This window comes from Gossypium hirsutum, chromosome D11, assembly GCF_007990345.1.
Source record: "Gossypium hirsutum isolate 1008001.06 chromosome D11, Gossypium_hirsutum_v2.1, whole genome shotgun sequence".
Lineage (NCBI taxonomy): Eukaryota > Viridiplantae > Streptophyta > Magnoliopsida > Malvales > Malvaceae > Gossypium > Gossypium hirsutum.
This window is the reverse complement of record NC_053447.1, coordinates 13,787,349-13,856,892: the sequence shown is the minus strand read 5'-3', so window position 1 is coordinate 13,856,892 and position 69,544 is coordinate 13,787,349. Positions and strand designations below refer to the sequence as shown.

General features: G+C 34.0%; 10 protein-coding genes and 1 non-coding gene across 30 annotated transcripts in view; 6 read left to right on the top strand and 5 right to left on the bottom strand.

The window, feature by feature from the left end:
* Nucleotides 1-1,149, bottom strand: part of LOC121203614 (probable protein phosphatase 2C 63) — a 3,438-nt gene extending 2,289 nt beyond the window's left edge. The window contains exon 1 of the mRNA XM_041106168.1: nt 314-1,149. Coding sequence (XP_040962102.1) covers nt 314-581 — 268 coding nt within the window. The 5' untranslated portion in view covers nt 582-1,149. The remainder of the gene's footprint in view (nt 1-313) is intronic.
* Nucleotides 1,150-2,814: 1,665 nt separating this feature from the next.
* Nucleotides 2,815-5,389, top strand: LOC107923988 (xyloglucan galactosyltransferase MUR3). The gene has a single exon (XM_016854228.2). It carries the CDS (start codon nt 3,358-3,360, stop codon nt 5,083-5,085), a length of 1,728 nt encoding a protein of 575 aa, XP_016709717.2. The 5' UTR covers nt 2,815-3,357; the 3' UTR covers nt 5,086-5,389.
* A 714-nt stretch (nt 5,390-6,103) lies between these two features.
* On the bottom strand, nt 6,104-9,653 carry LOC107923990 (auxin-responsive protein IAA11). Its single transcript, XM_016854229.2, has 5 exons — nt 8,831-9,653; nt 7,633-7,952; nt 7,268-7,403; nt 6,536-6,597; nt 6,104-6,439 (listed from the first exon to the last, which is right to left on the bottom strand). The coding sequence occupies exons 1-5, from the start codon at nt 9,181-9,183 to the stop codon at nt 6,390-6,392; spliced, it is 921 nt and encodes a 306-aa protein (XP_016709718.2). The 5' UTR covers nt 9,184-9,653; the 3' UTR covers nt 6,104-6,389.
* Nucleotides 9,654-12,296: 2,643 nt separating this feature from the next.
* On the bottom strand, nt 12,297-16,144 carry LOC107924639 (uncharacterized). Its single transcript, XM_016855173.2, has 2 exons — nt 15,764-16,144; nt 12,297-14,331 (listed from the first exon to the last, which is right to left on the bottom strand). Exons 1-2 carry the CDS (start codon nt 15,966-15,968, stop codon nt 12,755-12,757), a joined length of 1,782 nt encoding a protein of 593 aa, XP_016710662.2. The 5' UTR covers nt 15,969-16,144; the 3' UTR covers nt 12,297-12,754.
* Nucleotides 16,145-20,918: 4,774 nt separating this feature from the next.
* Nucleotides 20,919-26,297, bottom strand: LOC107924288 (nuclear transport factor 2). Its single transcript, XM_016854651.2, has 9 exons — nt 25,814-26,297; nt 25,592-25,726; nt 24,827-25,136; nt 24,118-24,365; nt 23,480-23,669; nt 23,006-23,139; nt 22,860-22,928; nt 22,109-22,187; nt 20,919-21,388 (listed from the first exon to the last, which is right to left on the bottom strand). Exons 1-9 carry the CDS (start codon nt 25,841-25,843, stop codon nt 21,246-21,248), a joined length of 1,338 nt encoding a protein of 445 aa, XP_016710140.1. The 5' UTR covers nt 25,844-26,297; the 3' UTR covers nt 20,919-21,245.
* A 12,311-nt stretch (nt 26,298-38,608) lies between these two features.
* Nucleotides 38,609-47,257, top strand: LOC107924120 (pre-mRNA-processing factor 39). 12 transcript variants are annotated; one of them, XM_041106161.1, is made up of 16 exons: nt 38,619-38,776; nt 39,020-39,115; nt 39,264-39,460; nt 39,572-39,715; nt 40,258-40,367; nt 40,831-41,060; nt 41,652-41,819; nt 42,120-42,486; nt 42,986-43,129; nt 43,787-43,939; nt 44,041-44,157; nt 44,558-44,638; nt 44,748-44,885; nt 45,672-45,968; nt 46,276-46,389; nt 46,701-47,257. In XM_041106161.1, the coding sequence occupies exons 3-16, from the start codon at nt 39,304-39,306 to the stop codon at nt 46,806-46,808; spliced, it is 2,328 nt and encodes a 775-aa protein (XP_040962095.1). In that variant the 5' UTR covers nt 38,619-38,776; nt 39,020-39,115; nt 39,264-39,303; the 3' UTR covers nt 46,809-47,257. The 12 variants fall into 12 exon arrangements, with proteins under 12 accessions (XP_016709909.2, XP_016709908.2, XP_040962095.1 ...); XM_041106162.1 differs by having other exon boundaries at nt 38,621-38,776; nt 39,069-39,115; XM_016854419.2 differs by having other exon boundaries at nt 38,611-38,776; nt 39,264-39,715.
* A 499-nt stretch (nt 47,258-47,756) lies between these two features.
* Nucleotides 47,757-55,551, top strand: LOC107924294 (probable inactive histone-lysine N-methyltransferase SUVR2). Of its 5 annotated transcripts, none has more exons than XM_016854658.2 (10): nt 47,758-47,917; nt 48,514-48,736; nt 48,820-48,852; nt 48,957-49,623; nt 52,096-53,222; nt 53,343-53,593; nt 54,009-54,075; nt 54,171-54,221; nt 54,466-54,562; nt 55,210-55,551. In XM_016854658.2, the coding sequence occupies exons 2-10, from the start codon at nt 48,554-48,556 to the stop codon at nt 55,236-55,238; spliced, it is 2,505 nt and encodes an 834-aa protein (XP_016710147.2). In that variant the 5' UTR covers nt 47,758-47,917; nt 48,514-48,553; the 3' UTR covers nt 55,239-55,551. The 5 variants fall into 5 exon arrangements, 4 of the variants coding, with proteins under 4 accessions (XP_016710147.2, XP_040962092.1, XP_040962091.1 ...); XM_041106157.1 differs by lacking the exon at nt 47,758-47,917 and adding an exon at nt 47,967-48,330; XM_041106158.1 differs by lacking the exon at nt 48,820-48,852.
* Nucleotides 55,552-56,098: 547 nt separating this feature from the next.
* LOC107924686 (60S ribosomal protein L23) lies at nt 56,099-57,517 on the top strand. Its single transcript, XM_016855240.2, has 4 exons — nt 56,099-56,258; nt 56,354-56,638; nt 56,922-56,963; nt 57,282-57,517. Exons 1-4 carry the CDS (start codon nt 56,246-56,248, stop codon nt 57,362-57,364), a joined length of 423 nt encoding a protein of 140 aa, XP_016710729.2. The 5' UTR covers nt 56,099-56,245; the 3' UTR covers nt 57,365-57,517.
* Nucleotides 56,687-56,837, top strand: LOC121224025 (small nucleolar RNA snoR137). Its single transcript, XR_005921488.1, has one exon. It is a non-coding gene; the product is annotated as a small nucleolar RNA snoR137 (small nucleolar RNA).
* Nucleotides 57,518-58,513: 996 nt separating the features above from the next.
* LOC107924685 (pentatricopeptide repeat-containing protein At2g41080) lies at nt 58,514-60,753 on the bottom strand. Its single transcript, XM_016855239.2, has one exon. It carries the CDS (start codon nt 60,563-60,565, stop codon nt 58,568-58,570), a length of 1,998 nt encoding a protein of 665 aa, XP_016710728.2. The 5' UTR covers nt 60,566-60,753; the 3' UTR covers nt 58,514-58,567.
* An 8,109-nt stretch (nt 60,754-68,862) lies between these two features.
* LOC107923996 (protein PHOSPHATE STARVATION RESPONSE 1) overlaps nt 68,863-69,544 on the top strand; it is a 6,357-nt gene continuing 5,675 nt past the window's right edge. For 3 of the 5 annotated variants that reach the window (XM_016854238.2, XM_016854239.2, XM_041106155.1), the window contains exon 1: nt 68,863-69,338. The gene's annotated coding sequence lies outside the window, so the exon portion shown is untranslated. Of the gene's footprint in view, nt 69,393-69,544 lie in introns of all 5 variants that reach the window. The other 2 variants (XM_016854240.2, XM_041106156.1) reach the window with 2 other exon arrangements.

Here is a 69,544-nt window from a genome sequence, read left to right as displayed (position 1 = left end):
AATATATACATTTTTACTCGTTTTAAAAGTTAAAAATATAAGAATAGAGCAAATATCAAAATTAAGTGCCCCATTGGTCCCTCTTTTACTGTTAAAAATTAGAAAAAGAAAGTCTATTTGGAGTCATCAGTTCGAAATCTATCAAACTAAATACATATTTGATGATTCCATAGACAACTTATGATTTTCCTGACAAGGTCATATCTATATACATACATGATCACATGTTCATTCATGTCATACATACATACATACATACAGAATAGAATGGGAAAAAAGGAATGTTGAAATAAAGAGGGAAAAAGGGAATTACTGTGGAGAAAAAGGAAGAGATGTTTGTTAACAAAACGGGAAGCTTCCGGACCGCCATGACCATCGTAGACGCCAACGTAGGTAGCAAAAGGAGAGGTGAAGACTTGGCTTTGATCTTCGAGACAGTTGTTAGCCTGCACGACGGCGATGGAGAAATCACCGGAAGCGTGGGGTTTAAGGTCAGCGTGCCACATGAGAGCATCCCCACCAGCTCTAACGCCAAGACAACGTTCGAGCGGCCTGGAAAGGGACCGTAACATCATCATCATCGTGTTTAAAAAATAATAATAATCCCTTTATAGGGGATTTGATTAAATGAAAACCTTTTCGATGGTTTCAATGGGGGGTTTCACTTTGGGGGAGAGGAAAATGGAAAGATATTTAGTGTTTGGTAAGAGGGAAAACGAAAGAAAACAAAGGAAAATGCAAGAAAATAAACTGGGACCAAATCGGCAGAAAAGAAAAGCAATGAAACAAGGAAGCAAATCGGATGAAGGTGGAAAACAGAAGAGAAACAAAGGGGATCGGGGGAGGGTAAAAGAGGGAGGGTTTGCTGAAGCGTCACCTAATCTGGGCAGAAGGGGGAATAGAAATCGGTGCTTTTCACCGATTAGGAAAGTAACGGAATACACGCGTATTAGCAATACGCTGAACCAAACGGCGGATTAGAGAGGTATTAGGTGGGGCCCACCGATTAGAGGTGTATTGGCATAGCCAATACACTGAACCAAACAAGCTGTAAGATTAAGAGCAAAGAGGTGATTATTGGAATGAGTAGCACGGCAAAAAGATTTGGGGAAATCTTCTACTATTAATGGCTGGGTCGGTGATGGGAAATGAAAAGATAATGGAGGCCAGCTGTTTTTGATCAACTGAGATTTCTAGAAGCATTATTTTCTTTATTTTTATTTTCTTATTTTATTAGGGCCATTTCTTTTTTCAGTTTGTTTTTTTGAATTATGGGCCAATACGTTGGAGGCCTATTCTGTTTTTTCTTAATTTTGTTTTAGGTCTGCTTAACTGGACTACTAAGCCTATTTGGCTCTTTTATTATATCTCAGTTGAAATTTCAAAAAAAAAATGAATTTACCTTTTAAAAAATAAAAATATGAAGAAAAAAAAAGAAATAGTTGTAGATGATTCAAAGTATTGCTCAATAAATTGAAAAATAAAGTATTAAACTTTTAATATTGGAATTTATATGTATTGAATTTATTTAGAAGTTTTATTTTGTGAATTACTAAAAATATTGAATACAATTATGTGTCAGAAAAGATCTTGATGTTTGGAAATTATTTTTTTTTAATTTAATCTTATTGATATAATATTTTTATATTATTTTAAATAGTTCTAGATAAATGTTAAGTATAATGATTTGAATGTATTTTTTTAAAGAAAAGATAATTTATTTCAAATATATGTTAAAAAATAACTTAACAAGTTTAAACATGAAGTGATAAGTATATCTACTTGTTCAACATTTTTTAGTTGGAATTTTTATATTAATAGAAAATTTAATATGTTCACTAAACACATTTAAAATATTAAATGTTAATTTTTTTTCATTTTTAATGAAATAAAAAAAATTAATAGTTTCTTAAACACATCCTTAATGAGCGAAAAATAATAACAAAAAGGAAAGTTGTAAAAATAGGTAGGAAATGTCTCTTAAATTTTCGTACTTTAAATGAGAAGATAATATGTTTCAACATACTTAAACACTACGTTTTTTTTTCATATCGACAACAACATCAATATCAACTGGGCTAAAATTCGATCGACAATTTGTTACAAATTTTTATTATTACCAAATAAATTCATTTAATCAAAAATTTTCATTTTTATTTTTGAGGTAAGTACAAGTGTTTGTTTTGGTATTATTATTCTTCCAATAATAATTAATTGGAATAAACAAATCAAATAATTTTCATTTTCCAATAGGTTTGCTAATTATTATTTTTTAACCTTGATGAATAAATCAAGTACTTAGTTTTAGAGATTAAATACAATATAATTATAAAAATAAGTAATACATATTCGTAAAACTAAATGTAAGGGAAATTTGAACCATAATAAATGCTTCATTAATTAGAAATAAAATGTCCAGACACTCATAATATTAAGAACTAAATTTCAAAATCTTCCTTTTTGTTTCCTTAATTACGTCAAAATTTGCTATTTCCACTTTGTTAATTTCTTTTTCTAAATAAAACAAATTGTCTCTGTCTGGACTACCAGCCTTGGGAAAATTTACCGTAGATCGCATGAACGTGGTTCCACCATTCATCCACTAACTTCTCCCACGTGTCAAACTACGGTTATACAATTTTCCTAGATTAACCTCGGAGACCGTAACGTTTTTTTCACCTTACATGCAAACGGAATTCCGGGAATTAGAATTTTTCGAAATTTGAACACGTCATCTCGTGACCCCACGTGGCTAGATCCCAGCGGCTACCGACACTATACAGCCCCCGTCGGCGCACACTGCTAACTTGCGCCGCCCTCTACGCGCTCTATAAGTATATAGTCTTTCTCACTTCTCCCCCTCCATTTCCAGCTCCTGAACTCAGTCAAATTATTTTCCGAGAAAATAAAATAAAAGAAAATCACTTGCAAGTCCTTTTTCTTGGAATTAAAAAATTCTCTTGAAATATTTGCAGTTAATTTGTTGGTAAAATTCAGCCGAAAGATCCGTAACTATATCACGGCAATCTCTCAGTTTTCGCTACCTCCATTATTGCATATAATCCCATCTCTACTATATATCCGCTCTAAATCTCATTTCCTTTTTCCATTTTTTTATTAGAATTTTGGTTTTTTTTTTCAGTTGTAAAGTTCTAGTCCTTTTTTTTTCTTCTTGTTTTGAGATCTCTGCTCGAAACTCAGGTCTTACTGTACCTTTCTTTTTAAGCAGACGAATTGAGATTCAGGGTTTTGGGTTTTTTTGAAAGTTTTTAATTTTTTCATATCAAGTGAGAAAGCTGGCTATTTTTGGGGGGTGCTTTTCGGGGGATCTGTTGATCAGGTGGTGATCGAACTCTGATGAGACGCCGTCCAGTGGCGTTGGCTCCTTTCGAAGCAATGGAGAAAGGTTCCCCTAAGAATCAACAAACCCGGCTCTGTTTTTTAGCTTCTCTTTCAGCTTTTTTCTGGATTTTTCTTTTGTATTTCCATTTCGTAGTTCTAGGACGGAGCACCACAATTGAGGACTCGGTTCCATCGCCACCGTTCAAACTAGTCTCTCCTATCGTCAATGTCGAGTCCATCCCTGCTCGGGTGACCAAGGAGAAACCACCAGTGGTGAAACCCGTTATGAATACGGCGGCTGAAAAGGTGGTAGCTTATCCGTTTATGAGAGCTTTAAGGACGGTGGAAAACAAGAGTGATCCGTGCGGGGGAAGGTACATTTATGTGCACAATCTTCCTCCGAGGTTCAATGAGGATATGCTTAAGGAGTGTAAGAGTTTGAGCCTTTGGACTAATATGTGTAAGTTTACAAGTAATGAAGGGCTTGGTCCACCACTCGAGAATGTGGAAGGGGTGTTTGAGAATACTGGGTGGTACGCCACCAACCAGTTTGCGGTGGATGTGATATTCAATAATCGAATGAAGCAGTATGAGTGCTTGACCAATGATTCATCAATCGCAGCTGCAATATTTGTGCCCTTTTATGCGGGGTTTGATATTGCAAGGTACCTTTGGGGATACAATATCTCGAGGCGGGACGCCGCCTCGCTCGATCTGGTTGACTGGCTGATGAAGAGGCCTGAGTGGGGTATAATGGGAGGGAAGGATCATTTCCTGGTAGCTGGGAGGATCACATGGGATTTCAGGAGATTGACTGAGGAGGAATCTGACTGGGGTAATAAGCTTCTGTTTTTACCTGCTGCAAGGAGTATGTCGATGCTGGTGGTCGAATCGAGCCCTTGGAATGCAAATGATTTTGGGATTCCATATCCAACATACTTCCATCCTGCAAAGGATGAGGAAGTCTTTGTATGGCAAGATCGGATGCGAAATCTGGAGCGGAAATGGCTTTTCTCTTTTGCAGGTGCACCTCGTCCCGGTAACCCCAAGTCGATAAGAGGGCAGATTATTGATCAATGCAGGCAGTCCAAGGTGTGCAAATTGTTGGAATGTGATTTTGGGGAGAGCAAGTGTCATTCACCAAGCAGTATAATGCAGATGTTCCAGAGCTCCCTGTTCTGCTTACAACCTCAAGGAGATTCATACACACGAAGATCTGCTTTCGACTCAATGTTGGCTGGTTGTATTCCTGTCTTCTTCCATCCTGGCTCGGCGTACACACAGTACACTTGGCACCTTCCGAAGAATTATACTACATATTCAGTGTTCATCCCAGAGGATGATATTCGTAAACGGAATGTTAGCATAGAGGAGAGGCTTAGTCAAATTTCTCCTGAGCAAGTGAAGATCATTAGAGAGGCAGTCATTAATCTCATTCCAAGGTTAATATATGCGGATCCTCGCTCTAAATTGGAGACTCTTCGAGATGCTTTCGATGTTGCTGTAGATGCGGTGATCAATAAAGTCACTAAGTTGAGGAGGAACATCGTCCAAGGTCGTACCGAATATGATAACTTTGTGGAGGAGAACAGTTGGAAGTACGACTTATTAGACGAAGGACAGCGCGAGGTCGGAGCTCACGAATGGGATCCTTTCTTCTCAAAACCAAAGGACGAGCAGAGAGATCAATCTGCCGAAGCTGCGAAAAATTCTTGGAAGAACGAGCAGAGAGATCAATCATAAATGGAACTTGGTGAAGCAGCATATATAAGTTGATCTAAAGCTTTGCAGTCTCCCAGTGGCAAAACAAGAGTTCCTTGTAAGTGCCTTGATGTGCATCAACTATAGATGTTTGCCACCAGGCGTATCAGGCTCTCTTAGCCTTGTTTTAAACAAAAACATATATACATAATCCCTGCTCCAAACATAGTTCTTATATAGTTTTCTCCTTTTGAGCTCACGTATTTTTGCTTATTGATTCTTTGAAATGTTTTGTGCTTGTCATACAAATTCGTACAAAAAATAATAACTAATTACTGTTTTTTTTTTTTTTTTTTGCTTCAGTCTCTCTGGGGGTTTGGTAATCAGCTTTTGTGATTCCATTGTACCATTTTACTATATTCCTTTTGCCATGTCTGTTAATTATCATAATCTTATAGCATTTCTTAACTTTTAATCAGTTACGTCAAGTAAAATGGGGGACAACTTCCATTTTGTTCCCAAATACAGTAGTTTTTTGAGCATAAAGTTCCACTATAGAACATCTGCATTGCCTCAGGAGTCATTCATCGAATGACTATATCAGTTGTGCTGTTGGTGAAGGCAAACATGATTTGTTGTTTTTCACATGCCTGTATTTACATTTATTGGTTCTTGGGTTACATTGACCAGGACAAAAGAACAAAAATGCATCTGGGTGTGAGCTGGATGATGGCTTTAGTATTTAGATGAACAAAAATAACTGGAGCCAGCAAATCCACAGATGGGATGGATTTACAGGCTTGATGCTTTCACTTGGAACTTTCCCACCGAAAGATTTGGAAAGAAAATGATCATAAATCTGGGTTTAAAACTTTTGATTCAAATGTCGATGTCCAAAGCTGACACCATCACGGCTGAACCTCCCCATTGCTTCATTTGAATTGGACAACCGTGTTTTGGTTGCCACGTTTGCTACCGTATCTTTTGCTTTCCGAATCTAAAAGCAAAACATCAATCTTTTGTATGAACAAGAATTTTTTTTTTTTAAATTGAAAATTGATTTTATGGATGGAAAAAACACTCGTATGATCTTACCCTATATGGAAGTGGAACAACCTTTATGTTTGAATTGTTGTTTTCGAGATATATATTACATTGAAAAACTAAAGACTTTGAAAACCTATGTTGACTATTCCTAACATGTAATCAAATAATACAAACAAACAGAAAGCTGCAAAGGTTCAAACTTTGCTCAAGTCAAAATGCTTTTAACTATGTTGTATTTCTTTTCTGCTTTGGATAGCATGTCTTATTCGTGTTATGGTCGGCTTTGAGAGAATAGTGTTCTAGTTGGGCTTGCTTCTTTGCCTCTGGTTCCTTCCTTGTAACATTGGAGCTGCAAATTATGAATTGTGGAGTAAACCTTAGCTATGAATGGAGAAGCAACGTAAACATATTAAGATGAGAGATTATGAATTATGAATCTACGTACCCAATCCGGTTGCCTCTGATGTCCTCATGATTCTAAGCCTCTTCACGGAACTAACGAACAGCCTGAGTCGAACCAGAGAAGATTCATATGTATTAAGATAAGTGGTAAACTTTGATCCATATGCATCTCTATATCTACTTTTTTTTTCCATACGCATCTCTAAATCGACTTTTTTACTATCTGCAAATAAATTTAGCTTTAACTGATGTTATCTGAACTCGAAATTAAGGGCCAAGGAATCCATGTATTATAGGCTTTTTAACCTCTTCAAGGTGTTCACTTTATTGTCATGAAGCTCTCTAATTAAGCCCCTTTATACTTAAAAAAGACATAAACCCGCACATCGAGGTGTTCATACATAGTAACATACTATGGTGTCCCTAACCGAAGCCTCCCTCACAAGCTTGACAAGATGACCATCGACTTCAGGAAACCCTCCCACTTTGGTACCTAAACTCATTTTCATCTTAGTTTACCCCCAACAGAAAAAATTACCAATAACAACGTGACATGGGGCCCGTTCTCATTGGGTACCGGTATTTTTCGGAGTAAAATGAAATGAAAATGATAGTTCAAGTACCAAAATGGAACAAAAATTATTTGGGTACCAAAGTGAGAAAAATGATATAATTCATGTGCCAAATCATGATATAAGCCTTTAAAAAATGTCAAGCGGGTGAGGCCATGGTAAAAGTAATATGTAAAGTGAGTGACAATTGAAAATATACATACTCCCAAGGAACATCTCCAACAAGCATCCAGTCACCCTCTTTGTCCTTGTAAGTAAGTGCAAAGTCAGAAGATACATCCAGCAGTTTCGGAGGTCTTGTTAGTTTATTTGTCGTACCATGCTCCAGCGCCCTTGATCCTAATCACAGAAATTGTAACATTCATAAAAGAGAAACATGCAGCATGCTTCAATGACCATCTAACAGAATATCTTAAGAATGCAGAATCATTTTGTTTAAAATTCTAGTTATCAGTTAAGAAGTGCTCATCATATAGCGTACAGCATCCTGCAGACAGTACTTAAATAGGCACTTACTAGTTAAGTCGTCTTTTGAAAGTCAAAAGAAAACAAAATGAGGAAACCTCACCTACTTGACTAACACTTGGGGACGTTTCGAGAAACATATCTTCTAGAGTTTTAGCCAACTTCTCATAGGATCCATGGGCATTCAAATCAACCTTCCTTCCAATTGGAATCCCATCCATATTCACCTTCACGAAAAGAGATTTTCTGAGCTTAGCGTTACCATTGTTCTGGTAGCTGCCGATGGTACTCTTCTCAACCATAGAGGTCTCATTTTTAGGGTTCTCCATTTTTGAGTTAAACCCTTCAGTGGGAAGTTCTTTTGCTTGGTTACCCATGCTATTTATTCTATGAGTTTGGACAGGAGGCCACCCCACAAGTTGACTGTTTCAAATTCAAGGAAAATAAGACATGTTAAAAGGGGAAATATCAGCTAACATAATGTTCAAAAGCTGCCAATAAGTAATTAACACCTGACCACCACGACTCAATAGTATGTTAACATGAAAAAAAAAAAAGGCTTTCAGCTACTCATGAAGTACCAAAAAGGTTACTATAAAAGAATAAATGTACACTTTAAAACTGGTCTTGATGGCTACCAAACATGCAGTTTTGTATATAAAGTGGTGTACCGAAAAACTTCCCCTCGACTTGCTGGGAGTTGGTTTGCTCTTAAGACTTGGTGATTCAATTACATAATATTGGGGCAATCAACAGTTTTCTGCTTTACCTTGTTAGCAGAAAGATGAGCTGAGAGAGATAATAACCAATCATCTGATCAAAAGATCGTATCACCGACAAAGTGGAACATGTATTCAAATCAGAATTGTGATCTATCATCATTTATATCTTGAAGATAAGCAGATTCACTAAATAGTTTGTTTGCCCTTCCAAAATGACCCATCTTAAGGAAAGTGGAAGTACCCCAAATTCATACACAAACCTGAACAACCTAACAATTTTGTATGACCCCCAAAATGACTCGTCTTAAAATAGAGTGAAAACATCCCAGATCATACAAAATCTAGATTAACCTAAACTTCTCTATTTGGATGTTTTCTAGCTTTCTCCTGATCTTGTATTTATAGTACTAAAGTTCTGTAATTGATGAGACACATACCTTACAAAGGTAACTAAGTGTCACCACAGAATTTAGGAAAGCATATCAATTCAGGAAATATACCAAGAAGATAACCGTATTCAGGATATAAAATCCATGGCAGGGCCTAATAAAGTAATTGAATCCTGAAATTAGACCATACCTAAAGCCATTAGCAGCAGCCATGGAATCAGCAGTCCTCTTGATCTTAGCTGTGACATCAGCTCTACTTAAAGAAGATGATGATGAAGAAGAAGAAGAAGATGGAGAAGCAGCAGAAAAAACCAGAGAAGGGAGATCCTTAGCAGTCAAAATCCTAGCAAATTGACCACCCTTTGAAACATGATGCATCTTAAAACCACCACCACCACCACCAAGGCTCAACCCAAGACCCAACTCCAACTCAGACTGATCAGGGCATGAAGAATCCTCCGAGGACACCACCATGTTTTCCTCCCTTGACACAGTGGACACTGACCCACTTTCTGAACCACCATCACCAACACCTCCTTGCATTGAAAAAGAAAACTGAATTTCCTGGTTCTTAAACCAAAGTTTCAAACTTTTTAAAGGGCAGGAGTTAGGAGACAAGATAGAGAGATAAATTAGAAGTAAAGTTTGTAACTTTATAGAGAAAAGTAGAAAGCAAAGAGGGGAAGGGAACAAAGATGGGATTGAGGGGGATATAGAAAGAGTTGTCAAGGTACAATTTGGTGGGTATAGGGAAACCTGGAAAATCAAGAAAATGTCAAGTTGGGAAGGTGTTGGATACGGTGGTGGTGGCGCTGTTGTTTGTTGTCATTGCGTTGAGGGCCCCTACCTTGTCTGCATATATGCGCCTCCATTTCCATTAATATTTTTCTTTCTTTTTTTTCCTAATCTAAACCTTCTTTCCTTTAAAAGATAGCACACTTTGATTTGATTTCTTCCCTTTTGCTTTGTTTCTAATTAGATGCTATTAGTTTATCTCCCTGTGTTTGTCCATGTCTATAATAATAGATTTAAGATATTGAGAGTGATAATCCAGTTTAAGTTACTTTTATGATTTTCCTATATACTAATTTTTTTATACTTTATTTATTCATCATTTTATATTGTTAAAAACTGATACAAAATAATCAGATAATGACATGTAAAGTACACATGTAACTTATGTTAAGATACATGAACTCATTTTTAACCGTAGAATTTGATGAAATTTTTAATAAAAAGAACTAATTTACTTTTTTATCTAATATACAAGGACTAATTTACTCATTTATTAAGTAGAGGGACAAAATATAATAATTGTTTTGGATGAATATTAGCAAAATGCCAGAAAATGAAGTGATTAAATTTTTATTATCCGTTTTCCATTATTTTTAATTAAATCCGAGTGTTGTAATTTTATTTTAGGAAAGTTTTAAAAGAATGGTAAACTAATTTGCTTAGCGAAAAATGGGTACGTAAAATATAAACTAAACATCGTCGATTCTCCAACCGGCCACAATTTCAACCAAAATTGGCAGACAATCTTTAGAGAGTGAATATTTCTATTAAATTACCCTACAGCTTCAAGGATGGATTATTCGATTCAATTATCCGAAATTGGCAGTCATTTAACCTCAGCTTAATTCATCCAATATTTTATGAATTATTATTTCGATTAAATATTTTATACCTCATAAGTGAAGGTAAGGTGTAGAAAATAAATTTTAAATTAAGAGTTTATTTATTATTTGATATTTGATTTTATTTCAATATTTAGTTGGGTATCTGAATTTTTGTGTTAATTTGGTACTTAAATTTAATTTCAATATATAATTTGGTGTCTAACTTTTTTTAAAATTAATAATTTGAGGTTTTTATATTGATTAAACACTTAATTTCACTTACATATTCAATTTGGTATCAGAATTTGTTTCCCGATTAAGTATCTATGTGTTGAAAATTGATTAGACTATATGATGTTGCTTGCAGAGGCATACTAGATGGGCTGGCAGGGGTCTTAACCCTCTAAAATGGAAAATTTTTCATTTAGGCCATTTAAAATTTTTAAAATTTTAAGTTAATAAAGGTAAAATTGCACTTTGGGTTCCCTAAAATGATAAAAATGTAATTTAATTCTTTAAAAGTTATAAAGATATAAGCTATTAAAATGATGAAATAATATTTTTATTATCATAAAAATTACAATTTAATTCGGCTCTTAAAATGATTTTTGACTTCACCCCTGATTGCTTAGTCTCAATACTACACAATCAAACTTAATACCAAATTAGAATATAAAATAATATATTAATTAAAAAAATAACATATTTGTATATTAATAGGAAGAATTCCAAGATATGTTTGGAGAATACGGCCCAGGCCTGGACATTTTCTTAGATGCAAACGACAAGGGTGGGCCCCAGAACCAGAAGGTTCGACACGTGGCAAATGGACCCACCCCTCATTTGAAGTATAAACATCCAACTCTAAGCAAAATCCCCAAAGCACACGATTTTTGAATGAAAGACTTGGAGACTTGAAAAATGGAAAGGTATATTTTAAAAATATAACAGAAATTTTAATTTAATATAAAACATAAGCACAAATATGATTCTATTTTCTTTTAATAAAGAAATAAAATGATATTAATTAACGGGCATCAACCATCAATCAGTCAAGAAAAAAACAGGTTTGTCCTTCTGCTGTTTAAATTTTGAGGGGATGGAGTGATAGCTTTTGTCTGGTATTGACCTTTTCAGACGGTCCTGTCTTGGGATCTGGAGACATTGTCCACGCTTCCCTTTATTTTTGTTTATGTGGATGGGTCCCAGCTAAGACGCGATTAGTTACAGCAAAACTATGATTATATGTTTTAGCGCCCGTCCTTCTCGTTGCCGGACACGTGGTTGATCACCTTTTGTGATTGCGACACCTGCATTCTAGATCTCCTCGAGGGGGGTTGATATTTGTAACCATCATAGTTTGGTGTGGAATCGTGTTGATGAAGCCACTTTTCCTGTCATTTTTATGAAAATGAAATGATGTTTGTTTTGTGTTTTAACTTTTCAAGGTGATAATAAATGATGATTAATTTGTGTTCACATATTTCCATCTTCAAATTATATGGTTAATAATTCATGAAAAATCTTTTCTTTTTTTCAAATCTTAATAAAAATACATAATTTATTTTTAAGAACCACATCCTATTAATATATATTTATTTTGTAATTTGATTTTTCTTTGCTTGTTTTATTGAATTGATGTGTTATAAATACTACTATGTATATAATTGAAAATATGTAAAAATCGAAAAAAACATGTATTAAGAATCAAATTACATTTATCTATTTTATTTAAAAATGAACAAGTTAATCCTAATAATTTAGATCAAAGAACAAACTGATCATTTATAATATATGCACAGTATGCAAGCAATTGATTTCAACCAACTTTTAAAAACTTACTTATAAAAATATAAATGTTAAAAAAACATCGCACATTCTTTACACTGTTCTTTTGACACCATTATATATATATATTGAAATAGTCTTTAATTGATACCTATCAAAACTTTAAATAGAAGAAAAGAGATGATTTATTCAAAGAGAGTTGAATTCATGATGCATAAAATAAACAAATATTCACGAGTAAAACATGTGAAAAAGAAAACACGAAAACAGTTCCAATTGTAGAATTAATCAATACATTTATCTATTTTTGTATATGATATAAACACCATCTTCATCATTTGCTCAAACAAGGAAATCTGCAGCAACCCTTGCAATCTCAATTCTAGTCTATGTTGATTTCGCTCTCCGTTCTTTTCTTAAACTACACGTGCTTCATACATATCGAGTTATGACCTTAGAAGGAACCTCTAAATATAGGAAGAGGTTAAAGAAAAGAAAAACTAGACATATCCGTAACCCATACTTCTACCCGTGTCCGACTAATTTACTTACCAGCATTTCGAAAGAAGCCCTACAGTCCAATATTTGTACAAGAATGAAAGATATACAAAATCAAAATTACAGTACCTGCTATGAACTTATGATGAACACAACAGCAACAGATAGGTAACAACAAGAGTTGATTGAGATCGGAGGCCACCGGAAAACTAGCCTCTTTCATCGCCTACCCAATTGTTCTTCTCCTTAGGCCCAGTAGGGCCTTCCTCTCCATAGAGCTCAACTGGAAGCTTGATGAAAATGTTTGCCATGGAATACCGAAGCACCAAAGGCAAAATACTAATATCATAGACAATAGTTGGACCCCATTTTCTCATAAACTGCAACCAACCTGGCTCAGAAACAACTCCATCTCCAAGATACTCAGCTGCTACAAGTTCGTAACAAGTACTTGAATCTACAAAGAAATTACTACGAGCAACATCGTTTCTAATCCCAAGTCCTAGTTTTCCAGAACCCTGCATATAAGTCCCTGGGTGAGGAAAGGTTGCATGTCCGTTTTTTGATGAGTAAACAATAGCTTTATTTCCTTGTATGTACTCCAAATCATAAGCATTAACCCATACACCACCACTGTGCTGAGAAAAGTATATGCTCCAGAGCTCTCCAGTAAAGTTGCAGATACGGAGAGTAAAATGCTCCCAATCACCCACATGCTGACCAATTTTGCTAAGTGAATAATTCATAACACCAACCTTAAGAGTTGCAGGCCCATTAAAGGGGCAGAAAATCCACATAGCAATATCAGTGAAAGTCCCACCAAGAGCTGGCTTCACATGTACGTAAAGTTTAGCACTTCCTAAATTTCCTGATTTAACACTATTTTTCCTATCACCACTAGGCAAGTCTATCCAAAATTCGCCATCGTTTCTTCCACCACTCGGTAGATTTGACCCATCAACATCAATTGACTGGCCTACCGAGTCACCCTTTCTGAACAGAAGTGCTCCATTCTCGAAAAACCATGAAACAGAAGAAGGCATGTAGATCTCATCAGGATGGAAGAAGACAGTAGGTCCGTAGTGGTTTATTAGTGCATGAATCTGATCACAGTTTGGCATTGCATGTAGCGTAGGATCTAAATTCTTCAAGCATGCTATAGGCAGTTCTTGTCCAGGAACCCAACAGCTATTGCAAGAAAAAGTCCAGACAGAAACACCTCTCCCCAGCATCCCTCGATGAGATGGTCTTGTGCTCCAAACCTGAAACGGAAACTCTGAAAATCTAGTACCAACATCAAGTATAACTTGATAATTTTCACATCGTTCCGTCAGGTCAGCTCGAACACATCTCACTTTATCTAATTTGGGCTTCTTAGGAGAGCAAGTGACCAAATAACCGATGGACTTATAACCCTCAGGAGGCTGAGGCAACCAGAAGAAACCACAGCCTTGAAGTCTTTCCTCACTCCCATCATTGGAACTCCAAACTAATGTATAATCAACAGGCTCTCTAAGGGCTGGTGAGGCTATACCGGTGGAGATATGCGTGGATTCTGATTTGGAAGGAATTTCACGAGCAACAAGAACAAAACCTCTAAAAGGCTGGTCATTAGATTGACAATAATAGCCAAGGCTATAAAATCCATCAGGTATTCCAATTGGTTTATAAAATGTAACACCTTTTTTCTCATCCTGTGTATTGCTGCTCCAGATGAACTTAAATCTTGATACTTTAACAGCTTCAAGTTCTCCAAGATTTATTTTTCCCAAAGCAAATCCTTGACCTGAAAATTGAGACAGGCAATTAAGACATTACATGATAAGTCAAATTAAAAAGGCTAACCAAACTACATCACACCAATTGAACTTCTGGCTTGAATAGAAAAAGTCATCACACGTTTTATTTTATTGGCCTCTACTCTGGACAATGTGGAAGACCACATCAACAACGAAGTTTCAAAACCAGACCCTACAAAAATATATCTAACATGCTGATAGAAAGAGATTCCAGTCAACAATGGTGAAACAAAGATATTCTGATGAAAATTATAGGAAAGTGCGCAAGTTGCTGTGGAAAAAGAAATTGGTGTAACTGTAACCTTTTTGTTTAAATTGATAAGCAACTTTTAAAGATAAGTCAGTGGAGAAACAATCACAGAATGAAAAGTAATCATTAAAAAGAAGACGACCATGAATCAGGATTGGAAAAGGTCAATAATATTTCATAAACAGACACAATCCAGTCAAGCTTAGACTAATAAAATTAACAAAAAAAAGACAATACAAGCAACAGTTAAAAACAAGTAAACAAAATAATAAACAGTCCTAGAAATTAAAGTTGCTAATATTCAACCAAAACAACTGGAAGTCCTATCCTTGCTCAAAGGTTGTACAGTTCAGAAGCCTCTTATATACAAAGACTAGTTGCAGAGTTGAAGGGGTAAAATTATTTCAAAAGGATGATCTGCAAAAGCATGGTTCTGAAGATTTGTGGTGTATCAAAACTTATATACCATCTAAAAGGAGAACAGGAGAAGCATCAGAACACATGCCTTGATGGCAAGACTTCTCATTTAGATTCAGCAGTCTCTCATTCAATTTCCTTTTCAAATGTAGCAAATCAGCCTATAAATGAACTCCTTTGGTATAGCTACATCATAAATGAAGATGTCTTAGCGTGCTAATCCTCCTTTTTATTTGAGAAGTTTCTCTGATTTTGATCTTGTTCTTTTTTTCTGGTTTCTGCTTCTACATTTGCTACTCCTTTTACTTACAACAGCAGAGTTGCTCCTGCTGTCTTTTAAATATATCAAATTATTCAAGTATTAAACAATAACAAAAATTAGAACTGAATGCCACAATAAAAACCAAATTCCTAGGAACAAGCTGAATTTTTCAATTCATTCTATAAGAGGAAACATTAACCCGCCTTTGCAGTTCCCTAATGATCAATAAAGCCGTCTTCTCACATAAATTGACAACTTCACCAATATATTCATACACTGATAAAAAGTATACATCAGATCAGTCAGAAAATAAAAGGAGGGAAAAAATTCTAAAAATGCAGCCTACTAATAAGATGAACTTGAGCCCAGAAAAACAATGAACCAAAAAGAAAGCAAACCCATTAGCGAAACACACGAAACGAAGAAACCCCAAATTATAAAAACGCAATTTTTTTTTATTCTTTTTAGCTTTCAAGTTAAAATGCAGTACCTTGAGGCCATGGAGGAAGCGGGGCTCGAAGCGAGAAGGTTTGAGGCTCGGAAGGCGCCAATTGATCCGTCCTTTTCCTGTAGAAACGTTGGCACCCAAACATTTCCTGTTTTGATCTCAACAACAAGCTCTGCAGACGGAAACTTTTGGTGATGATGATGATGATGACGACGACGACGATGATCTCCAAAATAGTTGGCATCATTTAAATTATTCCCGAACTGTCAAAATTCGCGGGTCGCCTTCTTTATTCCACGCAATGCAATCATTTTCTTGTCCATTAATTATATCTTGGACCACTGTCGGTGTCATGTTGCTTCTCTTTCAAGTCTTCACGTTTCCACCTCTCTAACGCCACTTGGATTCTTTGTTTTTCTCTTCTTTTCCTTCTCATTTTCCTCAATAAAATATATATAAATAACTTTAATCTTAATAAGTTTTTATTTTAATTAAATTGGTTTCGAATGCTAAAACATGTTATCATTTTGATTGTAGAGGAATTATAAGTAATTTTAGAATTATATAAAAAAATAAAAATATTATTTTTTAAATTCCAAAATAAATGGATGCTATTTTTTTTATATTAAACAATTTTGATACCATAGGAGTCAAGGATTACATGAATTTTTTTCATCAAAACTTAATCCTTATCTTATCAATAGCGGTATGTTTCATAATTTAATCAAAGTTTTCAGAACCACATAAGTGATTGCATTGGTCAGATTATCAATTTTCAATCTAATTAGTTTATCTCGTTCAATTAAATAAATTATTAAAAATAAAAAATAAAAAAAATTAGCTCAACCAATTTTTTTTAGCTCAGTTCAATTAGTTTGCAAGTAGCTGGTCCAACTCTTTATTCTAGACTAATATCTCTAATAGTTCTCAGTCGACCGATTCTAAAACCAGCGAGTTCAATGGTATTTCCTTCCTGGTGGGAAATGAATCATACCTTAACATTATCTCAATCTTCATCTTAAGGCAGCTAGCTCAAGACCTTTTTTATATACAGAAAGTCGATAGAATAAAAACAAACTCCCTACTTGAGGGGTCGATTGGTGATTAGTTATGTAATGCATGGATGGGATAAATGTGTATGGGTCTCTAAGCTCATCAACATCTATGTAAATTCGGGCTAAGTACTTGAAATATCCGCCATAAGCGTCCTAACATGGAAGGAGTTGGGTTTGAAATACCGGGCTCATTGTCAAACTACCATGACAGACCTGCTTCGTATGCGAGTTAGGCAAGTACGCCAGGTTGGGCACGTATTCAGTGATGTTTCTATCGATGACTCCATTGTATGCATCATTGCGTAAACTAAAAATGTTATCCTTGCTGAATAAGATACGGTATACCATAGATCGTATACCAATTGTAGTATGCTTGTGATGGTGCAAAATTATCATCCAGAATCCATGCACCCCAATGATAAGTTCAAGATGACTGTCTTAATGGTTGAGCCATTTTTATAAACATCAAGCCAATAACGCTCCAACCTCTCACGCAAGCAACCTTATGAAGCCCATCTAAGTTCCTTGGTTCCCTTGAAATGTCTTGCACCATATCAAACTCTAGGAAAATCAGTCTTCACTATTACAGACAGTCAGACACTCACTTTAATAACATTACGCTATAGCAGGTAAATTGATAGAAGAATAAATTTTTTATGTTTTATTTTAACAGTCTATAATAGCATCATTCGTAGTTATGAAATACGTTATTTTTTAAATTAATTCTCTATAACAACATATGGTATGAATTTTTAACTAAAATTATAGCTATTTTATATAAACAAACTTATTAAATAAAAATGATCTTAATTAAAATATTATTTGAATAAAGTGATTAAATTTCATGTCAAGAAATTTAATAATCATATTTTATTAAATGAGAATAATCTTAAATAAGTGGAATTAAATATGTCAATTCAGTAAGCTAATAAGTGGAATTTGGAATATCATAAACTTATAAATGTTGGAAATTTTTTGTTTAAAAATCAGTTTTCTATCATAGTGAAAAATTAAAATTTTGAAAATCGAGTCGGTTTGTGCTTTGAGTGAAACATATTGTAGAAGTTCTCAACTTTCAACCGAACAACCTTCTTCACTATTCTCGTACCACGAATTACTTTGAGTGTGGACTCGAACAATCATGAACCAAACACAGAACCAAAAATAGTTTATTATTTTTAATGAAAAAGTAATTATTTCAATAAAAACTGGTAGAATTATAATTCCTATAAAATAGAATTTATTCTTACAAAAAACTATTAAGAATATGACAAAATCACCAAAAGGCAAGAAACTCATGGAATATGAAGAAATGATTGCTCAAAAATTGTAAAGTAAAATCCTCGAAACATCTAAGGGCCTTCTTTATAATAAAAGGATTTAAGTTTTGAAACAGCAACAAAATGAAGGAAAAAGCGTTTGCAAGCGAAGTGAAGTTGGGTAATGAAGAGACACCATATCAAAAGCTAACAGTCATATTCTTTAAAGATGTCATTTTGTATCTCCAAACAGCTGCAAAGTGATAATTAATCCCATCATGACTAGTCTAAACAACAGATGTTTCACCTTTGACTGAAAAAATGACACCCCATTGTCCCAAATTATGAACTCAAAGGAGCTAGCTTTATAAACTTCTCTTTGACTGAAAGGGATAACTGTTATACTGAACACTTGGGCACCTCGTGCCACGGAAAGAGCAACACCACAAAAAGCATCACCACAAAGCCATTAAAGATAGTCATCACATCATATCCAATCTCCTTAAATGTTTCCAACTCAAGCTCATCAACCCCACATTGAGATACATTCATGTCATACCCTAACTTGAATCTAAATTGGACTCTAGTATATATACAATCATGATACATGAGACTCACTCTGAACCTCCATTCTCTTATAAGTTATAAATAGGCTTCTTTAGAGATCACGGGACACAAAATCCAAAGAGGACAAAGCACACAACACAAGCAATCAGCCATTGACCATAATCTATCATATCAGCTTGTGTAACTTAATCGTTACAACAATAATAAATATAATATTCTTTTTTATTCATAATGTTAAGAACATGAAGAAAATGGTTTAAAGATATGATAGATGAGGTTGACAGTTGAGAATTGAGAAAAGAATGTTGAGAGGAGAAAAATAAGGTTAAACTACATGAGTCCCTATATTATAAAGACTAGATTTAATTAACTTTTCTATTATTAAATGGATCAATTTAATTTTTATATTGTTAAAAAGAATCACATAAATCTAAATTATAACAAGCTATTTCATGCAGTCGACAATATTCCCATTGGTGTATTCGAGAGGATTGAACAAATTGTGAGGAATTTTATTTAGGGCTCTACAAATGGAGAAAGGAAGCTGCCCCTGGTCAGATGGGACATTTGCTGTCAACCAATAAAGTTTGGGGGGCTTGGTTTGAGAAGAATGGTTCCTCAGAATGTTTCCTTCCTCATGAAGCTAGCGCATCAATTAGTGACTAATCCTGAAGCGTTATGGGTTAAAGTTTTGCGAAGTAAGTACAGAATGCGTAAGATTTGTCCGGTTTCAATTCACAGGACTAACAGCTCTCTTATGTGTGGCGGTCGTTGTCTAAAATTTGGGAACAGTTTAGGGAAAATCTTTGTTGGAGTATAGGTGATGGACAACCTGATAGTCTCCTTCACGATGCCTGGATCTCTGATTTGGGGTTGCTTAGTAACCGTTTGCTTAATGTACCATACATTCCTACACATGCGAAAGTGGTCGATTTTGTGGATACTGATGGTAAATGGAAATGGATAGACTTGCAGCGATTTTTTAGTAGGGAGGTTTTGGAACACAGTGGCATGTCATCCACCATGTGATGAGTTGGGAGAGGACAAATGCCTCTGGAGATCTAATGCTTCTGGTAAGTTTTCTGGTAAGGAAGCTTATAAAAGCTTAGTCTAAATCAATGATACCAAAAATAATTTTGCTTGGAAAGAGGTATGGGAGAATGACTTACCACCAAGGATTTAACATTTTCTATGGTTGGTTATGCATCGAAGATTACTTACAAATGTTGAAAGGGTTAAAAGAAGGTTGTCGAATGACCCTGGCTGCTCGATTTGTGGTGGCGTCCAAGAAACAGATTTACATGTATTAAGGGACTGTAGGACTGTGATTGAATGTTGGCGGAAGGTGGTGCCGATTAACAATTTCTCGCGGTTCGTAGACTTGGATTTAACTGATTGAGTGATGACCAATATGAGAGATGAATTTAAACTCAAAATAGGAGACTTGAATCCTCAAACTTTATTTGCGACCTTGTGTTGGTTGTTGTGGAAGAATAGAAACACCTTCATTTTCCAACAAGTATTTAGTACAGCAGATGAATTGATTAGAAAATCTGACTGTTTGGTTACTAATGCCTGTGATGTGGTAATTAATCAAAGCAAAAAGAGAGGTGATCAGATTGAAAGTAGATGGAAACCACCTGACTTTGGTTGGATAAAAATCAACACTGATGATGCGACAAGTAGGAATGGAAATTGGTCTATTGTTGATGGTTGGTTCGTGACTCTCAAGATAATTGGATGGATTAGAAGTTGTTTGGCTCTTGCTCGAAAGGTTAAAATGATGTATAATTATTTTCAAGCAGTTAAATCCCAACACATTCCTACGGAAAGTAACATGGGGGCTAATTGACTAGCACGAATTTATCTGTCTAGTGAGACTAAACTTGAAATCATTGATTTTCCCATGTTTTCTATTAGGAAATTGCTTCAAAAAGATAAATTAAAAATTCCCACATGTAATATATTGATTTAAGGCTTTTTGTGCCTTCTCTATTCTATCAAAAAAACATCTCAAAAACTTATCTTTTCTTCAAATACATTTCAATTCCAAACAAAAACTTTTATGAACTAAAAATATTTAAAAATAATAAATAATATATCCTAAACAGTAATTATTAACTTAAAATTTTGAATTTTATTTGAATCATAAGTAAAAAAGCAAATTTAATAATATAATGATTAATTTAATTATAGAAGTACCTCTTTGATTACATTCACCGGAAAAAAATGTGTAATATAAATCGGTTGTCATTTGTAGTTTGTGTTTTTATTTTCTTTTAATCGATTTATGTGCGAGACGAACATCCAAAAGCATAAAAGAAAACAATCAAACATCAGATTGCCTCACTAGTCAAAAAAACAGCTCAGAAACATTAAGAAAAAATTTCTCCACCTGAACTGCATAATAAAAAGCATTCAAGGGAGAAACATATGTAACCCATGAAAGCAATAAAGAAAAATTGCACCCAAAACTCCTTTAACTGAAACAACACACTCAAACGAAAGTAAAAGCATATTTTCTTAACTCACTGATGGGAAATGTTCAACCATTGCTACCAAGCCCTCAATCACCCAGAGATTTTCAAAAAAGTTGAAAAGTTATGCCGACTTGTGTACGGTCAGTTTTACTAAGAAGCCATCTTATCGAGAACCCCGTTGATAGAAACCATTGCTTCGTGATCTGTAGTCACCAGATTCTTGGTTGTTCCCCCTACCCAAACTTCGAGAACCAATGCGACCTCTTGAGGCATCAGGTTGATAGCTGCCCCTGCCTCTCCCCCTTCCTGATCAATTTTAATGGCAGATAAGAGTTATGTCAACAAAGGAAAAATCTAGTAAATCTGTTGCTCATGGTCAAGCCTTGGACAAGGAAAACTCTAGTAAATTTATTACACCATGATATGCCGTTTTAAATTGGAGAGTACACGCAAATCAAGTGCACTAGCACAATACGCCTGAAAAGGTTCAATTAAGAAAAATGCATGCTTAACTGAATCAATAATTAATATCCATCGAGATTATCATTTTCTTTATAGTTGCGCATAATGCACAATTATACACAACATAAGTGGAACAGTTTGATATGTCCACACACAAAAGCTGCCTAGCATGCCTAACAGTGCGTGGAATTGGAAATAAAACAAGCCTAATGCAAACATCAACTGCACCAATTAATGGTAAGCACTAGTAATTCAAACCAAATAGACCTACAACCAAGTACCAATCTATCAGAATTATGAGTTTATCTTGAAAGTTGTTTACCAGCCAATTGCACTTGGAGATCCATCCAGAGGATTTATCTTAGAAATACAAAATTTTAGTGAAGCAACATGCAATTGCAAACTGAAACATATAACTTCTAGCAACTAAAAGAGTTTGTAAGAGTGCTTTCATAGAACTTTCCAAAGATCACCAAAATGAGCAATAATCAAATCATTTAATAAAATGCAAAACAAATTCTAGCATGTATAAAAGACAACAGGGGTGTGTATAAAGGCACATACTTCCTCCTCGAGTACCAGTGCTATTTGGTCTGCGTTCCTCTATGTAAACTTGTCTTCCAGCAAACTGTATGGGAGATGCCTAAGGAAGAACAAAAATTGGTCAGTATTAGGGTAAAAAAGATATGTGCAGAACAAAAGATAAACTATAAAAGATTCAGAACTACAGCAAATATTTGAATTAACTACAAAAGTGAATGCATGTTAGTCTTCAAGGTTCCACCACAATCTTCTATTGTCTACATGTATATAGAGTACTTCATGCGACGAAAATTTTCAAAGCTTTGACAGTTGATGGTGAAATAAGTCAATCATTTTAAGAAAAACAGACAGCAGGTTGTTTCCCTTCACCCCCCCCCCCTTTAAAAATCCTGCAATTAACTCAAGAAGCTCTTTCATAGTTGTGCTAGTCATCTCCATCTCATCCATCATGAGCAACAGAATAAAAGCATCATATAGATACATAGATGCAGCTAAATTCACCTAATAATGGCTGTGCTAGTCATCTCCATCTCATCCATCATGAACAACAGAATAAAAGCTTCATATAGATGCATAGATGCAGCTAAATTCATCTAATAATATAAACAACTACAAGGGATAAAACGAGAATGCAATGACTATGGCATCTTATTAAAAAGAGTTCAAAGCTCTTTCTAAAGTAAATTCAACACTACAAACAAGAAGAAGCCAAACAAGTAGTTAGAATAAATAATTTGACAAGTTACTAACAAGAGAAGTGAGAAAGCTGTACCTTGATTGCATTGTGAACAGCAAGAATGTCTTCGAACTCAACAAAAGCATAGCAAACACCAACAACATCCTGCATGCAGCTAACACTAATTTAGTTTCTTCAATGTCATATACCAAATATTCAAGAGGGGAAGAAAAAGAAACTACCTTGCGGTTCCGGATAAACACACCGTCAGGCTTGATTCTTCCAAAATTCCTAAACTCCTGCTCAATTTCAGTAGCAGTAACAGTAGAAGGCAAGTTTCTCACATATACAGATTTATATTCACCAGTATATTCACCTAAAAGAATGAAGATCAGTAATCAGATTGTAGCTGCAAGTACTGTAAGCATTTATATGAACTGCTACCAGTAAATATTCTCTCAACTCTACATATACAAGAAAGCATCTCAAAAATGGAAGTATAAAAGCATTCAACCTCTGAGAACAAAACTCCTTAAATACTCAGATGGTCCATTTGAGAAAACTCTTCTTGGAAAACTTTTTTTTGTAAATTTAAAATTTGATCATAATGAGATTTGAACCCAGAACACCACGCATAATAAACAATTAACTTTACCATTGTAACCAAATTACTAATATAAAACAACACAAACCAAAGTAGGTATAATTAGACTAACCTTCTTCAGAGACTAAAGCTTCCTCCACTGCTATCTCTGCTGCAGATTCAGCAACATCTGACCAAGCAGGACGTGACTGCTGATTAGTATACTCTGGTGTCTGGTCCCAATCTGAAGTACTCGAGGGAATCTTGTAATAAGAAGGTTGAACTTGAGCAGATGAAGCAGATTGCTGCTTGGGAACACTCAACTAGAACATTTGTAACAACAAATAATGTTGGTCAACAAAGAGTTAAACTTTCAATAAACTAGACAACATTTATCAGTGTTTGTAGGTAACAGATAGAAACAGAGTTTGCTAGCAAGAATACTTCTCAAAATTTGACTCCCATTTGATAACTTGAGAAAAGCATCCATAATCTATTTCTCACTCAAATGCAAGGCCCTGTTGATTTAAGTTGTTGATCCTTTATATGATTAGTGTATTCTTTACATGCATAGACATGTTTCAGTAAGTAAGGCCCAGTGTTATGAATGCCACTCGGATACTGGATATTCAGGTTGCAGTAAGGATAAAATGAATATAGGCTGATTCAACTAGTGGGCAATGAGTGAGAAACCTTCAATAAAAAAGGTCATATACAAGCACTCATGTGTAAACAAAATGCTTGCATAAAAAGCAATATCAGAGCACTTACAATAGAAGCATAAGTTCTCCTCGGAGGCTCCCCAACAGGCTCCTCCAACGGTATAGATGGAGGTTCTTGCACAGTGTTCACTACACTGTGATGTGAAACAAGGTTTTCCTCCTCTGTAGGAGCTTCCTCCACTGGATCCTCATCTTCAACAGCTTCTTGCTCTGGTTGCTCTGGGATACTATAGTTGTCAACTGGATTATCTTCAATGTGAACGTACTCACTGAACTCCTCCAAGGCATAGTCAGAAACTGCTAAATCCAACAAGTTAGACAAAAAACCAACATAGCAAACTTCTACCTTCATAAAATAGAATAATGACAACAACAACAAAAATAATAAACAAAAATGAAAGGAAGATCATATCCTAGAGAGGGAGAGAGAGAGAGGGAACTCACCAACCAATAATTTTTAACCAAAAAATTAACGTGTGAAAATTTATAACAAAAAAATTGTGTCTAGGGTTTTCAGTTCCTTGAGTAATAAAACTACAAGAAATCAACATATGGTCAAAAGATTCAAACTCTATATATAAGACATAATAAATTTGCTATTAAACTATCAAGTATAGTACATTGCTAGGAAAAAGGCCATTGTTTAAGTTTAGGGGACAAAGTCCAGGGCTCCAAGCCTAGTTATCTGCATTTTGACATGGATAAACTAATAAAGGGTTTATTCAGATCAAAGTTAGAAAAAAGCTTGCACATTGCACCTTGTGGCTCTGCAACAGGGCTTGATACATTTAGTTTGGAATCAAGCTTGTCTTCTGGTAATGTTGATGCTGGATGTTGGTAAATTGTTTCATCATCAATAAACTGAAAGATATCATTAAGAACAAAGTAACCCTTATCTTGTGGGGCCAGGAAAAAGGTTTGCACAAACTTCCTTCTGCCATTGAAATCCTTGATTTTAACAGATCCAGAAACCATCACAAGAACTCCTCCATTCCAAGAATCAAGAGAATTAATCGTTTCGATCTCGATTGCAGTAAAATTTAGTGACATGGCCAAGGTATGAATTTGCTGCATACAAAGATGATAATAATAACCCAATAAGTCATAAATTAACAAGTTTGCCGCAAAATAAAAGGGCAGGATAAGTTTATCCAAATACAAGAAACCTAAAAATTATTAAAAGCAGAACAATTTCCATAACACAAACTTGCAAGAGAAATTGCATCAACCCGATCAATAATCACTTGCTAATAATTACTCATTCTCCCGAACTTAGATCATACTTCCCTAAATCAGAGGCATCAATCTCTGGAATTATTGCATTAAAAATTAAAACGCTCAGTAGTTTTTATATAAAGTAGATACAAGACCAAAGAAATAATACTCTGCTTTATAAGATAATATAAGAGAAAATATAACAATCAATCAAAATTGAGTAATTTAAGAAGGGAAACAGTATGGAGAACATGTCCATGCTTAAGCAAATTCAGCTGAAAATACATAAAGAAAGAAAAACATATTACCAGCATTGAAGAAGCAGATTCAGAAGAATCTCCATCGACCCGAATCATCGTACTGGCATCCGAGTAAAACTGATGAAGTAGATCAGGTTGCTGTCCTAGCACCTTATAGTATTGTCCCACAAAGTATGAACCAACCTGGATTTAAAAACAACATCGGTTAATAAAACAATAAGAGCAAAACTAGAAAAAGAAAGCATGCAAAAATACAAGAAAAAAGAAAACCTGAACGGGTCCTGGGTAGGAAGTAGCCATGATGAGATGAAGTCCAACAAAAAAAGAATGCAACGAAGATCTAGTAGGAATCAATAGCTCTTGAAACAGAGACCAGCCCACAGATCCAATCAGTTAGAGTTAAGTATCTGAAACCCTAGCTCTGGAAAGACTAGGGTTTAAGGGGAAATCCCTTGGACGATATTCTCTGTTTTAGTGGGTGGTGTTTTTTTAGGTAAACAAAGGCAAAGCTTAATGAAGTTAGGGTAAAGCTGGAGCTGGTTGATCGATGGAGAAATATAAAAGAAGACTGTAAAAATCCCTTTTGATGGAAGAATCTAATCAGAGAAAATAGATAGAGAGATAAGTTTGGTTAGATTAGATCTGACTTGGGGGTGGGCAGAGTAAGAGCGAGAGAGACGGAGGGCTTTTCATAGTTTATGCTGGTGATTATCGCACAGAATCAGAAGTGTCTCTTCTTGATTGTATTATTTTTGATCCAACGGTTAGGAACATACCTGCGTGTCAATTTAGGGACCGGAGCGTTTACGGCTCTGATACCTTGTCCCCTACTGTAGTTTGGCCCTTCCGTGCTTTTTATGTTACTAGATGATGGAAAAAATACATATCATATATATTTATAGAAATTGAATAGTGATTTAATTGAAATTATAAAATTTTATAAAAGATAAAATTATATTTATAATAATATAATTTCGGTAAAAACATTTCTTTAGTTTTTTTTAATTTTGATATTGAGTAAAATTGTTTTTTAAATGGAAGTAATTTAATATATGTCATTTTTAAAAGTAAGCAATTTAAGACAATTAATCACGATAATTGCTAATTGTACATTTTTTTATTGGTATAATAATAAATTAAGTCCTTGACATTTACATATTCTATCAATTTAATCTTAATTTCAAATAATTGTCTAAAAATGTATAACATTTTAAAAATTTAAAATTTCAAAAAGAAAAATATAAAAATTTTCAGCATCAAATATATACAAATAGACATAATGTAAATTTTGAAGGCTAAATGTGTTATTATACTAAACAAATTTATGTAAAATTGACAAGAAGCATTAATGTGGTGATTAACTGTCATTGGATGCTCACTTTCAAAATTGATATGGATTAAATTGTTATTTTTCCTTTTCTTTTCTTTTTTGAAACGAACCAATTTGGTTAATATCAAATTTGAGAGAGACTAGAGAGGTCTTTTTACTTATAAGTTACTTTGTAAAATGATTAGTTTTATATATATATATAAACTTTTAACTAAATTAAAATCCAATTGAGAAGCGATGCTAACTCAATCAATGATTTAACATAATATAAATGTTTTTAATGTAATATGACTTTTTAAAAATGTAATTGATGGGAAATTATTTTATAAATTTTATATAAAATTTCGATAAAATTATATAAAAATGTTTTAATTCACTTATATAAATATGATTAAACTTATTATAATAATTATATTATATTATGTAATTTAGTTAATTGTTTAGAAGTTCAAAATGTAAAGAAAAATATTTATTCAGAATTTTTTTAAATTATTTAAATGAGATAAATGATATATAATTATATTTTTAAAATATATATCTTAAAATTAAATTAGTATTGTTGCATAAAAATAAATTTTAAAACTTAAATATTGTAAGATCACATTTAGAAAGTCATTAAAGAATAGGATTTGAGTGTAACTTTTTGTAATTACTCATATTTTTTCTCTCCTCTTAAGAATGAGTGTGAGTTGGGTACTACAAGTACACTCAATTTAGTGGGACACACCATCACAATAGTTGCTCAAACACACCACATATGTATAATTATAATTAATTACATTCAAATCCAATAACCAATTGGCTTTTCAAATGCACCCTTAATTTAATTTTTGTATGGATGGTGCATCTTATATAGACCTAATCATAGGTTGGGCCATCCGTCCAGGCCTTAAGGCCCATCTAAAAAATAGAAGGTTTTGAGCAAAAATATAGGCTTGAAAAATGAGTTTAAACAAAAAAAATAACATCCATTTTATAAACGGGTCGAGTCTCAGGTAAGATATTTTGTCTAACCCGAATTTGCCTACATTTTTTCATTGCTTTTATTGTTATTGCTTGTTACCATTTTGATGTTATTTTGCTATTATATTGCTACTAGTTTATTATTATTTGAATATTATATAACTCTTGTTTTATTATTAATTTTGCTTTTCTTTATAAAAGTCATTGATATTTTAAGGATAAGAACAGACTGCATGGGTGACACGTGTCCTAATCTGTCAATCACCTTTAAAACGGTGAAAGACAACCCTTAATTAAAGAAAATGCAAAAACCAAAAACCAAAAACTCTTTCTAAAAGACTTCAAACGTAAAAAAAAAAAAAAACTAAACGACCCATTTTCTACTACTAGAAACCCTAAAGGCAATTTATCATCTGAATACATTGAACAAAAAAATAACTTCATCAACTTAATCCTCGATTCTACTACCATCGAAATCTCTTTAGTTGTTCTATATCGTTGATGTCCTCGATGGTGACTTCGTAGAGAGTAAAACCGTCGGAGTCCCTCTATTCTATTTCTCCGACTCATTTCAACGGTTGATCAGATCTCTTCTATCTTCTTTGGCCATCGATACCATATTTGGAGGAGCCTTCTCAATCCAAACCCTCGGTTCTGTCCATTGTTTTCCTTCCTCCAATAAAAGTAAACCAATAAAATGTTATATTCCAAAAAAAAATACTTCCCATGTGTTAGAATTGTTTTCCAAGTAATTAAAATTAAATTTTCTCTTATACCAAATACCTTCATAGTTATGGGTCAAATTTTCTAATCATTATCTAATTTATGGTTAATATACTTTTTTGCCTCTAAATTTGGCACCTAAGTCTCCTTTAGTGCAATTTTAAAGTGTCATATAATCATATATTTATGAAATTCAAATCTAGGTATCTAAGTGTATTAAAAAAGCACAAATACCAAAATAAACCTAGCTTGCAATTTAGAAGCCAAAAATTACATAAACTCTTTAAATTAACCAAAACGTCCTTAAAATTTAAATATTCAATTTTATCTTTTTATTTATATAAACATAATTTATATGATGTTAGAATTTAGGTATAGAATTAAATTATTAATTGAAAAGTTGAACGTGGACAATAATAATATAGAACGATCGTAAAGTAAAAAGAAAGAAAAATAAGAACACAGATTTTACGTGGAAACCCTTTTGGAAAAAAAAATCACGGGCAAAGGAGAAGAAAATTCACTAATGTTAAATTCGAATAATATAAGATGAATTTAGACTACATCTCTTTATAATTTGAAAAATCTTATTCTAATTAATGTCAAATAGAAGCAGTGTAGTAAGGTTGAAACACCTTATTCTAATCAATATAAAAAAAATGTACTTTTATATGCATTTCACTTGTACATCAGCTTTCGCCCTCATAGATCCCCTATTTTATCATTGTTTTTTTTAACAAGAATTTGGGTCGCACAACTCTAACCTTAATATTTTAAATCTTAATAATGTTTATTATTATATAATTGTATGGATTTTTCATTCTATTTAATGTTTTAAATTTTCAAAATAAAGTTGGTTTTGTATCAATTCTCGAAATATTTGTTTATCTTTAACTATGAACTCGACATTTATAAGTTTGAAGGTTTATGTAAATTGCAAAAATAAAATCTGCAAACCCTTTGAGATTGAAAAGGGATTTAGGAGGAAATCTCAATTGAAAAGCATACCTCAATACTAAGCTCTTTTTTTTTTCAAATGAATCTTAATGCCAGCAGTAACATACGTCAAGACCTCATTAAAAATCTTATCAAAATCGTTACCTTAATCCCCGATATTTCCCCATTCTTCTTCCCAATAGGTTCGCTTAAATGTCCTCAACAAACCCTTAACCAGTTCTTCATTACTTTTGAAAAGTGTTTTTGAAAAGTGCTGTGGAAAAGTGCATTTGAAAAGTTTAGTTTAAAATTTGAGTGTTCAGCATTTTGTCAAAAAGTGCTTTTGAAAAATAAAATGTCCATTTTAGACATGTTATTATCAAGTAACAAATATGCATTTAAATAATATTTAAATTAGTTAATATTATTATATTTTAGTAATAATATAAAAAAATCATTATAATTTGTTGTTAATATTTCAATATAAATTATAAAATTTTATTATTCATTTACCCCTATTAACATGACTCGGACTCGGACGGATACACGGATCCAACCAAAACACACCAAATTGGCACCCAGTGCCTCATCGGATAATACGAAGTAATAAATTGACACCCAGTGTCTCATCGGTTAAACCGAAGTAAATTGGCACCCAATGCCTCCACGAATTAATTCAAAGTAGTAAATTGGCACCTAGTGTATCATCGATTCGAAGTCGAAGAAATCCTTAAACTCTTTCAATTTTATGGCATGTCATTTATATTCGACTCAGCCTGATACAGTTAATAGGGTTTCAATTCACTTTTCAAATACAACAAATATTCATTTCAATTTAAATAATCAATATATGCAATATATATATACCAATTCAATCAATATAAATTCAATAAATTCATCACATACCAAATCAATCCATTTCAATTGCAAAACACAATAATTCTCACATCAACACTTACCATATACATTAAATTGAATTACAACAATTAAAAATTAAATTCGGATTATAGAAATACAAACCAGAAATTCCGAGTTATTTCCCATCGACTTTATCTTTCCCCTTTTTAGTCGAGGACTCCGGTACAACGTTAGCTACGGAATTAAAACAATTAAAATTCATCAATACAATACAATTCAATTTCATATTGAATATTTCAATTTTGACTCAACATTTGTCTAAATTTCAATTTAGTCCCTAAACCGAGACTAATTTTATTTCTTCACAATCAATTCTATATTTTCATTCAATTTCCACTTTAAACTAGATTTAACTCTCTAATTTCACTTAAATCCCTAAATTTTAAAATTTTCACAATTTAGTTCCTGTTACTCAAAATTTATAATTTATTATACAATTCAATCATTTTTCACTTCTAACTTAAAAATCTATCAAATTAATCCCAAAACTGAGACTAATTTTATTTCTTCACAATTAATTCTATATTTTCATTCAATTTCCACTTTAAACTAGTTTTAACTCTCTAATCTCACTTAAATCCCTAAATTTCAAAATTTACAATTTAGTCCCTATTACTCAAAATTTACAACTTATTCTACAATTCAATCCTTTTTCAATTCTAACTTAAAAATCTATCAATTTAATCCCTAGTACTAAAATTATTCAACATTAACAACATTTAAAAACTCAATAATTGCTAAAATTTTGACATGGGTTGGGTAGTACTTAATACCAGGATTCCAAAAACATAAAAAGTAAAAAAAAAAGACTAAATTAACTAACCAATTGAGCTTTGAACAATTAAAACCATTAACTTTTCTTTCTTTTTCTTTTTCTTTTTTTTCTCTTTCTTTTTCCCTTATGTTTCGTTTCACTTTCTTTTTATTTTTCTTTCATTTATTTGTTTTATTATACATTATTATATTATTATTTTGTTCTATTGCTTCTTTAGTCCTTTTAATTTTTCTTTAATCTATAATTCAACTTTCACCCTATATGCAATTTAGTTCCTATACCTAATTTACTTTTAATTCAAGTAAATTCACTTAACCGAAACCTAATTAATTACACAACTAGCTTCGTAAATATTTTTAATAAATATTTACGAGTCCAATTTACGGGAATAGAGTCCCGGGAATACACTTTTTTTAATTTGGTTATTTTTAATTAATTAACCATCGAAATGTTAAAATTTCTTAATGAAACTTTAATACCACCTTAATGACACTCCATAAATATTTATAAAAATATTTACGGCTCAAATTATAAAAACAATGTCCCGATACCTTATTTTCTAAAACCACTTGAACTTAATAAATCACTTATATAACATAAATTATCAAATCAAAAACCTTTTTAAAAATCACATTTGATTCGTAAATATTAAATAATAATATTTACAAACTTACTCGTTGAATTTAGTAGATCCGAAACTACTATTTCTGACACCACTGAAAAACAGACTATTACAAATCGTATATCACATTTAGATCATACTAAATGTACTAAAGCTTATATGATGGGAAGAGCACTGATGTTAGATAAATCTAAAATTTTTGTTTATTGCATGTATCTCTCATTGTTAATTGATCTTTGAAAAACTACAAGAAACAACTAAGAGTCAATAATGTTTGCTTTCTTACACGTGACACTTTGTAAGGTGCCTTAATTGAAGATTGCTGGAAAGAATAGTTACATTCTACATTTGTAAACATGGAAGTGATATTGATTGTCATGGTTAGAGCCATCCTTTCTTCTATTGTAGCTCTACACACTTTTCTTGTTATTATAAGGGCCAGTTCTTCATTGCTTTAAAAAATCACTTTTGGAAGAAAAGCTGTGCAGAACAAACTACTTTTGGTTGAAATTTTTAGCTTTTCAGAAGTGCTTTTCAAAAGCAATTCTGAAAAGAATAAGCTAAAAATTTTAGCTTTTCCTCTCCCAAAAGCACTTTTGGTGCTTAATTATTTTTTCACTCCTCCAATAACATAGTACTTTCCTCTATTTTTTCTTGGTGCTTAATTACAAATGTGTTAAAATCATTAATTAAAAATAAAAAGAATATTTTTAAAAAACTAATTACAAATATTTAATGGTTATATTTAAATATTTAAGGTGCCTTAATTGGAGGTTGGTGGAAAGAATGGTTACACTCTACATTTGTAAACATGGAATGTAATAACCCGAAAATTTTTACAGTAAGGAAAGTAAAATAATATATCTGATATAGTAAAATAATGAAATAAAGTGATAAAAAGGGTAATATTGAGTTATGTCAACATTGGGAAGTATATTATGACATATTAATTGAAGAAAGGATTAAATTGCAAAAGTGAGAAAAGTTTTGTTGCCCAAGAGTAAATACTCAAAATTTGAGGGGTTAAAGTGTAAATATGAAAATTTTGAAGGACCAATAGAGTAAATATTTTAAGGGTGGAATAATCTAGAAACTAAGGAAAATGGATGAATTAGGACCAAATTGAAAAGGTGAATAATTTTGAGGGACTAAATTGTAATTTTACCAAATTAAGTGATGACTCAATGATGCAATTTCAAAAGATTATAAAGGGCAAAATGGTCAAATGGAGAGAGAGAATTCTAAAAGGAAATGATGATGTTTGTGATATTTTTAATTAATTAATTAGATAAATGTTATTTAATTAATATTTTTAGTATTATTTTATTATTAAATGATTAATATAAAAGGGAAGAAAGATGATGAAAAATCATCATCTTTCCATGCAACCAACGCTATAAGAGAAGAGAAGAAAGAAAGTTTTGCTTTCTTTACAATTTGGTCCTTTCACCAAAAATTCATTATTTTCACTTAGAAATCAAAGAAATTTCCATAGCCACCAAAAGAGAAAATTGATAAGGAGACCATGGGGAGCTAGAATATCAAGTTAAATTCAAGAAATAGATGTTGGAGGAGAGAGAAAATCAAGTTAAAGATTGAAATCAATAGAGCAAGGTAAGAACATCAATATTTCAATATATTTTTGAGTTTGATATTATTGAAAAAGTAGGAAATTAATGTTATAGTAGAGTTTTCTTATATAAGGTCTTGTGTTCTTGATATATTAGTGAAGGAAAATAAGTGAAAGTGATGAGAAATATTATAGAGAAAGGGAATAAGGGAGTTATAAACTTAATAATCAACATCTTGCACTAAAACAGTTTTGGACAGAAGCAGTAGGTTAACTTTGGAAAATCACTATAAATCGTGGAAATCGAATTAGAGGATGAAAAAAATATGGAATTAAATCTTATTGAGTATAGTTTATCATAGAAGAAACAGTGTAAGTAATGGAATTGTAAATCATGAGATATAATAAATTTTGTGAGACAATGTCAGAATAAATTCGGGTTCCCCTATTCTAACTTTGCAAAATCATAAAAATTTGAATAAAAATAATTAGAGGCTTAAATTTATTTGTTTAAAATCCTTAATGAGTCTATATTCAATAGAAATAAATAGGAACGTCATCCGAATTCTGTACAAAGAGATAATTAATATTTAGTAAAGAGGGGTCAGAACTGTCAAACAGTGAAACATGGGAAAATTTAAAGAATAAACTGTACTTATTGGCTAAATAAAAAATTATAAAAAGTTTATGGTAAGAATATATGTGAGTCTAGTTTCAGAGAAAATTTTAGGATCTCAATTCGGAGTTCTGTAGCTTAAGATATAATTAATTTAGTGACATGACTCAAGTGAACAACTTGTTATGAGTAAATAAGTAAATAGTGGTATTATGTATATATCAAGGATGTGGAATGGAGTGGAGGAGGAGGAAAAATATATGTGAATATTCAGATAATATGAGTTTATTTTAAAATAACTAATTTACATGTTTTAGATTCGGGGACTAAATTGAATAAAAGTGAAAATTTAAGGGTAATTTTGTAAAAATATAAAAAATGACCAAATTGCATGAAATGAATTGTTTTATTATAAATTGAATGAAATATTAATTCAGATCAAGTTTGGGTGGAAATTCGAGAAAAATAGAAAATTACCAAAATGTCCCTAAATTTTGATATTTCTGCAATTTAGCCCGGTAAGTTCGTGTAACTTGAATTATATTCTTAAATGCTTGAAATGTTTGTTATTGATGTGAATATGATTTGAATGTTAATTGTATGAAAATTGATGAAACATTGATATATTTGATAAAAATAAGAGAAATCTCAGTTGAATGGAAGGAAAATTCGATGGATCTTTGAAAAGGAATTGATGGTAAAGAAGATCTAGCCCGAATGGGTGATCCTATCCTGATATATCCCTCCCAAAGAATATGTGGAAAATGGATTTAGCCCGGACGGGTAATCCGAATTATGGTCTGAATTTAGTTTGGACTGGTAATTCAGATTCAAGCTCATTAGAGTAATTGTCATTGCAGGGGATTTAGCCTGGACTGGTAATCCCGACAATACTCTATGAGTTTATATTATAGGGGATTTAGCTTGGACTGATAATCCCGCTGTAAGGATAAGGTTCGCGGGAGTGTGCACACGTGAATATGAATTGACGGACTGAGATTTGTACACTAAAAGTGTACCTCTGAAAATCCATCGAATTTCAGAAAATTCAACGGGATAAATATGGAAAATAATAAGGGTAATAGAAAACATGGAATTGAATTATTATTGGAAATATATTATCGAATTTAATACCCAGTTTGGATTAAACGCGGGATTGAGTACAATCGTTCTGTGCCAAAGGATGAATTGACGGATAAGACCATAATTGGGTTATGGCATTACAAATGTAAATGATGAATTGATGGCAAATTACCCAAGTAAACCGAGGTTCAGCATTTGTTGCGGACTTTCGTGTTTACTATTTGTTTAGCTCTCATGAGCTTAAGTTCAGCCTTCGGGCTTCTAAAAACGATGTACTCATATCCGTAAGTCGTTCTTCGATACAGAAAGAAATGGTAAAAGACTTATGTGGTTGAATTGAAAGATTTATAAATTATTATTGGTATTGATTTAAAATAAATGTAAGCATTGATATTTAAATGATATAATGGGTAAAGTTCTGAAGTGAGATAACATGAGTTTGAAATGAATTATTACCAGTATGTAAGCGAAATTCATGAAAATGATGGTACATGAAATATCGAAATAATAAAATGAATGATATATACCTATGGAGAAACGATAAGAGAATGATATGTATCATGACATGTAAATGTATGATTATCTTTAATATGTTGATACAAGAAAATTATGCATAGTGAGTTTATATGTAATGTGTGCAAGTACACTAACCAATGTTGTTGCTTGATGCTTAGGCAAGTGCCAAGCTATTGGTTAAATAGTAATATGATTATTTAATGGAAGCATTGAATTGATAAGTCATTGAAGGAAAATATGCTAGTGTTCTTGAAAAAGTGGTATGGTTTAAATTATGCAATTTCTTATGAAATGACTTATCATGTGATCAATTCGGTAAATGCTTTAGTTAAATGCAGTAGCTTGTGACTATGAGTGAATGATATGTTTATGACTCGTGTGTCACGCATATGGAATAAATGTGGAAAGTAAATAAATGCAAATGAAAATAAAGAAATTATGAAGAGTTAAATTTATATAAAGTCCCACTAAGCTTGAGATAATATGTAAGTGATACTGTGAATTTATTCACCTTGTGAGTTGATGGATATAGCTTCATGAGTACTATGGTATTAATATTGAAATATTCTTGATATGTATAGATTTCATATTTTAAATGAACTAATATGATTAAAGACTACATGAGCTTACTAAGCATCCATTGCTTACGTATTTTTTTTTATTTACCCTACAGATTATCGAAAGCTCGATTGGGTTGGAAGCTTGTCAGAGATATATCACACTATCTATTGGTTCTATCGGTAATTTTGGATGATTTGATTCTGGTTATAATGACATGTATACATTAAATTGGCCAACGTTGACTCATTAATGTTTTGATTTTGGTTGGTTTCAAATATGAATGTTAGATGAAATGAAATGTCTGAAAATTAATTTGTAAATTTTGCTCCGTAACCCTATTCCGGTGACGGATTCGGGTTAGGGGTGTTACATGGAAGTGATATTGATTGTCATGGTTAGAGCCATCCTTTCATCTCTTGTAGCTCTGCACACTTTTCTTGTTATTATAAGGGCCAGTTCTTCATTGCTTAAAAAAAAAACACTTCTGACTCTAAAATCACTTTTGAAAGAAAAGTTGTGCAGAACAAACTACTTTTGGCTGAAATTTTTAACTTTTCAGAAGTGTTTTTCAAAAGCACTTTTAAAAAGGAGAAGCTAAAAAATTTAGCGTTTTCTCTCCCAAAAGCATTTTTGGTGCTTAATTACTTTTTCACCCCTCCAATAACATAGTACTTCCCTCTTTTTTTTCTTGGTGCTTAATTACAAATGTGTTAAAATCATTAATTAAAAATAAAAAAATATTTTTTAAAATACTAATTACAAATATTTAATGGTTATATTTAAATATTTAAAATATAGTTTATATATTCTAATTAAATTTTATAAATAATTAATATTTATTGCTTAAAAATATTTAAAATTTATATTTCATATATTAAAATATTAACAACAAGTTATAATAAATTTTTTATATTCTTACTAAAATATAATAATATCAACTAATTTAAATATTATTTAAATGCATATTTGTTACTTGATAATAACATGTCTAAAATGAATATTTTATTTCTCAAAAGCATTTTTTCACAGCAATGCTAAACACTCAAATTTTTAACCAAAATTTTCAAAAGCACTTTTCCACAGCACTTCTCAAAAGTATTGCCAGCCTAGCCCTAAGATAAAAATACAAGCACATGCTATAAAACATATTAAATTATAAATGTTTTATAATTGTATTTATATTTAATATTTTAAAAGATAGACTAATCATTTGGACCATACAAATTATAAGAAGGGTTTTAGATGGTTGCGATAAAAATTCATAAATTCGCATATGATGAGAAAAATTGTTGGTATGTTTATATGTAAATGAGATGATGTGATTTCAATTATCGTACATTAAAAATAGTGTAAATTTTAAAAATAGTCACTTTTGTTTGTTTTAGATTACATTTTAGTCGTTTATATTTGAAATGTTACGTTGTAGTCACTTAAATTATCATTTTGTTATGAAGTGGTCACTCTACTGTTAAGCTCTGTTATCTCTCTAACGACGGTCCTTCGCAGCCGTCCAAATTAAATTTATTTAATTAAAAACTTATTTTCATCCCAACAATTGGAAATCCAAGTTAGCATTTAAAATCTAGTTGGACTGCCTTTAGGAAGGTAACGAAGTTTAACGGTAAAGTGATCACTTCGTAACAAAATGATAATGTAAGTGACTAAAACGTAAACATTTCAAACATAAACAATTAAAATGTAATTTGAGGAAAATAAAAGTAACTATTTTTATAGTTTAGCCTTAAGAATATGAGAGCGCGATATGATGCTTATATGTTTCACACCTTTGAGTAGCACGTAATTGGTCGGACTTTATGTTGATTTGAGATAATCTAAGACATGCCATTGGATCTTAGAAACCTCAATGAGCTTTGGCAATTGATTTGTCTCATAGAGAACGATTACTGTTAGACAATTGGATTGGATCAACCTTTGGGCCGATAGTCTTCAACGAGTTGTTAGGGATGCATTTGCTCCATGCATGTTGAGATCCAACTAAAAAATGATAAGTAAGATCAGATTAGACTTATTTTATGAAATAACAATTCAAATTGCAATAATCCAATAAAAAAATCATTGATATGTGAAATTTATATTTTAAATTAATAAATAAAAACAAGCCAAGAATAAAAAATATTAAGACTTGGAGTGAGATAAAGAAAAAATGAAAACTTAAACCAAAATATTTTTCCGAAAAAAATAACGATTTAAAAAATAAAAAAATAAAAATTTGTGTAGCCGAGAGACTAGCTAAGTCCAAATAAAACAGGGCCTAAACGAAGAAGGAAGGTCCAGTGGACTATCTTCTTAAATTCCTAGCACCAGGCAGTGGCACTAGTAGCAGCACTGGGCCATGAACCAGGGGCCTCTAAGCCGTACAAAAAAATCCAACGGCCCTGATTCATCTCCACCTCCACGTGACCCCGAAGAAAAACCGCCAGGCGCATACGATTTTAGTTGCCCTAACACTCCTCCCTGTTTCGCTTGCTTACTCTTGCAAAAATAAAAATAAAAATAAAAAATAAAAAGCTTCAAAGAAGTTTTTAAAATTTTTCTCAAATTTCATTTCATAAATAGTTCCAAATTGCGAAATCCTCGACGACGTCTTCTCCTTCTTCCGGTACACTTCTACCCACTTTTTCTTTGTATCACTTTCTCCAATTTTCGGGTTTTGGTTTTGACGAAAACGTTCAAGGTTAGACTAGGGTTTTGTATCTAAGTTTTAGGGTTTTTGTATTGTATTGCTTTATTTTTCATTTTTAATCATATTTTTTTTTCTCACTTCAAAATATTGTTAGTTATCAATTAACTTAATTTTACTCGATAGCTGATATTGGTTATTTATTTCCGCTTTTTTTTTCAGCATATTTGTTTGTATGTCAGAGTAAAAGCTAATCTCCGTTATTTTTCAGAAGAAAAGTTAGTGTTCTGAATTTTGGGAGTAAAAAGAGGCGTTTAGGTAACTTTTTTGTTAGTGGTTTTATAATGGCGTTTGTTTCGTGTTCATGTACCACAATTCTAATGGAAAAATGTTGTTGCATTTTTGGCTGAATATTGTTTTCTTGGAAAATAAAATAATGACAGTAAATTCTTCTCTTTGCTGTTAGTTACGGTTTGTACACTCTACATTAAAGTTTCCACGCTGGTATGGGAGACAGTGAAGCAGTAGTTACTGGTTCGTCAACAGTTATGGACTATACGTCTGCAGCTTATAATTCTACTGGCTCTGGTGCTTACCCTTCAGAAGTTACTGGAGATCTTACTGCTTCTGGAACAGCAGCAGATGGAAATTACGCAGCATCTGGTATTGACCTAAAACCTGCTGGCCAAGAGGGTCAAATCAGTTCAGCCTATTACAGTATGCCAGCTGGTGTATCAACTGATGAGAGTGCTGCTAATGTTGGAAATGTAACAGCTGAAGCTCCTAAGGCTGCTGGTTACAGTTATTTAAATGGAAATGTTGTCAATGAAGCAGGAAATGCCACAACAGTTGAGAATGGAAACGCTGTTGATAATGTGGGTGGAGCTTCTGCTGCACCTGAGTTTGTGGATGGTTCCGGTATGTTCACTATTCATGTTTGTTAGATGTGTCTATCATGCCCAAGGTACTTCTTCTTGATTGCCGTGCTGGATAAATGTAATGTTTAGTCTTTTACAGCATGTGTGTTTTGAAGAAGAATTGATGTTTAGGGAACAAACATAAGCTGACTGCATAATTCTAAACTAATTAGAACTCCCTTATCTTCTCTATTTTATGTTTATAACATCTGGAAAAAAATAGTGGGCTTATTAAACAGTTAATGTTGCGTTTTTATTTCTGTTTTTTTTTTAATATCTGAGACTGACCACCCCAAAGATATGTCATAGTTGCTAAAATCCATGATGGTTTACCACCAAAACAGCCTTTGTCCACTGGCATTCTGCCGTGAAGTTTTTTTTTCCTGATAAACATGATATGGGTAGTGGTTATTTAGATCCTTGATCTTACTTTTGGCTATAAGTATCCTTTTTTACATGTTAAAAGTTATGTCTCCCCTTTTGTTATTGAATATAAAGCTAGGAAAAGTGAAACTCATTTTCATTTTTATATTTGATTTCTAGCACCGCCTATGACTGGTGAAGAGGATCGGTTGTGGAGTATTTTGAGAGCTAATTCGTTGGATTTTAATGCTTGGACGGCATTAATTGAAGAGACAGAGAAGGTTGCAGAGGTATGTGGGCTTGAATATGTGTTGGAACTTGGAAGACAGACTGGGGTTTTACCTGCTGGAAACTTTCTTAGCTAGTTGTCTGTTTCCCAGCTTAATATCTATCTCTGTTTTTCCTTCTGTATTTGGTATGGGTGGGTGAAGACCATGTTTTAAGGTCATGGCACCAATGTATTGGAGAAGGAGGCTCCATAAAATGGACAACATTGGGAGGGACTGGGGGGGTGCCTTACTAATTTTGAGAAAAATGATTAAAGTAGTATCTAATTCATGTTGAAACTCTTTTTAGTGGGTTGGGAACCGAGATTGCCACCTTTTGTATGGTTATTTTGTATTTCTACCCTTATCCCTCTTTGCTTCTAATAATCCCCTCCACTGGTTCATGAACTCCTCAGTCTCTTTATTTTCCATCTAAGCTTGTGTATCTTGTCTGCTAATTGAAGTTTCATCTATGCATTACATGCAGAACAATATACTGAAAATTCGAAAAGTTTATGATGCTTTCTTGGCTGAGTTCCCTTTGTGTTATGGTTACTGGAAAAAGTATGCGGATCACGAAGCACGCATAGGCTCCATGGACAAAGTTGTGGAGGTTTATGAAAGAGCAGTTCAGGGGGTGACTTATTCCGTGGACATTTGGGTGCTATATTGTTCATTTGCCATAGAAACATACGGAGATCCGGAAACTATCCGAAGGTATTAAGTGTTGGTCTTCCCCATTGTTGTTCCTGGTCTGCATTAGGAGATCATGATTGTGTGCCTTTGTTAGCCATGAGGATCTGTGATTTCGGTTGCTTTCTAGCATTATTTCAGTATGCCAGCAGCTTTTCCTTGCATTTGTGGCACAAAGGTTTGATGGGAATGCACTAATTGCTTTTTTCCCTGATGTTTATTCCCTTGATTTTGAGGCTGCTGTACATGTAGTAGTTGAAACTATTTTTAGGCTGTGGACTATCTTTCTGAGCTCCTTCTCTGCTCTTCTCTTTGAGGCCCATAAATTAGTCATTTAGTCATCTATGAATTATTACTTTAACCTTGACACTTTGAGGTTCATCAATATACAAAATGCTGCTGGGAAGATCTCATCCAGTTAAGGGCTAGATGGCCTCTATCAGTGCTTCATTTCGACATAGTTTGAATTTTTCAGGAAGGTAAATGCAGCGTTTGGATGTGTCGAGTGAATTGTTCCTTCTGCTTCAACATAGTCCCATGTCTTCTTTTTGTGTCTGCATTGCCGATAGTTTTTTCTTATATGTGTAGTAACAATCCTGTTGCATGTTGTTTCAGGCTTTTTGAACGTGGATTAGCATATGTTGGAACTGATTATCTATCTTTCCCTCTGTGGGATAAATATATTGAATATGAGTACATGCACCAGGAGTGGAGTCGCCTTGCTGCTATTTATACTAGAATATTAGAAAACCCTAATCAACAGCTAGATAGGTATTTCAACAGGTATGCTCTTATTGTGTCTCTTTGTATCTGATTCTTTATGGATATTAGATTACTATCTTGTCACATGTTTCTGATTTTGTCTACTGAGATCGGGCAAATGTAAGCATAATGTTGCTAAAATGATTATTTTTGGTTGTGGCCCTTTCTCATTGCACTTTGCTTTTTCACTTTTTGCTTCTTGAAATTTGCTAAATGTGCAAAGGAAAAAGCTAAAAGTTACATTAATTCATGCTTTTTGGTTGCATATTATGATCAATTTTCCTGTAACTTGTTTATTCCCTGATGCTAATTGTATTACAGTTTTAAAGAGTTGGCTGCAAGTCGGCCTTTGTCAGAATTAAGAACTGTTGAGGAAGCTGCTGCTCCTGCATCTGATATGGTTTCGGGGGCTGATGGACAAGTAAATGAAGTAGTGGTTCATTCCGATGCTGAAGAGCAAACTCCTAAGCCTATAAGTGCTGGCTCAACCGATGCAGAAGAGTTGGAGAAGTATGTTGCCATTAGAGAGGAGCTATACAAGAAAGCTAAAGAGTTCAATTCTAAGATCCTTGGTTTTGAAACAGCTATTAGGAGACCTTATTTTCATGCGCGTCCTCTCAATGTTGCTGAGCTTGAAAATTGGCATAACTACCTGGACTTTATAGAAAGTGAGGGTGACTTGAATAAGGTATTTGAGTTTGTTTTCTCCATCTTTCAGTTTAGCTATGCTTCTTAGTCTTTAGTTGTTCTGTTTGTTATATATTGACTTACAGTTAAGTAACATCTGCTGCATCATTTGCTTTATTGTGGCTAAAACGTTGGGTGAAGCAACTTTTTAAAATGGGAAATGTACTGAGGCTAGAGCCTGGGCCCTCGATTTGGTTTCTTTGAGGCTAAGTACTTCAAACCCTCATTTGTTAGTGGACATTTTAGGTTTGTAATGTATCAAATAGCGAATTCAATTTATAATTTTTAAAGCTCCAATGTTATGCCTGCAGGTGTGTTCATGTCTTCCTAACCATTTATCTGTCGGGCAAGGAGGGTCCCATCATATTTGGGGGGCCTCTCTGTTCCAACAATGGAGTATTTCTTATGCATTTCTCCTTGTGCTTTGTATCATCCCTTGTCTATTGTCTTGTTGCAACAGCATATCTTTCTCATCATTTATCTTTTCATTTCAACATTAGGTGGTGAAATTATATGAAAGGTGCCTGATAGCTTGTGCTAGTTATCCTGAGTACTGGATACGATATGTTTTATGTATGGAAGCCAGTGGAAGCATGGACCTTGCTGATAATGCGCTTGCACGTGCTATGCAAGTCTTTGTCAAGGTATGAAGTGACACTTTAAATTGTTTGCAAAATGCTACATGGTGAATTTTGTCTCCCTTCCAAAAGAGTCATTCATGTTTCGGTTCCAGTATTAAACCCTTGTCAACTTTGACTTCTGTCATTTAAGTATTTTAAATTTAAAATGTTGAAAAGAAAATTGTTTGGAAGCAAATATTTTGCCTGTTTTTGGGTTGGTTTTTGTACGTTTTAATCAGTAACAACTTTCAAATAGGAAAAAAACCCCCTCAAAAGTCAGAAAACATTCACATAAAAAAGTTGGAGCATAGACTATCATGCGATAGTGGGAGCAGTATGGTTTCCGCTTAATTATGCGATAGAGAAGCATTGTATGCCTTGTTTAAACAGGTCCTGTTTAAGAAATTTGTAAATTGTTGTCACAAATAAATTATTTCATAGAAAATTGCCCTACCTTTTATTCATTTATTTTTTTATCGATTTAGGAAATTATTTGATCTAGTTAGTTTTTACTATAATGCATAGCCAGTTTTATACTTTTGATTATAATTTTTTTGAACTTCTAGCATTAAGTGTAACTGGTGAGTATTCTTTTGGAGACTTAAATGGCGACATCATGCTAGTTGCAAAAGTTTCCATTGTGTTATATTTACTAGTATTTCTGTTACCAATATTTGACAGAGGCAACCTGAGATCCATCTTTTTGCCGCTCGATTCAAAGAGCAGAATGGGGACATACCAGGTGCTCGAGCTGCATATCAACTTGTTCACAATGAAATTTCACCTGGTTTTCTTGAAGCAATTATTAAGCATGCAAATATGGAACGCCGTCTGGTAAGATAATGCTAGCATGCCTATGCGGTTTAATTGTGTACGGGTTTAATGCTGTTAACCTATTACCTGTTTTGAATGGCTTGTTTCTCTTGATTCTGCAGGGGAAACTTGAAGATGCCTTCTCTTTATATGAGCAAGCTATTGCCATTGAAAAAGGAAAAGAGCATTCTCAGACACTACCGATGATGTATGCACAGTACTCTAGATTTTCATACTTGGTAGGTGGCTGTGCTTGTGATGCCTAGTTTCATTTGTCTTTATCCTGATATGATTTGTGTGAAATTAAAAGGGATTTTTTCTATCAGGAGTCTATGTCAATAATGTCATTCATTTAAAAAAAAAAAGACATTTTATTATATATAGCCGTTCACTTCTTTGTAGCTAGATATTTACTTCATAATATTATACTACTACTAGAGTTCTTTATGTTTCTTGTTGATTTTCTAGTTTCAAATACCATTAATTTCAACCTAATAAGCAATATGTTATTAGCTCTTTAAAGAAAATTCCCCCCTGTTTATCGTTTTGTTTGATTCCCATTAGTTCCAAGTATTTATTGTCATTGCTACTTGACTCATTATCTAATATCTTTCTTATTCCCTTTGGTTTTGTTTGTAGGTTTCTGGAAATGCAGAGAAGGCTAGGGAAATTCTTATTGGAGCACTTGACCAAGTCCAACTGTCTAAACCATTCCTTGAGGTTCTCTCTCTCTATGTGCCACTCGCATACACGCATGCTCTCTTTATCACATCTTTTCTGAACATTTTCCTCGTATTGATTTCTGATTTTGCTTTTGTTTTACACATAGGCCATAATATATTTTGAAACAATTTTGCCACCACCAAAGCAGATTGGTTATTTAGAATCATCGGTTGACAAATTTATAGCCCCAAACTCAGATGGCAGTGCTGCAGACAGGGAAGATGTATCCAGCATATTTTTGGAGGTAATACTTTATGTTAGAAAACTAGTATGATACCAGCATTATAACAGCTTCTAACAGTCTATACGGGCCTGGCTGGTACCCTCCCTCGCTGGACCATAGGTCTTTGAAAATATTTTTACTTGATGCTATTAGGGCTTTACCACATTTCATTTTATTTGTTCATAATTTTATTCAAAAATAAAATTTTGATTAAATTAGGCTATAGTGAACTTGGTTAACAATAAATATATTATAGTTTTTAATAGTTATGTATTGTTTATTTGACATTAAAAATTTTGGGTATTAAATATTTTGTGAAAATTTACTAGATTTATGTAATGGAGATAATTTGCATTTGTAAATAGTATATATTTTATTAGAAAACTTGAAAATAGGTTAATGTTAAAAAAAATCTGAAAAGTTCAGACATTGGTACTGGTACCGTAACGAAATCTGAAAACAGTATGCCCAGTGGTATATTACAATCTACCTTGCTTCTGCTTGAACTTCTTTATGTAATTCTTGGTTACTGATAACTGGAGGTTGGGGGATGGCTGGAAATGGAAATTGCTTACAAGATATAACCAGAAGATTTACCTTTTCTTTTAAGACTCATCTCAAGTTGATGATTCTGTGAAGATTGAATGCTTTGGAATGTCTTGAGTTTGTTTGAAGACTTCCTCACAAGATTATGAGTGCTGTCTGAAAACCTGTATTCAGTGTTCTGATTTTTTAAATTAGCAGCTACATGCTAAGTATTGCAGAAAACTTTTACTGGTAGCTTACCCGGAGAAAATAATTGTGCAGTTCTTGAGTCTCTTTGGAGACGCACAGTCTATTAAAAAAGCAGAAGATCGGCATGCTAAGCACTTTTTACCTCGTAGACCAATGTCAGATTCAAGGAAGCGTTATGCTGAAGATTTTTTGTCTTCAGATAAGATGAAGTTGGCAAGGTCTTACTCTAGTGACCCTTCACCTGGCCAGTCCTTAATGAGTGCCTATCCAAATGCACAAAACCAGTGGCCAGCTGGTTATGGTGCACAACCTCAAACTTGGCCTTCCACTACACAGGCACAAACATGGACCCCTGGCTACAGCCAACAGGTAGATTGCAATTTTTGATATATCTTCTAATTGTATCCTAGGACATGCTTGTCTGACTTTCTCAACTTATTCTAGCCTGTCATTGTGCTTTTTTCTTTTTAATCCTTGCTTTCTTATTTTATGTCGTTACATGTTTGAATTATAGTGCATTTTTGTGAAGGGAAAACTAGCTTAAATGTTCATACAATTTATGGCTGCCAATTATTCTTTTTTTTGGAGGATTAATGGTTTGAAATGGTTTCACATTATGCTTGTTGCTGTCAATGTAATGTTTTGATTGACTGTTCCATGAGTTATTTATTTGTAGGCTGCATATGGTGCGTATAGTAGTTATGGTAGCAACTATGCTACTCCACAAGTACCCACATCAGTTCCACAAAGTGCTGGGTATGGTGCTTATCCGACTACGTATCCTGTTCAGGTATGAAGTTTTCTACCTAATAGGCTATTTGGCAAGCTACAATTTCGAAGAGTAGAACCATCCTAATGGTACTTTTGAAACATAAAAAAGTGGAAGATTTAAAAAAAAAAGTGATGTAAGCTTCTCTTGATAATAATTACAACCGCCTGAATGACCCATGGATATTCACAGCATGTACTTAAAAGAATTTGAAGCTAATGTTTTCGGAATGATTTTGATATAGATTTACTTATTTTGTCGTTCAACATTCAGGTTTGAAATCACTTTTCCTTCTGGGTTGGAGCCTAATGTTGTGCTGTAATTTTATGCAGACCTTTCCTCAACAAAGTTTTGCTGTACCAACTGCGGGCACGATGTTAACCCCAGCCCAGCAACCTGCTGCAGCAGTTCCTCAAACTACTTATTATGGGACCTACTGATGAGACTGCAGTTAAAAAGACCATCCAATTACTTTGCTGTCTCTGTTCTACGCGTATCCTCATAACTTAGATGGCTTAGCAGTTAGCCAAGGTGGACATTTTTGAGGTTTAAGAAGAAAAAAGGAAATGGGGGGGGGGGTTGTTTAGATGTTTGAGAATATATGTATGTTTTAGGCGACAGTGGGTGAGTTGTTCTTTAGGTATTGTAGTGTCTTTTTTCTACGAGATATTTATGGAACTTGTATAAATATTGGTAATTCTGTAGTCAATAGGTTCTACATGGACAGACTAGCCAAAAGAAAACAAGTAAAAAAGGAATACGGAATTTGGTACAAACATTCAATACTCTGGTAAGAGGCCGTCACTGCTTTTCAGTTTACGAGTATATTGTCGATGCACTGATACTTTATACGTTATTCATATTTTTAATTAATTAATCTCTTTGATTATTTAGTGTGTTAACACAAGTTTAATCTGTTAAAATAGTTGGTCATAAAAAAGTAAATTCGAAATTAGAATTATTGTACAAGCATAGTGAAAAAAGATTTTTTTACATGAAGTAATTTAGGTGAGATGAGTTGTTAAAATTTTTCTGTTAATCCCATAATGTGATTAGTGAAATGATTAAAATAAAATTCACTTAAATTAGTTGAAATAACATATGAATCAAATGGTAGGAAACATTTGATAGTATAGGTGGTGTATTTGTACACTTTATAGTGTAAAAAGTATTTTTAAGATTTAGACGTGATATTATTAGGTAAAAATACGTATTAAATGACATTTAAATTTATTAATATAAACTTAAATTAAAATAAAAATCTAAAAACTAATTTGACTTGAAAGTGTTATTACTACTTGTTGACGTTTCAAACTCAGTGGTAAAAACAACCACAATGTATTTCATCAAGTATTGTAGTCTCCTTCAGCAGTCCAATATAAGTGTGATCAACTGAGGCAGAGCTAACTAAAACTTTTTCAATTCAATTTCTTTTTTATCCCGAAAATTCAGAGACTTAAAAACCCTCTAGTAATAAAATTTGCCCTATGTTTTCACTCTCCAATGTAATCTCTCTCTCTCTCTCGCTTTCTCCTACTCAACAAGTCTGGTATGATTTTGATCCTTCTTTTTCTTTTTCTTGTTTCAAAATTACCCTACTTCCACTGTAATTCTTCTTTGCGCTTTTATAGTATTTTCTTCTGTCATATATATTAAAAAAAATGACCCTTCGTTTTCTAAGCGAAACGCCTTTACCTTTGAATCCCAAACGCTTTTGTCTGTTTTGGCTCATGGCTGCATTTGGCTTTTTCTTTCGCCATTGTACTTGGTTTTGAGGATTTTCTTGGTTTAAGTTCTATTTGTCTGCTTTTGAAAATATTTTTCCCCTCGTGAGAAAGAATAAATGTTGAACTGTATGTGATTTGGTAACGGCGTAATGCTGTATGCATGGTGAAATGCAGTTGTTTGGTCTCTGAAAAACACTATAAAAATAGTAATCATTATCTTCAAGGGTTTCGTTTGGTACGGTAAAAATGAGAACTGGCTTCACAAGTTAAAAGTTCTCTAATCTGATTGTTTTACATTAATACTTCAAAAAAAAAAAATTACAGTAGTTTCAAATTCCTGCTGCTACTTTTGTACTTTTATTTTACTTGACTGACTACTGACCTTGCTTACCTCTTTTCTCCAAATGGAAAATGTAAGTATCAATATAAAATATCGGCATAGTAGCTGAGAAAGCATCATGGCACGAAACCCCAGAATTGTGCAGGCCTTCCGCGCCATGAAGGAAATAGGAATTCGCGAGGACAAAGTGAAACCAGTATTGAAGAGGCTTCTAAATTTATATGAAAAGAATTGGGAGCTAATTGAATCAGAAAATTATAGAGTTCTTGCTGATGCCATCTTTGATGAGGAGGAGAGTAAGGTACATTTTCCTCTATATGCTGTTTCACTTCAGTTTTAAGTCTTTTCCCTTGATGTGTTTTTGATACTGATCTTGCTTTTCAGGTGTCGGAACCTGAAAAAGACAAGAAATGTGATGTATGCGACTCATCTCTCTTAACTTTTGCTGCTACTACAGAATTTTTTTTCCTGTTCTTAACATCCATCTGTGTCAACTGATATAGCCTGATTGTGTTACCTAGGAGGATGAAGATACTGAAGGAGGAGGTTTGGTACATGATGAGCTTGTAAGGCGGCCCTTAAAAAGATTGAGAAGACTAGGTGAGACATCATGTTCTCATAGAACCGGCAGCCCCAATGTGGCTGGAACACTTTTAAAGAAGCCTAAAGTCGAGGATGAACCATCTCCTGCTTCTTTACAGCAGAAGCCACTTATTGGAAAAAGGACAGAATACCTGCCTGCTTCACCTGGTTCTGTTTCACCTCAGCCTGTTTCTCCTGCTTCTGTTTCACCCCATCATGGTGATAGGACTGCCTCACCTGGTCCTGTTTTATCTCAGTCTCCCTCTCCTGCTCATGTTTCACCCCATCATGGAGGTATGAATAAAGGGAAGCAAACTGTGGAACCTAGGCCTTTGGCAGTACTGGGAAGACCTGAACCAAATTCGCATTCATCTGAAATGCATTTTAGCAGCAAAGGAAAGGAACTAATGTCACCTAATGTTGCTTCTAATGGGAAAGGCCCTCAGAGAGTCTCTCTCTCCTTGCATATTAAAGATCTGGGACCTGAGCCTTGTGTTATTCCTAAGAAAAGGGTGGTTGATACTCATGCACTGATCATACCAAAGGAAGAGCCATTTACTGATGACATGCCACAGGATGAGGTTCCTATTGCAGTAATTCATCCAGGTAAGTTATTGTAATTTCCATTTGATCGACATTTTTTTCCTCCCCAATTCGCTTCATTTCAAATCAATTTTTGATTCCTGATTACCCCTGTGGCAATTCTCAAGCATATAATTTAATTTGGTCCATGTATATGTTATGATTTTCTTTCTTTATTTTGTTAAAATCAGTGTTGTGAAATGGATAGGCTTGTACTGAATTGTTTGTATGGTTCTTGAGTTAATTCATAAGATAGTCAGGAACCAGTGTTTTTTATTGGATATTGAGGGGAGAGTGTACATACAGAAAAAAAAATGGGGCCATTGTGTTCTTGGATTGTCGTTACACTTACCCAGTTTACTCATGGAAACTGAAAAGCAATGATGCGGAGTGTGGCATGTTTTTTCTTTTTGTAGATAAACACTTTAACTGAACCATCACAGAAGCAAAACCAAGCAAAAGTCAAACCCTTAAGGCCAACTGAAGGAAACACAGTGACTAGCAGCCACTCTTGCCAGTGCCTGAGCTTTGAAATGCTATGGCTTCCTTGCTGAAATTGGACGTTCACCATTTGGTGGAGTTGCTTAACATCCTTAGGAGCTGGACCAAGCTTCCAATCAACAACCGTACAACCTTGGATTAAGTTCCTCCACTTTTTTATGGTGTTGATACATTAACACTGCTCAGCTTGATGTTCCTGCTAGTGAACTAGTGCAAATCTAAGAATGATGATTCGAGCTTGTAAGGGAGAGTCTGCTGTTATTCTCCTACATAGGATAATGGAATTTCCTCTGGTGTTCAATGCTGCAAAAGCCCCTCCATATTCAAATCTTTTGTTGCTTCTTAAACTTGCCAAGTACGGGGTCTAGTCAGGATTACTCCTGGCTTGGGTTTGTTTTTGTTGGTTTACTTGTTGATGGGGAGCTGTTCTTAGGTTCATTCTCAGACTCCTAGAGCCAAGTGAATTAACTTCCTTGAACACCCTGAGGATTTTAGAAGTTAAGAGATTTGCCTGGATGAGTATTTTTTAAGGTTACTATTGCTGAAAACAGCCTCATTTTGTTGCCCCCATATTGCCCATTGGATGCACTTGAACCTTGTGTAAAATTCCCTTGCCTCTGGATTGTCTATGGCATTAACGGTTGAATACACTCCGTCCCAATGTTCAACTAGACAAGGTTGATGCATAGTGAGAGTGATGATCCAAGTCAAACTGCCCTCGCAAAGCTACATCGAGCAAACAGATGTTCTACACTCTCCTCTTTATCACAAAGGGGACATAGTATAGAAACATCCATGTTTCTTTTCCTTAGCTCACATCAGATAGGCAGTCGTTATAAATCTTCCAAAGGAATCTTAACTTTGAAAGGAAGTTTAAACTTCCCTAGCACTTTCCAGTTGGTGTTGTCTTGAGCTTTGCCATGGTGGCCTTGGCCTTGTGTCTACTGCAGGTTGTATGCAGAAGTTACAGAAAATTTTCCATTGAGGTCCTCCTTCCAAATAAGCTTATCTTCCCCACCAAATAAGGAAAAGGATCTTTCTCCAAACTCGGCAAGATCTTCCTCCCCTGGCATTTGGGCTAATTGATCCTCCTTCCAGGGCTTGATGGTCGGGTTAATGAGCTCCACTGTATGAACTTGCCTGTTGGCTTCTGTAGATGGAAAGCTTTGAAGTTGAGAGATTTACCACATTGCTCGTTCCACTCCATATTTGGTCATCCATTCCCAAGTTACAAACATCCAGCCCTTTTAGGATACCTTTCCAGATCCAAGAGTTAGATGTTTTAGGCATCAGCTCCTCTATACTTTGGATTTACAGTATTTTGCATTCATAACTCTCTCAAGGAGTGAGTCAGTGTTACCCTTAGGTCTCTGTGCTATTTTCCCGAAAGAACTTTATTAAGTATATCAGCCTGGCGAATCCCCATCCTCCCTGATTTTTAGGTGATCATAATATCCTCCAATTCCCTAGATGGAGTGTACGTACTCCTACTTCATGGCTCCACCAGAAAGATCGAATCATCTAGTCCATCTTCTGACATACAAATTTGAGAGCTTTAAAGCAAGACAACTTATAAATGGGGCTAGATGCACAGGTGGATTTTATAAGAATAAGATGCAGTGAACTTCCCTTGTGTCTTGTCTACAATATGTTGGAAAAATAAGCTACATAAATCGACCCCCAAATTGCGCTGGAGTTTCCTTGCTTTTCACATTAGAGTGTGCGATGTTTCTCTCCTATGAATTTATTGACAGTATTTAGATCACTATAGTTCGACCTGTTAACTTTGCGGAGCATAATCTCTGCGATTGATCCTAATCTGCTGTATGTAAAACCATTTTTGAGACACAGAATATGCTAATTAGCATCTATAACTATAACATTGTTGGATATTAGAATTGTGATTGATGTTTTTCATAATTTATTTGTTTTTGTTATATTTTCTAACATATTTTATCCTTTACTTATTTATTTCACTATAATGCTTTTTAATAGATCCATTAAGTGGAAAAGATTTGGCAATTAGGGAATTTTCAACTGGAAAATCAAATTGGCAGGAACCTCCAGAATCCCTGCATGCAGATGAAATTGTAGGTGGTGGTGCTTCAGCTTCGATGAGTAAGAGGCATACCAGTTGTGAGCTTGCTACTGTTTCTAATGAAATTCCTTCTAGACTAGAAATTGCCTCATCACAATTGGGTGAGGTGAAGATTTCTGTAAGCTACAACAATTCTGCTCTTGGAGGGCAAAAATTCCAATTGCCTAGCATAGATGAGCTAAGAGAACTAATGGCACAGAGATGTCTCCGATCATATAAACTCATTGACCCAAATTTTGATGTCATCAAAATTCTAAATGATATGTGTGAGTGCATCTCAGAATTGGCAACTAATTCCTCTAATCAATCGCGGGAAGGTGATGTGATGCCAGCTCTTGATGTGTTGAAGAGATCTCCTGGAAGGGATGCTCTTGATGCTGAGAGTAATAGAGAAAATGGTTGCGTGCTAGCCAGACTGTTAAATGGATCTTTCATTGTTCAGCCCTCTTCAAATGGATGTGTTGATGATGTAGGGGGGAAGGAATTGGTGGTTCTTCCACAGCATGAACTTACTCTTAATGAATTAAGGTGGCTTCATGATGCAAGTGACATAACCAAGGGAGAAGAAAAAGTTGAAATTTCCTGGGTAAATGAAATTAATAAAGATTTTCCTCCACCGTTTCAATATATTTCAGAGAATCTGGTATTTCAAAATGCCCATGTTAGTTTTAATCTTTATGGGATTGGAGATGAAAGTTGTCCGACATGTTTCGGGGATTGTCTCTTGGCTGAGCAGCCGTGTGGATGTGCTTGTCGAGCTGGGAGAAAATTTGCATACTCTTCAGCAGGTGTTGTTGAAGAGGACTTCTTAGGAGAGTGCATCTCTATGACTCGTGATCCTCAACAACAATTTCTCCTTTATTGTACAGAATGCCCCCTTGAGAGATCAAAGAAGGATGACTTTCCAGAACCTTGCAAGGGACACTTAAAGAGAAAAGTTATCAAAGAATGTTGGAGCAAATGTGGCTGCCATAAGCAGTGTGGTAACAGAGTAGTTCAGAGAGGTCTAAATTACAAATTGCAGGTTTGGTTTATTCCAGTCTTGTACAAAATCTAGTCCATGTTATCGTTAGTTTCGGTTCCTTTTCAACTTAAGGTATTCACTTGAGTTTTTCTTCGATGACTAATTTACTATGGCTGTTAGGTTTTTTTGACACCTGATGAGAAAGGTTGGGGCCTCAGAACTCTAGAGAAGCTTCCCAAAGGGGCTTTCGTATGTGAGTTTGTTGGAGAAATACTCACTATATCTGAGTTGTATGCAAGGAACAGAGAGAAACATACTTGCCCTATCCTGTTAGATGCTTATTGGGGGTTGAAGGGAGGTGCTAGGGATGAAGAAGCTCTCTGTTTGGATGCCACATGTTATGGAAATGTCGCTCGGTTTATCAATCATAGGTTTGTATAGATGTTATATATTAGACATTCTATGCCCTTATTTTTTTCCCACTATGTTCTGCTAAAGCATTCAATTGCTTTTGAATCTATCTCTTTGTTGCGTGTTTTTGTAATGTTAGTAATAAGTTTTGATGACATTAGTGAAGGTGGTGTAAGTTGGGAGATTGGTTGATTTTTTCCCTTTTTTATGGTGGGTGGAGGGTGAGGGGTTACAAACATGAGTTGAGTTGTTAGCACTAGGAGATATGAAAAGGTTACCTACAAGAATGTCTCATTTTCCATCATTGAGGTTTTGTTTTAATTACCATTATAGGTGAAGGTATATGATGGCTAATGCATTGGAAGAAATGTCCGAGCACCTTCAATAAGTAGGAATTTAAAATATCTGATTCTTTTTTGTTTCTTATTTTGCTAGATGCTTCGATGCAAACTTGATTGAAATTCCTGTCGAAGTGGAGACCCCGGATCTTCGTTACTACCATGTATGAAATACTGATTTCTTCCACCTTCCTAGTCTTGTTTGTTTTGCTTCAAACCTTTGCAATAGCAAGTGTAATTGAGCGTTTACTGTGTGCAGCTAGCCTTCTTCACAACTAGAGAAGTTCATGCACTTGAAGAGCTTACTTGGGTGAGTGATTATCTATTGCTAATTAGTTCTACTATTATGAAGCTTTGAGTCTTGTTGCTTATCATAAGGTTGAAAAAGAAAAGAAAATGAAATTAATGCGGTTAGTCTATGTAAATTTTTGGTTCTAATGCATTTCTTTTGGCATACACATGTATGCATGAGTATTCTCATACATTAAATGATGATTCTTCATGTATTTTTTTCCTCTTTGTCCCTATTAAAAGGCTATACGTGCTGTTTGCAGGATTATGGTATTGACTTCGATGATCTTGATCATTCTGTTAAGGCATTCCGGTGCAGATGTGGCAGTAAGTTTTGCAGGAACATGAAACGTTCAACCAGTAAGTAGTTATCTTGTATAATCTGTAGACAATGTTTGGTTTTGGGTCTTTGCATGGTGGAATAATTTTTTTGCAGCATTAAAAGATTTTAACCCTTTGAAACTGCAACGATAATATCCATACACAAAAATTTGGAATTGTGGTTTTCATGTTCTTAACCCTCCCCTGGGATATGATTCCAGGAGAACTTCGATGCTAAAATTCAGATTTTCACCCATCTAAGAATTGAGATGCTTTTCACGGGATAATGTTTTTGAGGAGGTAACCATAATTGTCTATGCAAAAGGAAGTTGTGTATCTGGGATTTTAATAAAGTTATTTAATTAGCAATGAAAAAGCCTTCTATCCAATAAGTGATAAGGAACTCTCAAGAATGTCGTCCTGTTCTCTGATATTTTTGGGTGTGTTTAGTTCTATTGCGGGTGCTCTCATTTTTCAGCTTTCCTAGAGTCTCGGGTAGTGCAGTTGAGATTGCAAGGACGGTTTAGCTGTTTGGTGTTACTCTAAAAAAAGCAGTTATACTAAATTTCTTAAAATTGATATAGTAACTAGAGGCTTTTCCTGCTTTTTAATTGTTGATGATATGCCCCTATTTGGTTGCTTCTGTAACTATTACTGAGACAAAGGATCTTCTTTCTATGGTGTAGGGTCTAAATCTGCAATAATCACCGGATGAACCGATTCTCAGTCATGGAATGTTTTGCCATCTTCAAGGCACTTATTTTGGAATATCCTTTTGCGTGGTTTAGATTTGGACAAAGTCAACCCTGCGGTGTGGTTTTGATGTGAAATTGTGATCAGTGTACATAGTTTACCTTCTTTTTTTGGCCTGATGAAACTATACACTTGTTACTAGGTAATGGTAGTAATAGAAAATCAGGAAATGTGCATTCTGATAGTTAGAGCTGTAGTGCGCAGCAACTGCAGGGGTTAAATGGTAATGGACAATGAATTGTAGTGACAATTTACACATGTATCTTCTTTCTTTCTTTTTGGATTGCCTTCTGCCTTATACCTATGCAAGCACTAAATTGCTAATACCAATGTCATGAGTGGTGAGTCGATTTGGTCAGGTTTTTTAGCTGACTGACTTTTAACCAAACAATTTTTTTGAAGTCAATTATAACCAAGAGTCCCACAACGGGCACACGTATTTTAATTTGGTTAAAATATGTTATATAGCATTCTGTGTTCTTTGTAAATTAGAAATTTAATCTGGGAATTTTATTCTCTTATTTTTCAACAGTTAGCGGTATTAAAATTATTTTAGTAACTTCGAGTTTGTTACAATGAATCTTTTTATTTACATAACTATTGATTGAGTATTTTCTTATTTTAAAATATCACACAAACAAATTTAACACTGTTAATAATTAGATTTGTGTTTTGAAATCTGAAAAAAAAAATTAAGTTCCTGAAAATAAAAATATAAGGATTAAATTACAAGAACTTATGTTATATTTTAACCTTTTGATTTTAACTTGGGAAGAAGTTAGGACGACTATATAAAACGCTGCGTTTAGGTTCAAGAAAAGTAAAAACCGGGATAGGCAACCTTGTGCTATGTAGCCAAACAATCCAAAATTCTCAGACAAAACCCTAGGACAGCTTATATTTAGATGTAGAAGCAACCCTCGCTCCCAAAAAGAGGCTAACAGAGGAGCAGAGAAGGGCCGATCCAAAATGTCGAAGCGAGGTAAAATTTTCCTTCATTTCCCCTCGCTTTACATCTCACCTAACAAAACCCCCCAGCGATCTCAACTATTCTTTTTCCCTTTTAATTTGCAACAGGAAGGGGAGGTAGTGCGGGGAACAAGTTCAGAATGTCGCTGGGTTTACCGGTGGCGGCTACGGTGAACTGCGCGGACAACACTGGGGCCAAGAACCTCTACATCATCTCTGTCAAAGGAATCAAAGGGCGTCTCAACAGGCTCCCATCGGCTTGTGTCGGTGACATGGTCATGGCCACCGTAAAAAAAGGAAAGCCCGATTTGAGGAAGAAGGTGTTGCCCGCCGTCATCGTCCGACAACGCAAACCTTGGCGTAGAAAGGACGGCGTCTACATGTACTTCGAAGGTCAAAAACAATTCCCTCTGTTTCCCCCATTTTTTTTATTTGCCTTTAGTTGCTTCTTCTGATAATGGGGGGTACCCGATTTGATTTTTTTTTGTTACTCTTTAATGGGAAGCATACAGTAAAGGGAAATTGCCAGTTTTAAACAGCATGATGCTGTTGTTTATCTATTGCATCGTGTTACCTGTCTGCTGGTATATTTGATTTAGTTGTTACCATGTAAAACTATTAGTATTTTTGTGTTTTTTTTAAAACTTAGTTTGGGTTTTTATCTATATGTTTGCAGATAATGCTGGTGTCATTGTCAATCCCAAGGGAGAAATGAAAGGTAAACCAACCCCTCTTCCTCCTATTTGGACATACCCAGTTAGAATGATATTTGCTTGTTGAATTGTGGAGTTTCAAATGAAGTGTGTCAAAGCCAGATATGAATTGAAGTACATGTTTGTGTGTCTAAATTCATTGTAGTAAAGAATGTAATTTAGAAATCTGGGTTATTTTCTCTAAACGTATGTTTTTGTTAGGCTGGTTCTGTCAGTGTCTTAGCCTATTGATTTGCAGTTTCAGTGGCAGAAAGTTATATGTTGTTGCATTGTTGGATTTGATCTTTCAAAGCTCAATGCGTTCATTGATTTGGTAATTACAGGATCTGCTATCACTGGTCCCATTGGAAAGGAGTGTGCTGACCTGTGGCCTAGAATTGCAAGTGCTGCCAATGCTATTGTTTGAAAGGTTTCCATGGTTTTGTTTGCTACTGTAGCTTTGATGTTATCTTTCAATTACTTACAACATGTTTTGTGAGATTTTGATCAGACAATGTTACATGTAGTTGTCTAAAACTTATTTCTGGTTTCTTTTTATGGAATTACAACAGTTTTGGCATGCTTCCATCTTTCTTTTTCAGCTTTTAAGTAGAACTCAAGAAATCCCTTTAAATGTGATTGACTTTTTGAACATCACAATTGTTCTTATATAACTATTTGCATAGTCACAATTGTTCTCTTCATCCAGCAAGCCTCGTAACTTGGGGACCCAGTCTAGAATTCCTACAGATTCTGTTAAAAGTTGCTTTTGTTTCCTTGCTTTAAGTGATTGCATGATAAGCTTTAATCATGTCTGAATTTATTTATGACATGATAATTTATATTACATTTTAAACACGAAAGTGATACGTGCATGGTAAAATATTGATTGTTATATGAAAATAATATAATAATAGGTACACGTTTTATATAGAAATATATATGATTCTATCAGTTATAAAATGGGCAAATATTATTAGTTAAAATATCTATTTTATATTATTTAATTATTCCTTTTAATGCATTGTATCAAAGAAGTATTCTGCCACAGTTTTGTTTTATCCAATAAAAACTTACTCTTTTATTTCACGTGTACAAAGGAAGCGATATCCTATCGAAATTCACCTTTTATAGATCAACTGAATTAAATCTCCGATTCCTACTTTCATTCTGTTAATGAGTAATGGCAATGGAGCATTTGATTGGTACAGCATCCTTTGATAACATGATTCAAATCCAAATCCCTCTCCCTATTATAAAATGATTGATAATTCACGTTGAACTGCTAAAAATGGAGGTGATTTATACTAGAAATGATGTTGAGAACCATTAAAAATCAGAGGTTTTAAAGGGTTTCATGAGCTTGGAGCTTTGATAGGCCACCTGAGTTCCCTTTCTCTTGGAATGGGGAGAGCTGGTATGAACTCTTTTGTGGAGAGTGCTTTTATGGAGGAAGAAGCCCTATTACACATAGAGTGGCAATAATGATATGGTTACTTCAGAGTGACTTGATGGTGGTGTGAGAGTTCGTATGGCAAAATCTAAATCAACTATCTAGATTAAATGAAATTACAAATTAGAAAAAAAAAAATTCCAATATCAACTATAAAGGGTGGCTGCAAAATTCCTCTCACCAGTAATCTCTACAAGAACATTTTCCATTTTGGAAATGATGAAATCTACTAGCATCTCGTACAATAATTTCTCTATTTTTGATCTCCGATATGATCTTAATAGCAACATGGCAATCACTGCAGATCCTCAAATTCTTCATCACCCTTATAGGGGCTCCAGCAGGAGTATTCATTAGAGCAAATGCAATAGCCATTTTTTCACTATGGTGACTCAAGCTGTATTCTTTCTCCTCATTATCCATGTCATGTAGAACTAAACTCGTGTCAGGCACATATCCGTGTGACTTCATCTCAGCGGTCAGTTCCTTCAAGTACAAATCAATCTCCTCCGATTGCGGATGTGCTTTATCACTCATGCAAAACTGATGAACTTGATTCTTGATTTCGAACCAACTTATGCCAGGCTCTTTCTTCACTCTCCTATCTCTCATGGTTTTTCTTACCACCGAAACCTCCTGCCACCTTTTTGCAGATGCATGAATGTTCGAAAGGAGAACATAGGAAGCCGAATCCTGAAGATCAAGCTTAAGCACTTCTTCAACTACTCGTCGTGCCATGTCGGCATTCTTGTGGATCTTACATGCAGACAACAAAGTCTTCCATATGATAGCATCTCCTTTCACCGGCATTGATCTTATCATAGCTTCTGCTTCATTCAAACAGCCAGACCTACCGAGCAAGTCGACTATGCAAGTATAGTGTTGGACCCCAGGCTTTATTCCATACTTCTCTGTCATCAAGTTAAGGAACTCAAGTCCTTTATCTTTAAGCCCACAGTGACTGCAAGCATAAAGCAAGCTCAAGAAAGTAACATCATTTGGCTCCAATCCTTCTTTTTCCATATGTTCAAACAACTCAACAGCTTCCACTCTTCCATGAAACCCATATGCAGCGATCATCGAGCTACATGACACAAGATCTGCTACTTCACATTCCATGAAAACCTTAATAGAATCTTCCAAGCAACCACACCTTGAATACATGCTAATCAATGTACTTATCACACCGATAACTGAGCTTGCACTGGTTTTAATCACCTCAGCATGAATCTGCTGACCTTGTCCTAAGGTTGCCAACTCTGAACATGAACTCAGGACACTAACAAATGTAATCTTATCAGGTCTAAAACCAGCCATCTTCATCATACTGTAAAGGCCCAAAACACTCTCACCATAGCCGTTTTGAGCATTCCCTGCAATGAGAGTATTCCAAGCAACCATATTACGAATCGGCATTGATTTAATTACCGCTTCCCCTTCCTCCAAACTTCCACATTTCATATACATGTGAGCCAAGGAACTCCCAACAACTAAATGAATCCCGAACCCGCATTTCATCACACAACAATGAACTTGCCTCCCTACTGACAAAGCTTTCAATCCGGCACACCCTCTCAGAACACTAGAAAGAGTGAAGTCATCCGGCCTGAACCCAGAAACATGCATTTCTCTGAACAAATTTAGTCCCTCCTCATTGAACTCGAATTGGATATACCCCACAACAAGCGCATTCCACGTGGCGGCATTTCTTTCAGGCATTTCATCGAACAACTTTTTGGCACCATCCAAGTCCCCAACAAGCAAATGTCCATTGATCAAAATGTTACGAGACATTACATTCTTCACAACCATCACATTATACAAGGAAACGGCAGCTTGTAAGTTCCCGAACTTGGAGTACATGTTGAGCAAGTGATTGGATATAAACCTATCTTTTGAGGACCCAGATGTGATGACCAAAGAATGAAGCTGTTTGCCAAGAGATGGCGAGTTTTGGGGTATGCAAGATTGGATGAGGTGGGAAAACAGAGGTGGGTCTGCCCATATTTGAGGATAGAACCTATCAAAGGCTTCCTTTGTGAGTCCTTTGGAGCAGAGATCGGTGAATTCTAAGGTGAAATTAGGAGCAGATTCAGATGCGGCATTCGTAGAAAGGAAACGAAGGGAAGAATAGAAACGCAAGTAACTACTCGGACAATACCTACCCCGACCCATGGGACCAAGACCCAACCAGCTATGTCATTTTCATATCTATATCTATAATTCGGCACGAGTAAGCTGTAAATTAATTGACTGGTCCCAGAGGTTCGTTCGCCAAAAATACGGTTAATATAATTAGAATCACGTCTATAACTAAGTTAATTTGCGAGGATTTTTAAAACCACCAGAAAGATAAGTTTGTTTGTTTTTAAATTAGTTTTATTGAGAAAGTGTTGTATGAAGTTATGATTTCACGTTATCTTTATCTATTTTTAATAAGAGGATGACAAATCAGATTTTTACTATTGATTTGCTAGATTTTTACTCTTGATTTGTAGGATTTTTAGTTAGATTTCAATCTAGTTTTATCTTAGATTAAAAATTTTAAAATTTTACTTATATTTTTTATTTAAAATTATATGCCATTATTTTCATTTGTTTGAGTTAAACAATATATTCACAAACATACTTGGAAAGATTTTATAATTGAATATGTTAACAAATATTATTCATGAATGATAAGCAAATAAATAATAAACAAACATTTTATATATAAATAATTATATATAAATAAATGCACAAACAATAATAATTTTATTAATATATAGTAATAGAATAATAGATAAATTTTAAGTGAACTTTAGATGAAGATAAATGAATTTTGTTCGTGTTCATATTCGGTTCATTAAATAAACGAGCTTAAAAGATTTGTTCATATCCATTTATTTAACTTATTAAATAAACACAAATAAATAAAAATCGAACCATTCATTCATTTACCACCCTAATCACGAATTAATTCGATACTAACTTTAGCATTAAAATTAGAATGATCCATTAACCACCTAAGTTCCTGGTAGTTACATGGACCAAGTATTTTCATATCTTTGTGGGCCTTTCATGGGATAAAGTGATACTAAAACCTTTTGATAATTAAGGCACTCTTTTCTCCCTCCTTTTCCTCTCCTTTCGGCACTAGAAGAGTCAGACCTAGGCATGAATGTCATTACCTTTTCAACCACTGCAAACCTTACTTTTTCCTCACACTCTCTCTCCATCTTTCTGAATTTATATATGTTTCCCTGAAAGTTTACCATGTGCAAACCCCCAAGGGATGGATCTATCGGATGTGACCAGCATTATTTATTTTTTTTTTGGGAGGCTAACCTATCCAAAAAAGTGCTGCTAACATGCATCCCAATCACTATCCGTATGACATTGGAAAAAAAGCAAGAGTGGAAACGACAACATTTGGTGATTATGATTCGGATTCTGATTTTAGACAAATGACTAACTGCCACCTAATATCTTAGTCTCTTCGTGTCATGTAGGAATTAGATGCAATGCATGAAAGAAAAGCTCACCCTTTCATGCTTTATTTGAAACTGTATATACATGTATGTATCCATTGCCCTGCTTGCTTTAACCTTGTAAGCTCTCCTGCTTTGAGTGTTACATTGGATTATTACTTTTTTGAAAATGCAAATCTTGAAGAGAATCCGGTTCTTGAAGTGGGAAAAGAAAGTATCAAACCATGAGCATGGTGTTAAACTTATCAGTGTACGAAGAAGGCCGCACTGTGTGTTAAAACAGTTGGTTTGGAAGGTCAAGTCACAGTGGTGGAGGCAGAGGCAAAGAAGCAGCATGCAATTCAGCTATGACTTCCACAGCTATTCTCTCAACTTTGATGATGGATTTTCCCGTAACGAACTGAATCCAACACCGTGAAGAATCTGATTGGTTTCGGTTGTTTGAGGCAATTTGATGCATAAATGAAGTAGGTTTTGTTTGCCATTTTATGTGTTTACTTGCTTTTCTGTTCTGTAATTAGTATCAAAATCTGAGAGGCCAGTATACCTTCAGACCTTGTATAGTGGCGTATATATATATATTTCAATAATGCATAGCATATATCAACTGGAAAATACCTTCTCTCTTCTTTCCAAACTAAGAAGAATACCTTAGTCCATAAATTTTCTTTTCACTAACCAATATGTGTTTAAGGCTATAATCTCCCTGCAACTGGAAATTAAGAAAAACTCTGCTTATTTTGGCATCGACCGTCTTCATCATTGGCTTGAAAACTAGAGTGAAAGTTAGAGGATGAATGTTGTGCTGAACAACATAAAGGGAGTTCCAAGTAGTGCTGTTATGTTTCCATTAGAAGCAGTTTTTATCTGTAGTTACTATTTCTATTCATTAAGCCACTGTCTTCATTTATGCTTATTCCTGTACATGGGGCAGCTTGCTTCTTTAGTGATTACAGGGTCCTAGATATTATCTGGTTAGTTGAAGACAAGATTTTGACACTTCAGTATATGCCTTGGATTGTTTCCACTATTGAAGAGATATGGAATTGTGGGAATCCCCGGGGGAATAACCATAAACTATAATGATCACCCCATCCCACCCACTAAGTAAAATGTCATAACTAATTAAGCTTGTTCATCGCTTTGGTTACTTGTTAATACCTAAAAATTCGCTCAAAATTTGAAAAGGTTTGAACAAAAATATTAGATCCGAAAAATGAGTTTGGATAAAAAAATTAGGCCCATTTAAAATATGAATCAGACTTGAGTTTGAACATTTAAGGTTTGAGCCTAGTTTAACCTGTTTTCAAATTTATAATACTTTATATTATATTATTTTTATATATTATGTAATTTAGAACACGTTTAAAAAGTAAATATATACTAAATATATAATACTACTCACATTTAAAAAGTAAACCTATATTAAATATATAATACTCTAGTATAAACATTAAAATAATATTAAGATGATTATATAAAAACTTTCAATAAATAAAAAATATATAAAATTATTAAATAATAAAATAAATATTTTAAAAAATAATATAGGCGGGCCTAAAATCAACTTAGGTTAATCTTTTGTAAATATAAACGGGTTTGAGCAAAATTTTATACTCATATTTCAAGCTAGACCGAACAAACATAAAATATATTAATATTATGTTTAGACCTAACATGATTTGACTTATAAATACCTCTGTAATTAATCCATGAAAATTTGTAGAAAACACCTTTGATATGCCTTTTTATTTCTTTGGTAGTGCAAATACGACACCGATGTGGGAGATCACAAAATCATTTCCCTATATACTGAAAGCAAGGGTAAATCCCATGCCGTCATTTTAGAGTTAGAATTGCAATATTACTAATTCTTAGTTACGAGATATCAATGGTTTTGGTTTCCTAGTAAGGGAAGCACTGACATTTTCTACAATCTAGATAGTTGCTGCAACTATTAGTCAACTCAACCACATCTGCAAGGTCGCTAAAAGCTTGAACCAAATTTATGGCCTCTCTGCTACCGCTTCCATTAATGCTATGTCTGAAGCATAGCTATGTAAATGAGACTTTGAATGAATGTCATCTTCTCCCATGTTTTATTCGAAATTTTATATTTATATTTAACTCTAAATTAGTGTTAATTTATTATATAAAAAGATAAAAATATCCTTATAAAATTATAACTTGTTTGTATTTAATAAAACATTTTAATAATTTCATGACTAAATACTTAGTTAACTCGTGACTCCGATAAAACACTTAAAATATCATACATACAAGAGCGTTTCTGTCTTTTCATGTTTTTAAGTAAAATAATTTTGTCATATAAAAAAAAAATTTAAATCATTCATCAAAGCTCAAAAGCAACATCCTACTCATCAACAAGTTGAAACAAAACCTTTCCCTCTTACCATCAAATAATTAATTCCATTGAATAAAAATATTGGAAAGTCTGAGCTTAAATCCTAAATAGGAGATGTAAATCCTCCTCTTGTCATGAATGTGTATTTTATATAAGTTTTATCTAATTTCTGATGTTTGATTTCATTGGGCAAAAACATTTATATGGGAACTCATCATGCACTCTGCGATTTTCATATATTCCTAGTGTATTAACATATATCTATAACTGCCAAAATCTACCAATAGCACTTTTATTTTTTTTTCAGGTTGATTTATTTTGCAATTTGTAGTGAGAAAACAAATGAAAGAAATAAAATTTCCATATCGAATTAAATTCTTAAACGAAGATAAATAAGGGTGAGTAATCGGTTGGTTCGGTTCAAAAAATTTAAAAGCCAATTTATTCAATTTCATTTTTTTTTAAAAATTGAAACTGATCAATTTTATAAATAAAATCGAATAAACCGAACCGACTTTTGTCGAAATTGGATTTAATTTTTAACTGGGTTTGGTTTTAGATAATATATTTAAGGGTATTGGATTTATTTGGGTATTGAGCTTGAGCAATATATTTGAATATTGATTGGATTTAAATATTTTAAAATATATTAAAATAATTGATATTTTAAAGTTAGTTAATTCAGTTTTGATTTTTCAAAAATGAAATCGAATCAACTAAACAGTTTTATCCGACTTTTTGCAATCGACCTAAAACTGCAACAAAATAAATCAACCCAACAAAATCGAAATTGACCTATTCGGTCGATGTAGTCGGTTTGACCCAACTTTTGCACACCCCTAAGGACAAACTATTTCAAGTTTATTTTTTTATTTATAATATTCAAATTGGCAAACTACATCATTAGTCATTAAATTATGGGTAACTTTTTGTTTTGGTCACTTAACTATTTAAAAGTTTCCATTTAAGTCATTGAACTATTAAAAAGTTTTTATTTAAGCCACTAGACTATTGTTAGGATCGTCCCGATTAAGTAACAAACAAGTAAAAATAGCAGAAGAAATTGAGAAGATGAACACACAAATTTAACGTGGAAAAACCCCTCTAAAGAGGATAAAAAAAACCACGGGCAAAGATAATTTTACTATAATGGCAAAAGAATGAAGAGTACAAAAGATGGAGATAAAAACTAAACCCGAAAACGTAAACACAAAATTCTCTGAATGTGTTATGAGTTCTAATCTAATGGGTGTGTCTCATTTCTAAGATTGTAAAAGAGCCTATTTATAGGCTAAATTAGTAAGTCAAATAAACTATACTAATAAATGCTAAATATATTATACTAATAAATACTAAATCTTCTAGAAAGAAAATATATTTTTGTTTAACTTGACTTGCAAGCAATCTCTTAGAATTTGGGTCACACAATTCTAACAATCTCCACCTTGACACGAATTCTTTCAATGCCATCTTTGCCAAAACCCGCCACGAGCCTATCTTGAACTATGCAGGGAATTAACTGAGTCGAATCTATGCTTAGAAGCTGGAAGACTTCTAGCCTTCGACTTGTGCACTGCCAAATCAAAACTAACCCGGGTCTGATTTTCACGAATACAGTGCCCTAACTTTTCAAAACCTGCATCCAAAAGAGAACCTCTCTTCAACGAAACGGTCATACCTTTTTCCCTCATATGACCAAGTTGCCTCCGCTTCAAATGAGTTGACTTTGACTCCGTAACGGACGAGGGACGTCCGATTTCACCGGTCACTGTAGAACCTTCCAGAATATAAAAACTGCCGGTTCTTTTACCTTTTAACAAAACGAGAGCTCCACGAGATACTTTAATGTCGCTCGACTTGATGTTGATTCTGCATCCTTTCAAGTCTAAAATACTCAAGGAGATGAGATTCTTTCGTAAATTAGGTACATACCTGACATCTGAGAGTGTCCTAATCGTCCCATCGTGTATCCTAATTTTAACAGTACCAATACTGATTATTTTACTAGATGAATCGTTTCCCATGTGCACAACTCCACCTTCAACTGAACTGTATGTGGAGAACCATTCTTTATTGGGACACATGTGGAAAGAACATCCTGAATCTAGGATCCACTCAGACGTAAGCTTGGAATTATCGCTCGTTGACACTAACAAGAAATCATCATCGCCTTCATCGACCAAATTAGCACCAGCTACATCTTCCTCGTTACTCTCAGCAGCTCTTTTATTTCGCAGTTTATAACAATCTGCTTTGACGTGACCTAACTTTTTACAATAGCGACACCTTTTGTCTCGTTTCTTTGATGCTACCAAAACGGAAGCTTGCCTATCTGCTTTTCTATTCAAACCAAACTCATTGTCGAGTTTGTCTCTACTCAACAAATAACCCTTCACATCTTCGAAAGAGAGTTTGTCTCTGCCATAAATCAGGGTCTCCCTGAAAGACTTGTATGAAGAGGGTAAAGAGCACAATAATAGCATAGCTTGATCTTCATCGTCAATATGAACCTCAACGTTCTTTAAATTATTTAAAAGAGTAATGAATTGACTGATGTGATCTTTAAGAAGCTCATCTTCATTCATGCGAAACGTAAATAGACGTTGTTTCAACACTAAACGGTTAGCCAAAAACTTAGTCGCATAAAGAGTTTCTAGCATTTTCCACAAGGCGAATGAGGTCTTCTCCATCAATACCTCCTGCAATACTGTATTTGCGAGGCACAACTGGATTGCAGACAAGGTCTTTTCATCAAGCTCTTCCCATTCTGTTTGATTTAGATTCTCAGGCTTTTTCCCTGTAACAACCTTTTTCAAGCCATTTTGAACTAGAATTGCCATCATCCGAACTTGCCACAGATTGAAATTTGTTTCACCATCGAACTTCTCAATTTCAAACCTTGTTGCTGCCATCTCTGAACGGGCTGATCTATGAAAGTTAAACTAGCTCTGATACCACTTGTTAGGATCGTCCCGATTAAGTAACAAACAAGTAAAAATAGCAGAAGAAATTGAGAAGATGAACACACAAATTTAACGTGAAAAAACCCCTCTAAAGAGGATAAAAAAACTACGGGCAAAGATAATTTTACTATAATGGCAAAAGAATGAAGAGTACAAAAGATGGAGATAAAAACTAAGCCCGAAAACCCGAAAAACAAAGAACTCGAAAACGTAAACACAAAATTCTCTGAATGTGTTATGAGTTCTAATCTAATGGGTGTGTCTCATTTCTAAGATTGTAAAAGAGCCTATTTATAGGCTAAATTAGTAAGTCAAATAAACTATACTAATAAATGCTAAATATATTATACTAATAAATACTAAATCTTCTAGAAAGAAAATATATTTTTGTTTAACTTGACTTGCAAGCAATCTCTTAGAATTTGGGTCACACAATTCTAACAACTATTAATTTTTTTTTAAAGTTCCACCAACAAGTTCCAAGTGCGATTCAATGATTAATATAATGGATCAGTACCCATCGACGAGTAGAAGAACATACCTTAAATCTAAGTCAACTTGATAGCCAGTGTTAGAGATCGGAGAAAAAAACTGTTTGAATTTTGGTTTGTAGATTCATGTGACGTCCAAAGTTGTTTCATGAAAAACAACACCGAACTGTAGAAGAGAAGGAAAAAGAGAGCTTTCAATCAGTATAGACAATGCGAACAGAGAAAGCCGAATATCATCGATTTTAATAGTTCAATGACTTAAATGAAAATTTTTGAATAGTTTAGTAATCAAATTGTAACTTTTTTAGTTAAACGACCAAAACAAAAACTTAGCCATAGTTTAGTGACTAATGGCCTAGTTTACCCTAATTAAATTAAAAAATTTATGAGTATACTACACCCAAGGTTACTAAATTATTAATAAGTTTATGTTTTGGTTACTCAACTTCAAAAAGTTACAAAATGGTCATTGAACTATTAAAAAATTTTCATTTAAGCCATTGAACTATTTAAAAGTTTTATTTAAGTTACTAGAGTGATAAGTTTTTCTTTAAAAATTTGACTAGCAAGCTTTAAGTGACGATTTGACAAGCGATATGGTGGTTATGTATCTATTAACGAGTAGAATAATATATCTTAAATCCAAACCGATTTGACGATCAGTGTTGAAGATCAGAAAAGAAAACTGTTTGAATTTTGATTAGTAGATTTGTGACATTCAAAGCTGTTTCATGAAAAAAATTGAACTGTAAAAGAGAAGGGGAATAAGAGCTTCCGATTGGTGTAGGTGGTGGGAATTGAGAAAACCATACAGCAATGATTTCAATAGCTGAATGACTTGAATGAAAACTTTCAAATAGTTTAATGATCATTTTGTAACTTTTTAAAGTTGAATAACAAAAAACGCAAACAATTTAGTACCCTAAGGTGGAATTTACCCAAATTTTATTTAAAATCAAGCTCAGTAGTTACCACTAAGACAGAAAAGTGGTATGGTGGTTGACTGTGTTTGTTATTCAGTTTAATAAATAAAAGAACCACTCGTATTTTGACACGTATTAAATAAATTCTCATGAACCACGTTTCTGTCTGAGATGCCATACCAGAGAAACAATCCCAATTTATTTTATTTAAAAAGGCTTTAAGTTAATTTAAAACAAAAAAAAGAGAGAAAATGCGGGGGCCCCCAATTTTAGCCACTGAGAAGACCTCACATCCCTAATCGTGCGAACAACGATAATGCCCACGTGCCACCCATCAGTATCCTTCCACCCCATCCATCAGGACCGTCCACGTAGACTATCATGGGGCCCCCACATCTAATTTCCGGCTATTTTCAACTATTCGCCAGCGTCTTCAGTGAGGTTGTATTACACGCGCCACGAAAGGCTCGTGAGACTTTACACTGTTTATTTTCTTATTAGCTTCAGAGGCAGAAAGGGCCAAGAGACGAGGCAAAATCGCACTTCGTCACCGTTCACTTCCTTGTTGGGCCTACGCCGGTGACGGAATTTAAAGATAAACCAAAAAAAAAAAAGCCCGCTTATAGATACTAGAATAATTTCCCCCACAATCCTTCTTTCTTGCTGTGACCCAAATTTTGGGATTCGATTCTTTTTTGTGGGTTTCAATCCTCTGAGGTTTCTATCAAGTTTTTAGGTAAGAATCGATTTACCCATTTGCTTGTTTTCGCTCAAATTGCCATTTTTGGAGGTAAAAGTTCTAATTTTTTTATTTAATAAAATTTCTGGTAAATTTGGGTGCTTGTTGAAGATGTTTAGGGTTGTAATTGAACTGGGTTGTCTCTATTTTTTGGGGTATATTATACTTTGCATGTTGGGATTTATGGATTTTTTGGGTGAAAT

Coding starts and splice junctions, on each gene's coding strand:
- LOC107923988 (XM_016854228.2), top strand. CDS start 3,358: ATGAGACGCCGTCCAGTGGCGTTGGCTCCTTTCGAAGCAATGGAGAAA.
- LOC107923990 (XM_016854229.2), bottom strand. CDS start 9,183: ATGCAAGGAGGTGTTGGTGATGGTGGTTCAGAAAGTGGGTCAGTGTCC. Junction 7,953..8,830: donor GCTGCTGCTAATGGCTTTAG/GTATGGTCTAAT, acceptor AATTTGAAACAG/TCAACTTGTGGGGTGGCCTC. Junction 7,404..7,632: donor CCCAAGTGTTAGTCAAGTAG/GTGAGGTTTCCT, acceptor TTCTGTGATTAG/GATCAAGGGCGCTGGAGCAT.
- LOC107924639 (XM_016855173.2), bottom strand. CDS start 15,968: ATGATGCCAACTATTTTGGAGATCATCGTCGTCGTCGTCATCATCATC. Junction 14,332..15,763: donor GCTTCCTCCATGGCCTCAAG/GTACTGCATTTT, acceptor CTCAATTTTCAG/GTCAAGGATTTGCTTTGGGA.
- LOC107924288 (XM_016854651.2), bottom strand. CDS start 25,843: ATGGCTACTTCCTACCCAGGACCCGTTCAG. Junction 25,137..25,591: donor AATCTGCTTCTTCAATGCTG/GTAATATGTTTT, acceptor CTTTGTATGCAG/CAAATTCATACCTTGGCCAT. Junction 22,929..23,005: donor TGTTTATCCGGAACCGCAAG/GTAGTTTCTTTT, acceptor AGCTGCATGCAG/GATGTTGTTGGTGTTTGCTA.
- LOC107924120 (XM_016854420.2), top strand. CDS start 39,304: ATGGGAGACAGTGAAGCAGTAGTTACTGGTTCGTCAACAGTTATGGAC. Junction 42,487..42,985: donor GTGAGGGTGACTTGAATAAG/GTATTTGAGTTT, acceptor TTTCAACATTAG/GTGGTGAAATTATATGAAAG. Junction 44,158..44,557: donor ACTCTAGATTTTCATACTTG/GTAGGTGGCTGT, acceptor TTTTGTTTGTAG/GTTTCTGGAAATGCAGAGAA.
- LOC107924294 (XM_016854658.2), top strand. CDS start 48,554: ATGGCACGAAACCCCAGAATTGTGCAGGCCTTCCGCGCCATGAAGGAA. Junction 48,853..48,956: donor AAAAAGACAAGAAATGTGAT/GTATGCGACTCA, acceptor TGTGTTACCTAG/GAGGATGAAGATACTGAAGG. Junction 54,076..54,170: donor CGGATCTTCGTTACTACCAT/GTATGAAATACT, acceptor TACTGTGTGCAG/CTAGCCTTCTTCACAACTAG.
- LOC107924686 (XM_016855240.2), top strand. Junction 56,639..56,921: donor CGTCTACATGTACTTCGAAG/GTCAAAAACAAT, acceptor ATATGTTTGCAG/ATAATGCTGGTGTCATTGTC. Junction 56,964..57,281: donor TCCCAAGGGAGAAATGAAAG/GTAAACCAACCC, acceptor TGGTAATTACAG/GATCTGCTATCACTGGTCCC.
- LOC107924685 (XM_016855239.2), bottom strand. CDS start 60,565: ATGGGTCGGGGTAGGTATTGTCCGAGTAGTTACTTGCGTTTCTATTCT.